Genomic DNA, 71,658 nt, shown 5'->3' on the forward strand with positions numbered 1-71,658 from the left:
ATTATCTTGAAGATAATTTCTTTTTTAAAAAATATTTTATTTATTTATTTGAGAGAGAGCAAGCACAAGTGGAGGGGAGGGGCAGAGGGGGAGGGAGAAGCAGGCTTCCTGCTGAGCAGGGAGCCCAATGTGGGGTTCCATCCCAGGACCCTGAGATCATGACCTGAGCTGAAGGCACATGCTTAATTGACTAAGCCACCCAGGTGCCCCAATCTTGAAGATAATTTCTAATGTCAGTTTGGGATTATGTATTAGATTATGTTTTTTAAAGATTTAGTTTCAGGGGCACCTGGCTGGCTCAGTCAGTTAAGCATGTGACTCTTAATCTTGGAGTTGTGAGTTCAAGCCCCATGTTGGGCATAGAGCTTAATTTAAAAAAGTAAATAAATAAAATAAAATTTAGTTTCAGTTTTTTGTTGTGGTTGTTCAGTCTCCTGGTATACCAGATGTTTTATTATTATTATTATTATTATTATTATTATTATTATTATTATTATTATTTTAATGGCAGATACTGTGTGTGAATACTTGTAGTAGTTCTGGGTGATGTTATCTTCCTCTAGGGAGGATTTAGTTTTATTTTGACAAATAATGACGAGAAAGGTAGTCCTGTACTCCAATTTTGTCTCTTGATCACTGTGATACTACAGAAGTCTCTGTTTAGATGTTTAGCCTTCTAGCAACCTCTTCGTACTGGTATCTTAGCATCTTGCCTTGTGTATATGCAGCTTAGGAATTGTCAGAAGGCTCGAGAGGAAATTGCACATAACCTGTTATATTCACTTCTTTATGTTCCTGGAATTTTGGCCTCTTATATGTTGGTTTCCTTGGTTACAGTGCAGTCCAGTTTTCCTCTCCCCGGTCCAGGGAGATTTCTGCAAGTTCTGGGCTATGCTTTCTGCTCAGCCTTTACGTCCTGTGTTGTAAGGCAGACATTTTCCCAAAGGCAAAAAGCAGCTGTAAATGGATGGCTCTTCACAGTGCATTTTTCTTCTTCATGATTTTGACTCCTCAGATCCTGACTGCTTTGCTTAAGCCTTCAGAGATTTTTTTAAAATTTTAATTTTGAAATAATTTTAGACTCCGAAAAGTTGCAAAACTAGTACAGAGAGCTCACTTCTAACCTTTACTTGTCTTCCCCTGATGTTAACAACTTACAAAGAACCTTAGTTATTTGTATTTATAATTGAGTATTGCCGTATTTTCCAGGCTGATAAAAGCAGAGTACGACTGCTAATTGGCTGAAAATAAAAACAACAACAACAACAACACAGGGAGTCAGTAGAGAGGGTGACATTTTTGGTGCAGGGCTTCTCAAAGTATATTTCTGAGACATCTCCTCTGAGATTTTTTCCTTGTATGAGACATGGAAAAATAAGGGTGGGAAATGCTACATCTTATATGTACCCCCTTGGAAATCCACAATGCCATTTCCATTTTAAAGTCTCTGAAAAAATGTTTTGGTAAAGAAATCTGCCAATTTTGTTAATCCCAGTGTTTGCAGACTTACATGGCCAGGGAGCTGTTCATTTGCCTGGGCAGCCAGCATTTTGTGACACACCTGTTAGAAAATACTGTTCTGGAGCACTTTCTAATTTATCCTGAGGTATAAATTTTGCTTTTTTTACATTTTCTCCTAGGTTCTGGCTCTCATGCTGTTTAATTTCTTGCTTCATTAAAGGGAAGAAGGTGGAGAAGCCAAGGTTTCTTTGAAAACAGATTATTTGCACAAGAAGAAGGCCAAGGCTGTGTTAACATTTACCACTAAAACCCCGACACGTCTAGCTGAAAAGCCAAATGCAAAACCTTTGTTTCCCAAATAAACTTCTTTTACATCAGTGCTCCGTTGTAGTCTTTGAAAATGCTTTTTGTTTTCCTGTTACTGATGAAATTGGAGGATGGCAAATAGGCTTCTGTCTCTGACTATAGGACCAAGGCACCCTGAGAGACGCCTGGTTTACAGCATAATCTTTTTCACCAGGGGGAAGATTACATGAGCCACGCTGATTGGCCACATGTTTGTATTTTAGATTTGCAGCTCCTGTCTGGTGAGCCCAGGTCAGGCACGCTGGTTTGTGATAGGGAAGATGAATAGGTGAGGGCAGCTTGCGTTTGATGTTGAAGAAGGTAGTTAGCAGAGTTTTAGAGTGAAATTTTGATATTCTTCCCCAGTCTACCTCTTCATGTGTGTGTCCCTTATGATACCCTAGTGGGTGCTCTGTGTCCACCCTCGGGTGCCTGTCTGGTGTGTTCTTCTGTGGGCCACTGGGGTGATCTTCCTGGCTGAAAGGCAGATCTGGTCATACCACTCCCCTACTTGAACGTCTCCACTGCTTGCAGGATTAAGTTCAGCCTCAGGCCCTGGCCCCTGCCCATATGCTTGTATACTCATTTTCATTTGGAGTCAGTCTTTCATATCAGTTTCCCTTATTGATCACTGTGCTGTTTCCTAAATGCCCTCATATCTTTTTAAGGTAAGTTATGTCTTAGCTTATGCTGATCTCTCAGCCAGAAATGCCACTTCTCTGGTCTCTTTGGTGCTCTCCACATATCCTTCCAGGCTCTGTTCTGGAGCATTCTTGGCACCTCCTCATCCATATAATTTGCTTCCTTCCATCTGAGTTCTAATAGCAAATTTTGCATCTGTGTTATGGAAGAGTACTTACTGTGTTCTGGCCATCGTCTTCTGCTTCTCAGTGGGCCCGTGAGCTGTGGCATGTGGCGTGATCTCAGTATCTCTAGGATATAGATGTAGTCGGTGGACTTTCAGATACTTGGTGAATTAGATCAAATGACCTTGTGTCATTAATGTTTGAAACATTAAGTTGAAGTGGCTTTTCGTGTTGGTGAATTTAAGGTAATTCATTGATTTCTAAATACCACTTTTGCCGCATCCCACACAGGTTTTCATGGATACTATTTTCATTGTTAAATTAAAAAAATTTGTTATAATTCCTATTAGGGCTTCTTTTTTAATTCATTATTATTTAGGACCAAATTCAAAATTCTTATACTTCATATTTTATTATTGATTTCTAATTTAATGGCATGATGGTAAAATTTAAGAAAATGTTCTATGTGGTATTGATTTTGTGACCATAGTAAGTAGTCAGTTTTTCTAGTGTTCTATTTTCACTTGCAGAGAATATACATTTTTCTATTTATTGGCTGGAGGGATAGGTATATGTATGCATATTTGATCAGGGTTGGTCCTTCAAATCATCTATATTCCTTCCAAGTTTTTTTTTAATTCATATTTGGTCTGTCAGTTTTCTAATAGAGTTGTGTTGAAATCTCCTGCTATGATTGTGGACTTAAATTATTTCTTTCAGTTTTTGTTTTATTATTAGTTTTTTGAAGCTGTGCCGTTAGGTGGATCATTATTGTAAGAGTATTTCGGTGGATTTCTCCTTCTATTATTAGATCGGTTCTCTATCCTTATTAGCGCTTTGTCTTTGTCTTTTTTGTCTGATACTATTGTTACCAACTTTTTTTTTTTATCAGCATTTTCCTAGTAGGTATAACTCTTCTACTTATTTTCAATTATATTTTAGGTATGTCTCTTAGAAGCTGCATATAGCTGGATTTAAAAAATCCACTCTGGGGCACCTGGCTGGTTCAGTCCATAAGCACATGACTCTTGATCTAGGGGTCATGAGTTCAAGCCCCCCACTGGGTGTAGAGATTACTAAAAAAAATAAAAACTTTTAAAAATCCACTTTATTTATCCTTTAACATGTTTGAATTTAATCTTTTACATGGATAATTACTGATGGATTTATTACTGTCTTATGTTGTGGTTTCCATTTGTAATCCCCTTTGTTCTCTGCCCCACCCCCCACTTGCCAATCTTTTATTCTTGTCCTGTTTTGTTTTTTTTTTGGATTGGAAAACAGTGATTTTCCACCAAAGTGCTGGTATGCATATATGTTATAACATGCATAGTACTATATGTATATTATTGTTTTATGCTTTTAGTAGTTACCATTAATTATATAACACAGATTCTTATCTATTGTTTTAACAATGTTTAAAGTGATGTCCATTTCCCACCTCCTCCTGAACATAGAGGAACCTTACAGTGCTCAGAGTATCCACTGAACACCCTCCCCCTCCCATCTTATTATTGCTTAAGGTTATAATGTTGCCTTTTGTGAACTCACATATTTGTTTTTGCTTGTTTGTTTTTAATCAGTAGTTACACTTACCCCTCCTAGTGTATCAATTTCTGTTCTCACTATTGTTTCTTGCAGTTCATACCTTCCATCTTGGATCAATTTTTATTTCCTTGATGAAGTACTTTAACATTCCTCTTATTAGAAACTATGATGGTCTGAATGAATATGTCTTTTATTTTGTTTTCTTCTTAACAGTTCAGGGAGACACAAAATTCTAGATTTTCACATTTCTTACCACTTTCAAACTGATCTTCCATTGCCTCCTGGAATCTGCTGTTGCTGAAGAGAAATCTGCTGTGAATCTAATTGTTGTTTTATTCCCCTGTGGGAGTTTTAGAATTGTTTATTCTTGAAATCTTGACATGTGAATTAATATTTACCTTGCTTAGCATTTGAGTATACTTCTAAACTGTGGACTCATACCCTCTTTCAGTTGTACAAAAAAACAAAACAAAACAAAACAAACAACAAAAAACAACCAAAAGCCAAAAAAACCCACAAAAACAAAAAAACAGCTATTAATTCTTAAAATACTGAGTCTCCTATATTGTGTCCTTTTTTTTCTGGAGTGCCTATCAGATAGATCTTATCCTCCAAACTGATTAACTGGTATTTTGTATATTTTTTTTTAAAAAGTCTTTTTCCTTTAAAATTTTTTGCTCTTTCCATACATTTCCTAGTAATATTTTCTAGTTTACTGGTTCTTTCTCTGATTGTGCCCAGTCTGGAGTTTATCCCATTTATTAAATTTTTTGTTTTCATGACTATGTGTATTTTATTTCCAAGATGTCTAATTTTTAATAGCAATTAAAAAAATTTCCCTTTTGTGTAATTGTTTGCTCTTTATTAGTGGACGTTATTCCTTCATTTATCATGTTGGTAATATCATAACCATACATATAAGGTTTCTGTCATATTGTTTCGTAAAATGATATTCACCAGAAGTGAATTCACGTTGTGATTTATGATTTTGTTGGCTTTCTTACTTGGTGTTAGATTTAGTCTTGTGCCCTAAAATTTAGATTTCTATGCTTAATTTTTATTGGGGGGGGTGTCTTTTTGTTACTCTTACCCCATCTTTGCTCACTTCTCTCTGGTGGTTGTGAATTCTTCCACCTGGCTTCCCAAGGCCCCAGTGCCAAAGGGTGGTTTCTGCTCTCTGGTGGTATTGGTGATATCTTGAACTAGCCAGAGAGCTGGGGGTAACCCGATTGCTTCTCTGCTCTCCAGTCTCCCTGGGCCTGTGGATTGCTGAGGGTGCTAACCTCAGGCAGTGGTTTGCAAATGGATGTTTTTTCCAACTTCCTTTTCCTTCCCATCCCCTGGATTTAAGCAGAGCCTGATTCCAGGCTCTTGTCTCATGGGGAACTTGTAGATACCTTTTTACCCAACAGGAGCCAGACTGTTGGCTGCCAGAGCCTGTGGCTGACAAGACACCAGGACAACCGAGACTTCAACCCTGTCCATCGTGTTGTGTTTCTCTGTTCCTTTTCTGGTCCACAAAAAAAGTGATTCTGTTTTTAAAGCATTGCTTATCTTTATGGTTCCTTTTTTTGGGAGGTTTAATCTATCATTGCTATGCATTCAGAGCAGAGGGGGTGTATCAGAGTTGAATTTATCTAGTTATCTTCACTAGAAGTAGGAGCTTGAGTATTTATATTTAGCTTCCAACACTTACAAGAAATAGAACTGCAGTTTCTGTAACTCTTTAACGAGGTCAAGAGCCCTTAGGGATCATGCTTGTCTTTTTCGTCTTTATGTCCATATACTAATTGTGGTGCTTTGTACATAGTAGATGCTCAACCTTATTCTTTGAGTGATGAAGTGTCAAGTATCATCAGATGGTCTAAGGAGCTGATACCAAATGTATATTTATTACTTTCTCAAAACAACTGAATCTCACTGGGGGAATTCAGAAAAAGCAGAAGAATGATCATGACTCTTACCTGTGATTCTTGTTGAAAACCGTCCTATATTATTGTCTCTTTTCAAACAAGAAAGGAATATTAGTCTATTTTTTGTTCTTAAAAGTGGAAACATTCCTCCTGCTATTAGGCATTCTGCTTTTTGAAAATAGAACAGGTAAAACCTGACCCAGTAAGAATGGATTCTGATTAAGGACGTTTCTGGTCTGCCTGTCAGTGCTAAGGAGCTTTTCAAATGGGTATTTTAAAACAGGGATCTAGGCATGGGCTTCTGCAGAGGGGTTATGGTAACCCTCTGAAATTATAGGCAACTGTATCAATCAGTTTTTTTGCTGTAGAACAAACCACCTCAAAACTTAGTGACTCAAAAGCAAAAACTATTTATTCACAATTTTATGGGTTTGTAATTTGGGCCAGGCTCACTGGGGAGGTCTGTTGGTCTGGCTGATCTCAACGGGGGCTGAGCTTACTCATCTGTCGGATGTCAACTGCCAAGTCAGCTGGAGGTTTGGTGCCCTGAGAGGACTCAACTTGGAAGGCTTATCTCTGCTCTGAGTGGGCTTTCATTCTCCAGCATGCTAGCTCAGGTTTACTCATGTGGAGATGGTTACAGTGGAGCTCAAAGGGGGAGCAGGAATATCTACATGGCCACTTTATCGCTATAACATACCTATAAGGCCTGAACTCAATACTCACGCAGTGTTGCTTACTCTCTATTCTATTGACAAAAGGTAGTCACCAGGGAGAGAAATAGACTGCACTTCTTAGTCGGAGGAGCTACAGGGCATTGTGGCCATTTTTGCAATCTACCATGCAACAAAATGAGTGTTTTTTCCTGGGGTGTGGTTGTGTAACTTTCATTGGAGTCTCAGAGTATTACCTCCAAAGTTAAGAACTAATATTTTAAATGGTTTCACAACTGAACAAAAAGGTGTTTGGGAGGGGACCTAATTGATGGATACTTCCATGTAAACAGTGCTTGGTGAGTGGCCCTGGGATTCTTCATTGTTTCTGTTGGAAGGTTATACCTTGTATCAGGGCATTAGGAGAATCCCCTCTGACATCTATACTGAGCCTGAAAACCAAGAACTATTGTGTAGTGTATCAGCTAGCTTTGGTTGAGTAACAAAGCACTCCAATGTTTCGTGTTAAACACCCACCATCTATTCAACTCCTGTTTCCATGGCTTTCTCCTATGCCTGCAGTCGGCTGCAGGTCAACCAGGGGCTCTGATCCTGGGCATTGCCTGGTTGTCCTGAGGGAGGTGTTTGGGCCACTTGTCTCTCACCACCCAGCAAATTAGCCCAGGCCTGTTCACTTGGTGGCAGCAGGGTTTCAAGAGAATGACTGAAAGCATGCGAGATCTGCTAAGGCCTGTGCTTCTCTGTCTGCAGTTCAAAACAAGTGTAAAGTCCAGCCCGGATTCACTGGCGGGGTCGGCGGGGGTGGGTAGGTAGACTCCAACTCTGGCCAGGAGCTGCAAAGACATAGCCACAGGGGAGATAAAAAATCACGGCCATTGTGTATTCTTCCCCTATCTACTCTGTCCAAGTAATTCCTCTGCACACCTCGAATGTAAGTTACCTATTGTCTACACCTGCATTCCTCCTATTAAAGAGTAATGCTGTATTTGCACTCACAGTGTAAATAGTAGCAGAAAGTCACACTTACATAAAAGAACCTGCAATCCTTTGACCATTAATTGATGGCATACACTTCCCCCACTGTACGACTGATTTTTTTTTTTAAAGATTTTATTTATTTATTTGAGAGAGAGAGAATGAGAGAGAGAGAGCACATGAGAGGGGAGAGGGTCAGAGGGAGAAGCAGGCTCCTTGCTGAGCAGGGAGCCCGATGCGGGACTCGATCCAGGGACTCCAGGATCATGACCTGAGCCGAAGGCAGTCGCTTAACCAACTGAGCCACCCAGGCGCCCCTATACGACTGATTTTTTAAAGTCACATAAATTGTTAAAGGTATAAACAAATTACGTTGATGTGCTTTTCTAAAGAAAGCAATTTAACTTAACTTTCCTTCCTCCTTGTTCTCTAATGCAGCCCACACTGGAGTCAGAGTTGCTTTGCTAAAAGGTTTCTCTGACTACACGGTGTTAGACAAACAATCTAGGGACTTCTCAGTCATACCTTTTTGCTTGGCGTTTGAGAACTTGTGTGATCTGCCCTCTCTAACGTTCAGCATTTATTTTCCTCCATTCTCCCTTGATCACTATTCCTTGTAGTCAAACCAAATTTCCTGCTGTGGCTTGAACACAGATGCCCTTTACCAGTGATTCTTCACCATCCAGAGACGTTTCTGGTTGTACCCGCGTGGGTATGTGCTGGCATTGAGTGGGTAGAGGCAGAGATGATGTTAAGCATCCTACAATGCACAGGACAGCCTCCCACAACAGAGAATTATCTGGTCTAAATACCAGAGTGGCAAGGTGGAAAAACCCCATCCTACACATTGCTGTCTCTGTATTTTTCCACGCTGCCTCATGCTGCGAGGCTCGTTCAGTGCTGCCTGTTGAAATGTCCCTTATCCTTAAATGGGCAGCTCAAATGCCAAGCCTTGTAGGTAACAGGTCCTGATGTCCCCCCCTCCTCTCCTGCACTGTGGGCTCCCAGAATCCTGTGAATCACTGAAATGCCTATTACTTGGTATGTTTACAATAATTTGTACCCAGCACTACTTTGTTTGGATTTTTCCTCCCCTGTATTTCAGTTGAGTGTGCGTGTATTAACTCTTCTGCTGAACTCTAGGTTTCTGGATGATAAGGATCTTATTTATCTGTGTTTCTACTAGAGCACCTACCATGTACTTTCTACAGTAGGTGCATAATTAATATGTTGAGTGAGTGAGAAATATACATATTCCCATGTCCTTTGATTCAGTTACTTGTTCCAACAATTTTCTTTAGAGGACTTAGTAAAAAAAAAAAAAATGCAACAAGCTAAACGTGAGTTTTTGTTTTTGTTTGTAATAATTTGAGTCAGAAACTATGATAACAGATTGTACAATGCAGTTAACCTCTGTTTATTTCTGCAGCTATTCAGTGAAAAAATAAGCGGCGTCGAAGGAACGAAACTAGATGACGAATTTCTTGACATGGAGAGGGTAAGAGCATGTTAATGTCAATTGTTTCACAAATTTGATTTTCGTTGTGATATGAGATGTACTGATAACGTAAAGGATATCAGTGGGAATCTGGGATGTAAAGACCCTCTAACGTGGAGATGGAATATGGCTAGTTGGTTCCCTCTAGTGGACAAAAGTCAGAATGCTCAAAAGATGGTCAATCTTGGCAAACAGTTCTTGCAAGGAAAAGACCAAAGTAATTGTGATGATGTATCTGGAAACTCAAAATGTATTCCTGGGATGAGACCCTTAAAATACATAGAGATTGATTGACTGTGTGGAAGACTCTGTCTCTGATCCCATGTGTTGCAGAAGCTGCGTGACAAATAACGTTTATCTGGGTTCTGTCACTAGAACCAGCACTGTGAACTTGGATAAGCTCTTTCATCTTTTCTGATCGGTGACACGGGTTTGATAATGTGCACCCTGCTTGCCTCACATGGATGCTGGGATAATTTTGCAAAAAAATTAATGTGTCTGAAAGCATTTAGAAAAATAGGATGAGCTTGTTACAGAAATAATTGTAACATGCTCCTAAGGAAGACTGTAGAATCTCTGTCCCTTAACCTGTTTCCTGATCAGCTGTGTGGAATAGTCTAGGCGGAGGTAGAACTGGGATCACAAGTAATTACCAGCTTTCTCAGTTGCCTTCCCCTTGGTCTTGGGCTCTTTAAACATAGCCTTGTTTTAATAACTAGACTCCCCAGATGAGAGAGGGCAGAGAGCAAGCAAAGCATCTATCCTCAGATGTAGCATCAAGGATACAGTATATAGCAGCTTGCAGAGCTATCATCAGATGCGCGGAAGGAAGTCCAATCCCTGGCTATGGCTTGGAGGGTTCCTATCGTCGGGATACCCTGGCCCTGGCCAGACTATCCTCCAGGGAGCTCCCTATTTTCTGGACGAGCACTATTAAGTTTCTAGAAATGTTAATGCTTTGAGAGGAAAAGCTCATTTTGTTTTGCTTTTGAAAAAACTTAATTTCTGAAAATTGAGAAACATGGAAATATTTTTAACATCATTGGCATACCTGAAATTACTTTTAAAAATCCCTTGGTATATAAAGATATCATGTGTAACTTTCTTACTAACAAAATGATTCAGCTTAAATGTTAAATTGAACAACACATTTCAGCAATTTTAGTTTCAGTTGATGGACTGAGATCCCTCTTGTTTACTTCCTTTTCTTCCTAAAACCCCAGTGAATGACAGAAGAAATATAAAAATAAAATCTATTTGTTATCTTACAGCAGTGAAAAGCATGGAAATATCTAATATGTGACCAGAAATTTTAAGGACTTTCTGGAAGAGATTAATTAGATAGTATCAGATCTACCTAAAACGTGACACAGAAATGACAAAGGAATGGAGATATTCCATGACAATTCCTAGCCATATGGAAGTGGAGGACTGGTAGTAATGTCAAAGTAAAATTTGATGGGAAAAAAAAAAAAACCCACACCAAAACCCAGTAAATGGAAAAAGTTATAAAAAGGGGGGCACCTAGGGCGCCTGGGTGGCTCAGTTGGTTAAGCGACTGCCTTCGGCTCAGGTCATGATCCCAGGGTCCTGGGATCGAGCCCCGCATCGGGCTCCCTGCTCGGCGGGGAGCCTGCTTCTCCCTCTCCCACTCCCCCTGCTTGTGTTCCCTCTCTCGCTGTGTCTCTCTCTGTCAAATAAATAAAAAATTTATTTTTTTATAAAAAAATGGGTGGCTCAGTCGGTTAAAGCATCTGACTCTTGATTTTGGCTCAGGTCATGATCTCAGGGTCTTGGGATTGGGCACCTCATCCGGCTCTGCACTTAGTCGGGAGTCTGCTTGAGGATCCTCTCTGTCCTTCTCTCTCTGCCCCCCCCCCGCCCCCACTTGCACTCTCTGTCTAAAATAAATAAATCTTTTAAAAAATTATTTAAAAAGATGCAGTCATACAGTCTATCAGAAAATTGTGATAGTTATGAACCATTATGCACCATATAACATGGCATCTAAATACATAAGGTAAAAGTTGTCAGAAATACATGGAAAATCGACAAAGTCCAGAGTAGAAGATTTCACATACCTCTCATAAAATAACAGATTAAGTTGACAATAATAGATTGGCTCATAGACAATTAGTATAAAATATGATTAATAGCTTTGATTATAAACAGATACAGATATCTGCATTCCTCAAATTGAGAATCTGTATTCTTTTTAAGTCCCTTTAGAACAATTAATAGAATCATATGCTAGGCTCCAGAAAAAACTTAAAAAAAAATTCCCAGTGTAAAATCATAGAATACAAGGATTACAAGGAAGGTATACCTTCCCAATTCTGGATGTTTGGAAATTTTAAAGTGTGTAAAAATTATTCTTAACTTAAGAAATGAAAAGTAAAATAAAAAATCATTTACTCATGAGAGACAGAATTCTATATATCAGAACCTGTGGTATATGGCTACATCTTAAGTATACTTAATAGAAAATAAATGTATGAAGAAAATGAATAAATCATTTAAGCCAAGAAGCTAGGAAAATAACAACAAATTAAATCACTTTGGATGGAAGGAAGGAATCAATACAGATAAATGAGGGATTAATAAAATAGGAAACAATAACAACAAAAAGGTAGAATCAATGAATAAAAACAAGAACTTTTTTTTTCCCCCCAAAAAGCCACCTCTACCAAGTGTGACCAAGAAAGAGAGAAGGGTAAGCACAGATAAATGACATAAGGAGTAAGATGATATAGTGACAGGTATGGATTCTTTTTAAAAATAATAATAAAAAAATAGAATACTATGAACAGCCACCAGAAACCAGGCTGCTAGCAGCTCTCCAGCTCAGGCTGAGGCCTGGAGGAGTCAGTGGCATGTGCTTTGGGGCACCGCAGGGGTAGGGTGCCAACATTTGAAGGAAATTCCAGATTTAATCAATGGACAAAGATGCCTTCATACCAAATAGACTTTACAAAAAATAATTTTTACCTCTGTACTTTCTCCTGTTTGTCCCGATGGTTTGCAGCAGACATTGCATACCATTTTGTAACCCTGCCCACAATATCCCCAGTTTTCTAGAAGGGAGGCTTTGTTTTATATTTTTGTTTTGTTTTTAAACTACATTGGTTATTTTTTCAGCGTTGATCTTGATTGCCCATATCTGACAACATGGTGGGCATCTCCTTCATTTTGTAAAGGGTTGATTGCCAGTTTCAATTGCTGGGGATGTTCTGGAAGCTGCTCTAGTCTGTGCACACTAGGCTGTGAGTTTTGGCCATTTGTCTCTTGGCTTTTCCCCCCAAAAGATAGAGAAGGATCTCAAGTAGAAAGTACCCCTGCCACAGATCTCACTGTCACCCTTCAGAGATGATGCCTAGCTTCCTGGTGGCTTTTCATGTCTAAGGAAGGTTGGATACGTGGAAAGGAACACTCTAAGCTGTGTCTCAATCAATATGAAACTTAGGAAAGTTTAAAATCTAAAACCTAGTTTTTCTTTAGCTTAAACTGAACTGCTGAATCTTATTTATAAATTTAGTAATTTTGGTGTAAAAACGATGATCATTTTCAGTTAATCTTTATTTTAGGTTCCCTTAAGTCATAGGCTGAACAGATCAAATCCTTAAACATTTATCTCCAGTTACATAATTAAGCAGATTCCCTTAGACATTTCAAATGTCTAGAATCACAAATGCGACGTATGGAATTCGCTCCAGCGTCACATCAAATTTAAAGCAGAGTTTTCCTAAGTACTTAAATTTCTTGGAACTCTAGTAAAACATAAACATTTAGGTGATCCTATTCTCTTAAACATTTCAACGATCTTCATAAACAGTCAAACACAATGAAGAGAGTTCAAACCTTACAAAACCTGTTACAAGGCCAGGTGCACTTAGCCACACACGCCTCGCACACAGCTGCACGTGGGCATCAGTAATACGGGTGTGATTCATTGCTTCATCATATACGTACTGTCGTTTAAACCTCCCTGGGGCCCTGAGTTTAGGCATTCAGCTAAGGGGAACACATACAGTTTCAGGCTGGTTGAGCTAGCTTGGTTGAAAGCTTCTGACCCTGACCAGATCGTTGTTTTTTCAATTACGAAAATGAATTTCTTGTATTACAAATCACTCTACGACTTTCTTTCTTTCCCTGACAATGCGCTATGGGCATCTTCCCAGTACATACGGAGCTTCCTTGTATTTTCTCTCTGATGATTTAAGAGTGTTCCTTTATTTGGATGTTTCACGATTTGTCCAGTCAATCTCTTATCGCTTATCATTCACGTTGGTTTCAATTTTTAATACGACATAAAATGGTCTGACATCCTTTTACATCTTTGCACATTGCTGGCGTGTTTCCAGATGATAAATTCCTGGAAGTCTGAGAGTAGCACTAATAGGGCCCATTCGTAGGTCCTTTACCTTGATCTCCAGAAGTTGTATCTGTTTTGCACTGTGTGTGTGAAGGGGCCCGTTCCTCCACATCTGTATAATACCTAATATTGGGTCAAATCAATTAAAAAAAATTGGGGGGTCAATCTGGTGAGCGGAAAGTATCTCCTTTTTAATTTACATTTTTTCTGACTATTTTGTCAAGTGTTTGAACTTGTATTTTTCCCCGTTTGTGGATTGCCAGTTTATGTTCTTGTCCCTCCTAGTCGGGTTGACTTTTTAAAATTTTTTTTGTTTTTTAAATGGGAGTTCTGTGTATTATGGATACTAAGCACGCGTCCCTTGTACAGTTTTCTTTCTCTTTCATTTTGCCACTTTTGTCGAACTTCATGTACCATGTCTTTTCACTGTTCAGTCTTTAATTTTATAGGGTCAGAATTTTGGTCTTTTCACTTATGACATTTGGATTTTGGGTCATGCTTAGAAGAGTCTTCCCATACCCATATTTCAAAATATGCTCCTGAATAATTTAGTACCTTTACAATTTGTTTTTAGGTCTATATTTGTAATCCAGTATGTAGTGTGAGGCATGAACCTAACTTTATTATTTGCCAAGTTGTAACAAAAAAAAATTAAAATTGAGATGAGATTTGAATTAATTTTACATGTTAATTTGGGAGGAGGATTTACATCTTTGTACAATTAAACTTACCCATTTAGGAAATGGTTTTTGAAATAGATATTGTACATTTCTCATTACATTTATTCTTTATTGTGTATTTTTAAATTGCTCTTATGAATGAGATCTCCTTTTCCTTTATATTTTCTTTCAGGTTATTGATGGTATGAAATAAAGCTATTGCAATGTGCATATTTAACTTTATTGTCTACTCTCACATTCGGTATCTGGCTAACCAGCAGCCAGTGTCCAGGAATGGTTTTGTGGAAGGAAAGATTCAGTCTTAACGTGGCAGACAGAATACATGGGTGTTTATGTTAGTGATATGCTAGTGAGAATGATTCATTGTTGATTTACTGTGGTAGTTTCTAATGTGAATCATTATTAGGGCATCCTTATGTGGTATAGACGTCAAGTTGACCCCGCAGATAAGGAAAGTTTGGCTCAGACATGCCTAGTGTTGGCTTGAGAGACCTTCAAGTATATCTAGTAATCTAGAGGAGCGTAACGACTTGCCCAAGTTTTCTAAATATTATATGAATACTCACTTTAATGTTAAAAAGGAAAAGAAATGAATGTTCTCCATCATCATGGGGAGAAAGAGCTGTCCCAAAATCAGAGTGAGAAATTAATTGCTTCTCCCCCAAAATGCTGAAATTCATTTAGGTTAAAATCACCATAATAATGTGTATTAAATTAATGCATGTTACTTTTCTTTTTCTGTGAATTCAGTGTCATTTACCAACATTTTTATGTGTTTTTCTTTTAAAGAAAATAGACATTACCAATAAAGCTGTTGCAGAAATTATTTCGAAAGCCACAGAATATCTTCAGCCAAATCCAGGTAAAGTTAAAAAATGTCTTGAAATAGTCTCTTGTTCTTTCACTGTCACAGATCACTAATCCATGTTTACTTGACACATGGCTCACATAATTTAGAAACAACGTCTTTTGCATCCACATAATAAAATTCAGTTTTTTTAAAGTCAAGACTCCAGGGACCGGAGGTAGTTTCGGTGAATTCTAGTAGACAGTTCTGTGAACTACAGTGATGTCATTTGGATGGAGGCTTGGGCTCAGCCGCAAGGCACTGCTAAGCAGACATTTTTTAGGAGATGCTTCAGAGAGAGCCACTAAGCGTTTTGTATATGTTTTCTTACTGAGGAATCTCCTCTTTTAGAAAAAAAATTCTGTCATCCTGCTCAAAAGGATATATTCACTTGAAATTGCTTCCACAGTAGGATTTTAATTCCGAGGTCGGGAAGCAATACCCCTTGATGACTTTTACCTGGGTTGTAAAGGACAGAAACCGACAAGGGGCAGAGCATCCAAGCCTTGAATTCTGTGCAGCTCCAAAACTGCCTTTCCTTTTTAGGAATTTAGTATTTGCACATAGTGACTGTGATTCCCTTGGCTGTAGAATCAGCACAGACCCAACCATCCAAGAATCTAGGCAGTAAAAATTAAAAAACATAAATTTTATAAAAATTATGTCCAGGGAGGTTGGTGGGTGTAGAAGTCTTTAGAATTGTATAGATGATTAGAATTTTAAGAACTATAATAAATAACATCTCTTCCCTGGCCTCCTTAATGGTTGAGATGAGCCGCGTAAGTTCCTTTTCCTGATAAATCAGTCAGCACATATCAGCAAGAGCTTACTCTTGGCGAGGGCTTTTCCTGGATCCTGGGATGCTGCGAAGTTGGACCAAGATCCCATCCTCAAAGAACTGACATTGGAAGGGGTTAGGAATGGGGTGGGCCAACAATGGAAGTGTCCCCTTGGACGGAGGCCTCTGGTTATTTCCAGTTTAATGGCTGTCAGTCACATGCCTGCTGCCTCCCAGTTTCTACCCTGACAGTGGGAAGGAGGAACCGAGTGTGTGTATGTGTGTGTGTGGGGGGGGGGGGGGCGGTTGTAGGAGGGTGAAGCTTCTGTGCAGGGACCAGGAGGAAAACTGCTTTGAAGCTGAGGTGGGCAAGATTCAGAAAGGCCGGCACAGGGGAATGTCTAAAGCAGGACCAGCATTACCTGAGAGACTGTGGGAAATGCAGAATCTTGGGCTCATCCCAAACTGCCTGAATCAGCCTTTGCATCTTAACAGGATCCTTGGGTGATTTGTATGCACATTACAGTTTGAGAGGCACTGGTCTAGAATACATGAAAACAAACATGGAATTATTAAAGTCAAAGAAAATAAAAGTCTATCCCATTACTTCCTAAAGTTATCTCAAACACCACAAGCTAGTATGTGATTCACTGTCTGGCCTGTAGAATAAAATCCCAAATCCTTAGCTTGGGATTCGGTTCATAGTCACATTTTCCCATAGATATCTCCTGATTTGTCCTGTTTTAATTTCTGTTTAGGTCAAGCCTGCCTGCTCTTTATCTGTTGGTTATAGACCATAAGCATTCCCTCTTCCATACTTTATTGATACGATTTCTGCCTTTTTAGGGGCGTCTTTCCAACCTTATCTAGCAATATCGCTATGGTTTCATTTTTCCGACATCATCCCCAACTTTATCTGCAAAGTACATCTGGTATATTCTGCCTTAGTAGTACCTAGACCCTGAGCTCCGTTAGGGCCGATGCGGCCTGGGTCTCTCTGGAGCCCCAGTACTTGGCATGGGCCGTCCCACAGAGCCGGGATCAGTAAACACTCCTTGCCTGAGTCGGAGAGAAGAGCGTGGCCGCCCATCATTTCCCTAAGGGACCATCCACACACAGACTCATGTTCCCTCGGGGGTGGGGGCGGGGGGATCCGTTTCCTCCCATTGGCTCTGCTTCCTAAGAGGAATGAGCAGCCCTTCATCACGACACTGGATACAATCAGACGGAATACATTCTTGGGGCATGGGGAGGGTGTTCACGGCCGGATGGTGGTTTGAAACATCCACCTCAGCAGTTCTGTTCTTAGTGATCCATTGGACCCCGGGAAGGAGCGCCTGCCCAGGTGTCCGCACCTGACTCGGGGTGTGGGCAACGGCAGGCCTCTCAGTATCTCACCCTGCACGTGGGCTGGGGTAGCCCAGGTCCTGTGTTTGCAGTCCACGGAGCGTGCACCATCTCTGCGTTCCATCCTCGCTGTGCAGAGATGCGCTTAGCAGCCCCCCCCCCCCCTCCCCCAGGTAAAAGAGTCTAGGAAATCCTGTGAGAGATGGGATCGGTCACACCCGGCCCTGTCCCTCGCTCCAGGCCTCCCTCAAGTTGTGTGCCAGGTGGCCTCTCTTTTGCCGTCATTTGTTCAATGCGACGGACCTGTGGCTCTGCCTTGTCATTTTAAGGAATTACAAATGACAATGTTTTTAAGCATACAGAGCTAAGCTAGGAATGCTGAACACTGTGTCGAAGATTCGAGGACAGGTGAAAACCACCGGCTACCCGCAGACGGAAGGCTTGCTGGGCGACTGTATGCTGAAGTTCGGGAAGGAGCTGGGCGAGGGCTCCGCATTCGGTGAGTGTGCGCAGTGCCTGGATTAGCGGTGAGCGCCTCCTGCCCAGCCGAGGTGGTGCACAGTGCTGCCTTTTTTTTTTTTTTTAAACATTTATTTATTTACTTAGTGTGGAATGGGGACGGGGTGCAGAGGGAGAAGGAGAGAGAATCCTCAAGCAGACTCCCTGCTAAAACACTCATTAGTCACAGGGGGTAACAGTATCTTTCAGAGCAATAGAAGGTGAATTTTATTTTATTCCATGGGGGAATGTGGACAAGATGGCCTATTCCTTATCCTGAAGGCGGGCCCGTTGAGGGGACTGGTGAGGGTGCCAGGCAGGCCCTCACAGCCAAGGCCAGTCCTGCAGTGCACCTGCCATGGTGACTGGGCAGGGGCCTGGATGGGCAGACAGTTTGATGGCTTCCCAGGTCCCTAGGTACTAAGGGAACTTGTGTTAAGGAGGAGAGCTAGTGTCAGGGGGCGTCGGGAGTGGATAGGTTGCTTGCTGTTCTGAGGAAAAGACTGTACTGTCGGATGCTTTCCTTTCGGGGCCACATGGTAGAACCTTCTTGAAGTGCAGAAGCCTCAGTGGGTGGAAGCCTCGCCCCACGCCCTTGTGGAATCCGTAGCACCAAGCCTGAGCAAGGGGGAGGAATGTGAGGTCCATGGAGGTGATGGCCAATATTCAGCATTAATTTTTGGAGTCTCCAGGGAAATATTTGGAAATGTGTCTGTCAAAGTCGAATTTGACATTTTGGGGCGTGGGTCCTGGTGGCAGAGGGGTCAGAAACAGTAGCTTCCGTTTCTGATCGGTTGGGCAGGAAAGAGTCCCCAGGCTGGGAAGGGATGTCTCATCTTTATCTTGGAATGATTTAGACTCTTGAGAGTGAGTTAAGGACATTTAGGAGGAATGAAGCTACCAGTGGGTCAAAATGGAGTCCTGGCCAGCCATAGTTTAGAGTAAGAGTTTCCACTTCTATTTTGCAAGGTCCTATACCATGCACTATCTAGTTTATTTTTAAAAAAGTGAGGTGAGTCTTCATTGCTGTCGCCCTTTTGCAGGTGAATAAACTGTGCATGGCTGGACTAGTAGGTGCAGCAACTTGAAGGTCAGAATTTACTAGAAATGCAGATTCTTGGGCTGCCTCTTAAGGTCTTTTTCTAGCCTCAGAGTTGAGAGACGCCATGCTCTGCGTGTTTATGAGGTCAATTTGGAAAACTCCAATACAGGAAACATAGTTTGGTCTGGTGCATCACGTCCCAGAGATTCTTCGAGAGAAACTGCAGCCCTCATTCTGCTCAGCCACCAGGACTCCCGCTTGCAAATTCCTGTGGATTAGCTGGCACTGAGATACCAGGGCTTAATCCAGCAAAAGCTGCCGAGCACTGCCCAAGCCCGAGCGTGGCTGGCCCGCGCCTCATTTCAGGAGCAAACCTTGCCCATCCTGCTGAAAGGCTGTCCCATGTGACCCTGCCAGGCTTTCTTTGACATCAGAAAGGGTCAGGAGCCTTAGAGCCATCTGAAGGAGATGGGGAGTGACCTCAAGATCTAGTAGCTAGAAGCCGACAGGAGGTTTTTTTCATTTATTTCTATTGTAACCTTTCTTGGTTGATACTTAGCCCTGATGAATGAATCCTTTTATAGTTTACAAAGAAGGATTTTGTTCTCGAACTTCTAAGGAACCCTAGGTGCCAGTTCACAAAACTGGAGATTTTCCTGCTCTCCGAAAGTGGAGCATTCCTACGAGGCCTTTTGTAAACCAAAATGGTGTAAAGCAAAGAAGAAATTACTATTAATTTATGTGGAAAAATCGGGGGGTGTTACCAGACCCCCAGAATAACCTCTCCTAGGCTTTTCTCATACCTTAGTCCTGCTTGTGCATGCACAGAATAAATCGAGGCAAAGCACAGATGTTCACAGACACAGCTCAAAGCCGTGGCAGCTGGATGCTGGGGTGCTGTGTGCTGTTCTCACGACTTGGGGTACACATCGCCTCTCTAATAACTTGCTGCAAAACAAAGGCTGAATGTTATTCTCTTCTTGCTTTTTTTTTTTTTTTTTTTTAGTGAAAGCAACAATCCTCTTTGGATTTTTTTCAGTTAGCAAGACCAAGGACTAATGTAGGTCTTTTGTAAAGGTGATTGGGGTTCAGCGTGAACTTTCGAAAAGCAGGGGATACCTGTACTAGTTTTTAAAGAGGAGCTTTATCCCCATCTAGTGGCCAAAGTGGGAAATGCTTCGGTCTCTCTCAGCCTCCAACCTTTATTTTATATAGTGGAGAGAGTACAGAGGGTAGAGGAAAATACGGACCGTAAGGACACTTTCTTTCTCTCTTTCTTCTTCTTTTTTTTTTTCTGAGTCAGGATTCACCAGTCCCAGGGGGAGGACCTTTTTGCACCGTCATCCACAAACTTTTGGGAAGGAAATAAATACCACCATTATCCTCGAGGACTCTGCTAAAGAAACTTTTTTTATTTGCATTTTCTATTCAAGGCAATGCATTGATAGAAGTTGGGGAATCCATGAAGCTAATGGCTGAGGTGAAAGACTCTCTTGATATTAACGTAAAGCAAACTTTTATTGACCCACTTCAGTTACTCCAAGACAAAGATCTAAAAGAGATTGGGGTAAGTCTTCCAGGCTATAAATCTACCCGTTGCTCCTTAAAATGATGTCTATATTTAAAATCATTAGAATGCTTCTGTAAGGATTCAGTGAAAGCATCATCTTATTATGGGTGCTCGAAGAATAATCCATATTTACCTGGCTCACTGGGAAAGAGACCCAGAACCTCTTAGCCCTTTCTTCTGTATCTTATTGAAGCCAGCTAGCTGAAAGCCAAGATGAAAGATGCGTATTTCCACAGCCATTTCTCACCTAACAAAATGACTCCATAACTCCATCGTAGAATTTTTATAATCAAAATCATACCGTAGTAGTCCTATCTCTTGATATTTTGCACCAGACCTGTAGTCATGATTTTTCACTGCTTCTCAAGGAAATCAGTATCTGGGAATTGACATTTTACATTTGGAAAACTGTTAGCAATGGCCTTGGAGAGCACACATGGGAGCTCTCAGGGACCTGTCGGTGATCACATGCCACTTGCTTGATGGTGTTTTTGTATATGTGCAAAAACAGACTTGAGAGTTCTACCCCGCCGGGACTTCTACTCTGGAGGGGCAGCCTGTGCTGACTTCTGATGCTCTTAGGGAGCTGCTCCGAGGACCTGCCTCCAGGCGCCTTCAAGAGTGATCTGAATGCAAGCCCGGGCCAGCTTGGAAGTCATTTGAACCTGGGAGATGTCCCCTTTCCTTTCTTCAGGCCCAAGAGTTCTTGTGGGGGGACCCCTGGACCGGCAGCATCAGCATCACATGTGACAAAGGCAAATGCTTGAGCCGTCGTCCAGATTTCCCGATCAGAAAGTCCTAGATGCCTGTATGGGCATTAGAATCTGCACGGAAACCAGAGGGTGTGGAGGGGACTTCAGGGAAGTTGAATGAAAACCAGAAGCAACCATTCAGGGACTCCCGGAACATTCAGCACCCCTGCCCCCTAGTGTGCCTTTCACCCGACACTCGCCGGGTCCTCTTTCCCGTCCATGTCGGGGAAACCGTGTCCCTCCTGCCCTCTGAAGCCAGGCCTCCACTGGGCTCTGGAGGCCATGGCCATGGCCATTGTCCTCTCTCCTGAATCTCCGTTCTTCCCTTTCTGGCTCTTGGCTTCTTGCATCAACATCTAGACGCTTGAGCACGGCAGCCCTGGACTCGCGGCTTCACGCCTTGCCCCTTCCAGCGCACTCTCCGCACCACGCCCAGTGCAGCCTTAGATGGGGACCCTCCGGAGCTGCCCACTGGTGGCCGCTTACAGATCCACCACCTTAGCCCTGATTCTCTGGCCTCTCCTTCCCTCTGGGGCCTGGCCCATGGCCCCTTCCTAGGCTGCCCAGCCTCCCTGCAATACTTGCAGCCCCCGGGGGGATGTTTTGCTGCGGGCAGTTGCTCTGTTCCTTGTCTTTCTCCCCCTCCCCTCCCCTCCTGGCTTAGTCACTCACCTCTCAGATCTCAGATGCTCTTTGTTTTGGGAAGCCTTGGTTCTCTCCTGGTTTGATCAGGTGCTCCTGCGCTCCCCTGTGCCTTGAGCCTCCCTGCTTCTTCTACTCTGTTGTTGGGCAGTAAGTGCCTTGGGGTGAGGAGTCCTGCTTTGTTCACTTCTGGGACCACGAGGCCCAGGACAGGGTTTGTGCTTGCAAATTATCAAAGAATAGATGACTCTGGGGAAGAAGGGACATTCTGGGGGGCCTGGGGATACCAAAACAGCCTTCCCAAATGCAGAACCTTCAAATCAGAGACCCCCTTGGCTGAAATATATAATATGCCGTTTCTTCTTGTGCTATTGTCCTTGAGGAAAACCCAGAGTCCTCTGGGCAGCGTAGCTCTTCCACCGGAACGGCTTGAGAGCTGGCTGTGGACCAAGTGTGGACCAGACAAACGTGCAGAACACACTGTACTTCAGTGTCGGCCTTCCCTGTGCAACAAAATAACATCCTACGGGGCATCTCGTTCCTCAGCTGCTGTTTGATACAGAAACACTGTAAACCTACACTTCAGTCTCCACGTCAGTCATGCGATGATCAAGAGTTCAGAGTCTGTTCAGAAGCCGTTCACAGTCTCCACTGTGTTTCTGTGTTTCAGACGCCGGGAGTGGAGAACCTGCTCATTTAAGACCAGCTGACTTATACCTGTAAAGGGTTAATGGATTCCAAACATTTCTCGGCCCATAAGCAGCCAGGCTGGCCCTCTCCATTCCCGTTTTATAACCACACACGGAGGCCCAGAGGGAATGCCAGATTTGCCCAGAGTCACAGAACATACAGGAAAGATGCTTCTGGCTTTTTATCCCGTATGCTGTTTTTGCCAGTTCATAATGGAAGTAGAACCAGGGCTGTTCACTAAAATGCATAGTAACGTTACCTGCATACTTCAGTGGGATGGTCTGGTTTTGTGGATACATTCGACAGCAAATACCTGTTTTCCAAGGATTGCGGGTGTAAACTCTTTCAGGCTTCTCCCTTGCCCCATACAGCTGAGCTGTCTCTAGCATTTCTGACATGGGATCCCTCTGCTCGAACACAGACTGTGATGGGGAGTTTACTACCACACAAGGCAGCCCATTCCATGAATGGACAGATCGAATATTTACAATTGTTACATTTTGTTAAAGAGATCCTATTTCTTTTTTAAAGAAATCTCACCTTTCAGAGGTTGTAAATGTTTGTCCTCTGTGTATACATATTCATCGATGGCATTTATTGAACGTGTTCTATAATTGGGAACTTTATGGGATATGCATAAGTATTCTAGGGGCTACTAGAAATTTCTGCTTTTATAATCTAGCCCTTAGGACTTGACAGTAGTGCCAAAGGAAATGTGCTTATTTTTGGTGTAGTTAATTTAGTTGGAAATTATCTGGACATTAATAGAGCTTAAGTGAGGGGTCCTATAAAGAACTTTGGGAAATGGCATCTGAGTGCTGATCTGTGTCCTCATGTTCCATGTAGACACTCATTCACTCTGCCATACATCTGCCCACACATCTACCAATCCAATCAACCATCCATCTACCCACCCATCCACCCATCTTCCATCCGCCCAGCTGCCCACACACCCACCCACCCACCCAACGACCCAGCCACCCATCCATCAGCCCGCCCAACCATCCATCCATCCATCTGCCTACCCACCCACCTGCCCATCCGCCCAGCCATCTGCCCACCCAGCCACGCGTCCATCCATCCACCCAAAAATATTCCTTGAGGGTCTGCAGTAAAGGTGGCCTCAAGTGGATGCTGAGGACACACAGACATGTAAGATGTGTCCTTGCCCCTAGAATGTAGACGGACAAAAAGCAATGGCTATTTTCATGGAAACAACAAAGGTTTCTTTGCCCCGTGTTTTGAGTGTGCAGTTCTCTGAAGGACTCCTTTGTCTTGTTTAGCACCACCTGAAAAAGCTGGAAGGCCGCCGCCTGGATTATGATTATAAAAAGAAGCGAGTAGGTAAGATACCAGATGAAGAAGTCAGACAAGCGGTAGAAAAATTTGAAGAGTCAAAGGAGTTGGCTGAAAGAAGCATGTTTAATTTTTTAGAAAATGATGTAAGTATTTAAACCAAACAGGAGACTTTAATGTGATTAAAAACATTGAATATATGATTAGGACCAACATGAGGAGAAGCTCCGGAGCCTTAGTTTACAAAAGCTTCCAGAATTTTCTGTAGCCATTATCTATCTCCTGCCTCAGAAATAGCTTCGGACATTTTGGCAAGCCCCAACTCAAACCTCAGATCTTGAGAAGTCCTTTTCATCCCAGGATTGCTCCCGAGGTGTGCTCCAGGTGGCCCCGGGGAGGGGGGTCATTTGGGGAGTTAGATAGCGGAACGGCCTTCGTATTTGAGGCCGTCGCGTGGTGGTTCTGCGGGAGAATGGAAATCCCATATCGTGTGGTCATTGCAGTTTTGCTAAGACTGAGAGAAGCACCGTGTGAGGCAGATGCTTGAGGAGGAGCAGCTCTCTGATGCCTTTCTTGTCATCGTGAACGTTCAGGATATCAGAGCATGATCTACACTGTTCAGCTGTACCTGAGTGGTGGTGCTTGTGAGCTCGGGGATCGTGAAGGTCTCGACACAGATCCCTCAGAAATGCAAAATATTCTGTCATACTCTGATTCCTGCCAGCTTATGTTTGATTTGTCCAAGGGAAGCTAGATTCAGCATACTGAGGAGGTATGGTCACCCCGTCCTGCGCATCCTGAAGGCTGAAGGCTTCCCTCCTTTGCCTCGGTGATGAGGCCTTTCGTGTTTGTTGCTGCCCGATTGGAAGAGCCTTCTGCCACCTGCTTGTCTCCGGCGTCCCTGTCCTAAACTTGGCCTTGGCAGTGTCCTGTGCCGTTTTGGTCCAGCCTTAGCTTTGGACCCTCTTTGTTGAACTTTCAAACCTGTGGAGACAAGTTGGAGGATTTATTTATCTGCAAAACCATGTTCTACTTCCAATAGTTCATTAAAAGGTGTATCAAGGTCTCGCATTTTCGAGTTAAGTCAAACAAAACGTACTGAGCAGCCTTTCTTTGCCGTGGTGACGTGTTGGGGAATTATGTTCAGTGTTGACAAGACATTGATCCTGGAGAAAACAATTTGAAAATCCCCCCGTCCACGAAACCTGAGTGCTGAGAAGTACACTCTATTATGCTTCTCCTTTTAATAGTTTATCAGGTTTTTTACATCTTACGGGAAATGGGAAGAGGTGTAACCATTGGCTCTGTTTTTCTTGTTTGTTTATTTTCCCTTAAAAATATCAATTTTCTCTTGAAATTGTCCCGAAGCCATCAGCAATTTTGGTTTTGTTTCGTCTCCGATTGCCGTATTTGATCTTTTGAAGTATTCAGCACGTGGTTTTGGAGTGTGACATATTGGATGCGTCTGATCCTTACCAGGCCGTGGCAGACGTCGTCCTTCCGGTCCCGTGCCTGGTAGTGGTGGATTTAAACTCTGAGGTTGAATCTCGTGTGTCTCACGGCCCGCCTGCCCCGTGTGCTTTTTCATTCACGAAGCACGATGATGATGGGCTTTTTGCAAAGCCCTCCATTAGGGGTCTCCTTCGGTTTCTCTGTCTCTGCCAGTTCCCCCAGTTGACCTGTTTTCCCTTCAAGGTCAAGCAGAAGTCAGGAATGATCCCTTCCGTATGGAAACTCGGTCACTGGTCCCTTGGCTGACAGTGACCGTATTCGCAAATGAGTGGACGGCCTCCCACCCCGCCCCGGCACGAGTCAGAGCTAGGTCTTAACTCCAGCCCTGCAGGGGAACTGCAGTGCGTCCCCTGAGGTGTCCTGGGGTGGAGGGTACCCCCGTTCACCTCTGGGGAGCCTGAGCTGCTCCCTCAGGTCCGACAGGCGGTGCTGGCTCGTTTCAGGGATGGCCTGTTGCTTCTGCCCTCTGACAAAAGCCCCTGGAAACCAGCCACGCAGGTGGGAGGAGACCGAGATCAGAAGACAGCTAAGGACTTTGGAGCCGCCTTGGAACGGGGCTGCTTCCCTTTCTCTGGTCTCGTCTCCTTGTGCCGTCTTTAACCGCGGGGCTCGCCCGGGTACTCTGCCTGCTGAGTCCTGCGGGCATGGCCATAGCGGTGCCGAAGCGGTTGGTGGTGATGACAAGGATGATGGTGACAGTGACAAGGGGCCGTGTGCTGAGTGACTCGTGCTGGAGCCTGAGGGGTGCAGGGGTGGCCCCTCAAGCATGGCATGCCTGCTTTCACTGTTTCCCCTTCCTGGGCTTATAGTCGAGGACGCTCACAAGTTGCCGTGTAGGCTCCAGAAGGCTGCCTTCCTTCTGTTCTTGGGGCAGCAGCAATCAGACCCAGAAGGGCACTGTCTTGACCTTTTCCATGTCGGTGTGTCCGGGCCAGGCCCGGGTGGTCTGGCAGTCCTGTGGATGAGGCACGGTCTAGAAAATCTTCTCCACTTCAGCCCTCGGACCTGACAGGCGGATGCGGAGGTGGTTGGTGTTTGGGGATCAGCGGCAGGTGGAAGACAAAGAAGCGGTGCGTGGGGGAGGACACATTCACGGAGCTCTCAGCCCTGCCCTTGCCCTTCTCTACACCCAGGCCAGCCCCAGGGCCCTGCAGCCCACAGAACCCTGACTTCCTGCTCTCTGTGGGTCACCAGCTCCTGTCCAACCTTTGCCGCTCGGCCCCTTCTATCTGTGGCTGCTGTCTTTCTCGGTGAGGAGGCTCAGGAGGAAGAGCGATGCTTCAGGACGGCTGGGGTTTCTTCCAGGAACCGATCCTGCCACTAAAGATGGCTGGGGTCTTAATTCCCAGGTAAACACGGTGGGTCTGCAGGCCCCGCCTTTGTCCAGGGGCTTGGACGGCGCTTGCACCCGACGTGGCACTTGCCACCGCCCAGGTGCGTGCCTGTTCCCCGGGGACGTGGTGGCAGACGGCCAAGGGCCTGGCGCTTCCTCCAGACACAGGTGGGAGATGTTGGTACCATCGTGAGCTAGAGGTTTGGGGCCGTCAGTCAGAGCTGGCCACCCCTTTGCGTTCTAGGTGAGTAACGGACACAGACGCCAGATTGGAACCAAGGGGCCGCCCTTTTCACTGATGAGAACACCCAGTAATTATACCCTATGGGCCTCCTGGGCACTGGTGCTGGAGGGGATGACATGGACCTACGCATGTCCAGCTAGGACTTCTGTCCTTCTGTCCTCAGCTGACGAAAGCCACCCTGCTGGGCTATCCAGACACACTCTGAGACATGGGGCCTCTGGTCATGCAGAGCTGGCTTTGGGGGCAGAATAAGCCATCCTGCTAATTAGGGAACATTCCCTGATCTCCTCCCCAGCAGGAGAGAAGAGGGGCTGGAGGAGGTAGATAAGCAGAGTGGCGTGAATGAAGGGGGGGGTGGCGTGTCCGGGGCCTGGTACCACCCGCCCATCTCTGCCTGGCACTGACGGTTCGAACCCCAGAGTCTCACTCTCCAGGGAACAGGGGGGTGGGTGTCTTGTCCAGCCCTCACATCTTGTAGCCGCGGCTAAGACACAAGGAAAGCTTCGCCAGATAACGCCAGAGATCTGCCTGGTTTGAGGAGAGCCCTGACTGGGACGCACAGAGTTGGTTTTTCTGGAATCTCCAAATGCAGATTATGTAACCCTTGCCTAGGATTTTCTGGCCAATGGGCCATTTGTGGGGCTTTCCAGGGGGTGGTTGCTCATCTGTCCTCACATCTGAATTCTCCCAACTGAGAAACAAACAGGGACAGCGGAACAAGGGTCACATACCGGCCCCTTGCCCAGAGGATGGGACTTTCTGGAAATCCGTGTGGGCAGCTTGGGCCTGGGCCCACAATGGGACTCTAGCTACCTACCCCGGGACTGAAGTCTAGACCTTGGGACCCATAGGGGGAGTGAGGCGGGCAGAGCAGAAAGGCAGATCTTGGCGAGCCCACATTCTTAAAGAATCCAGACCTCAGAGTCAGACTCCACTTACTGCCTATTCAGTGCTGGGTGCAGACACCCTGGTTGTCGGGGGCCCCCTGACTTCCTCGGTCAGACAGAGCACCCCTGCACCTGTGATGTGGAAAGAAGGAAGGGGTGGTGTGAGGGACCCAAATCGGTCACTCCGACATTCCCAAGGAAACTGGCGTTTATTTTCCTGTCTGAGTTTGGCAGAGTTGTGAATGGGAGAACTAAAGAGAAGTCTCCTTTGGCCCCACGCTGGAATCCTCGGTTGTCTTGTCAGTCGGGGCTGGATTGGAGACTTGGGCATCTCTTCACCTGTTGCTCATTATTCCGTGCACAGATGCAAGCCCGGAGGTGTTTTGGTCCACCAGCTTTCCCGGGAGCCCCGAGGGTTAGGCCTGGCGGGGCTCCCGCTAGGAGAGGGGCCCCTGTGCCCATCACAATTTCTCTGAGGTAGGGGTGTGGGAAATTGAGCAGGTTGGTTGCCCGCCTTCACCATTTCTTGGGAATGGCCTGCTAACACTCTTCTTCTGTCTTTGCAGAGAAGTCTATTCCTCACCCCGTGACATCATGGAATGTAGGTCTTTGACTTTGCAGGAGCCAGAGAGAGCACCTAGAATATCCCCATTCCAGGCCCATGAGGCCAGACACCTGCACTTGTCTCTAGCTCTCTTGGTCCACGTCTCCTGCCTGGGGATCCTCCGGAGGGAGGATCAAGTAACCCCATAACAAGTGGGGTTACCGGATTGCAGATTCCTGGGTTCTTTCCGGGGTGGCATTTTCCTAAATTCGTTCCACGGGCTGTAGTAGGTTGCACTAATAATGTTTCTACGCTCAGATGAGTTTGGCAAACCCTCACGTGGACAAAACTAGGCAGGTTTTCTTGATCCCAAGACTTTTCAGAGTCTTTATATGACAATGTGAAAAATTGGTCTCGGAGAGATTCCTAAGGCAGGGCACACCGGGGAGTTTCTCAAACCTGTTTGACCTTCCGCATCATCGTCATTATTGCTGTCATTTCAAGGGACTGGTGACACGTGGCACAAGATACATTAGGAAAAACCGGGCTCGTGGAAGGAAGGCGCACCCAACAAGGAGCGAACCACCTGAAATCTGATTCTGGTTTCACTTCTGCTCAGCTCTTTGCCCCTGGAAAGTCACCTTGACCTACACATGTCAGGAAACCCTTTGGGAATGTGGAGTGGAGAATGGAAGCATAAGGGGCTGTTATCTAGGCTACTGAGTTCATTGCCTTGCTCAGACTTTCTCAGAAACTCTGAGTAAAGCTCTCGCCCCGTTAGCAAAGGCGTCTGTTTAAGATCAGACTCCTCTAGCTTCTGCGGGGAGTCCAGAAGGAGTGGACGTCTTTGATATGACGGAGCAAGAGATCACTTGGATAACCACAAGTCAGATCGAAGATGCTCTCTCCGTTGGAAATATGCCATTTTCAGCTGTGAAAGGTGATGGCTTGTCGCATTCCAGAAGAGGTGCATTTCCTCGTTCTTGCATGCCAGGTTCGCTGCAGATTCCAGGCATCTGGGTGCAGGGCGTTAGTACCTACTGACATCCCTCTCATCCCTCCTCGTGCCGTGGTCTTCAGGGTGTGCCTCTCCGCCCACTTACCTGGCCGCCAACCGGTCCTGTGGTAACTAGTCGCTGAAGGGTCTGAGGAGGAGAGTTCACAGCCCTGCTCCTACTTGGCCACTGTTTCTATAACCTTCTGCAGAGGGCTGATCTTACTACAGGATGCAGTCCTTGGAGCCGTCCTTCCTTTGGGTTCAGCCCAGATCCTTTGCACTTGGTCTGCAGGTCACCCCAGTGGCTCAGGTCCAATTCAAGTGTCCCTGGGGCCACAGCCCGGGGACTTCTTGTATTCGTAGTCCACAGTAGTATGGGGACGTAGGTGCTCTGCCTCCATCCCCAGGGCTCAGTACCCCCAACGGCCTCATGTGCTTATAATCAGCCATTGGTTTGCAGCGAATGAGAGGGTTTTGAAGGAGAGTGTGCCCACGGGCGACACCCCGGAGACACACTGAGTCTTGCCCCAGGGGAGGGAGCGAGGACTCGCGGAGTGGGGTGGCGTCGGCCGTGAAGCCCGCATGAGGCATCTTCATCCCTCTTACTCTGCCCCCCCCCGATGTACTTCCTTCTTTGACTCTGGCCCTCCTGCCTCCCTCTTCTAGGACCCTTTGATGACACTGGGCCACCCAGATAACCCAGGTCATCCTCTAGTTCAAGACCCTTAACTCAGTCACACCCACAGAGTCTCTTTTGCCCGGGAAGGTGACATAGTCACAGATTTGGGGAGATGGGCTTGGGCATCTTTGGGGGCCATTTTCCTCTCCACCACAAGCTCTTTCTGGTTCCTTTGCCCCGGGTAGCTTCCTAGTCCTCGCCCCACCATCTGCCAGCACCGTGGCCCGTACCTGGACCCTCCCTCCTTCTCCTCTAGCTTACTGGGAAGTCTGAGTTTCTTGCTTCAGGCACCTGGCCAGGAGTGACCCACCGTGACGGCGAGTGCACTTTACTCTGAGCCGGGAGCTCTGTGTATGTGATGCGTGGTCACACTTCACTCCCAAGGTGGCACCAGAGAGGGGCAGTGTTGTTCTCAGCCCTAAGTAGAGTTACACCTGTCTTCTCATCCCAGGTGACCTTCCCCGAGTCAACAGGTGGATTTGCCAGATTGAGTGGTGTGGCCGGTGGAAGAAACGCTTTACCTTCCGGACAGGTACTTGCAAGGCCTGGCTTTATCGCTGCCTTGGTTCTGCCTGTCCAGGTGTTGAATCCTACCTGGGGTTTGGGAAGCAGAGACCACCCGCACGCACCTTGCTGCTTATGGCCCGGGGACAAGCGGAAGCCTCCGTTTTCTGGCACGGGGAGGCACATAAGCCCCTTGTGGCACCACGTGGCTTCCCGGCCAGCAGGAACTTTGCAGCACCGTCTCTCCAGTGGTTGCATTGAGCACCGAGCAGCACCGCTGTTCTCTCCCAAGGGGCCTTGGGACTCATTTCCTTCCCAAAGTCAGCCGTCGAACGAATAGTGACAGATGCATCTCTAGATTACATAACTTGTCTGAGCCAACCAGACAGGAGCTCTGGTGATCTTTCCCTCTCTCCCTCCCTCCCCGCCCCCCGTATGTTTCCAGGAATACTCATTTTTTCACTGCTCCTTTGAAAAGAGAAATGTCAAACATATCTCAAAGTGGGGATTAAAATGGAAGTTAACTTTACTGAAGGCAGTGAGGTGTGGCTCAGATCGGACCCGACCCGCCGCTCCCGCCAGCTGGGGAGCACAGTTCCTGCTTCAGCAGATTCTGCTGTGGTCGAGCTGGGCCGTTAAACTGGACTTGTTTAAACGTGAAAGCCAGAGAGGTGAAATTTAAGAAATCCTTAGAATTTCCGTGGGGCCAGGCTGTCTTTGTTTTGTTTATTGGGTTTTGGGAAATTTAAGGCTAGGCTTGGTGCTCTTCCAGCCCCAAGCGCGGCAAAGTGACTGTAACACAACGGGATTTCCTTGTTCGGATGCGGAGCATAGCGGGGCACCAGTGGGATGCTGTGGGTTTCTCAGGTGTGTACTGAGCCCATGTTGATATGTGTGCAAGGAAAGCGGGTGCAGGGCAGCCAAAGCAGGGTCTGTAGCAACAGATGGAAGCAGCTTGGTCTTTGAAGGTGGACCAGTCCGTGGTTGGTTTTACGGGGTGAATAAGCAGGGCAGACTCTGCCCTCAAGCTGCTTAGCACATGGGAATGATGCATAGGCTTTGGGGAAGCTTTGGAAGAGGGGGGGTTGATTTTGGTTTGTGACCTTCTCCGGATCTGGAGGTCACGGGGCTCTTGCTGGGGGTCCTTATCACCTCAACCCAGAGGTCCTGCGTCCGAGGCTTGCCAACATCAGCGTCATGAATCCCGCTGTTCTGGAGCAGCTGTTCAGACGCATGGGGGAAGCGGGGAAGCTCCCACAGGGGACGCCTCTTCCTCCATCCATGCATCCCCTGGTCTTCCAGCCTTTCTTATGTGATAGAGCTTTTCTACTTTAGTTTTTCCATCGATTCGAGGGACCGAGAGATACAAGAGGCTGTAGAGTTCATTCCTTTCGGCTGTCATGTTTCATGGCCACGATTTTGTGCGGACAGCAACGAGACACAGGGAGCTGGCAAGTGTTTGCCCTGGTGCCCACCCTCCCCTGGTTTCCTTTCTTATGTGAGAACAGCTTAATTTACTTGGCTTCCTGATTTGACTTAGCTAGAAGATGCCCGAAGAGACATTTCACTAAGGAAGAGGTTCATTTACTCAGTGTTGGCTTCCCATGTCATTGGAAAGCTTTATCTCTCTGTGTTCAGATCCGTGAGCTTTAGAGCACAAAAATCTCCTGAGGGTGTCATCTAATTGGGATAACCAGCTTCCATTGAGCTAAACCAAATTTTAATCACAAATAAATTTGAACATGGTTTTCCAGAATATACAGCTTTCTACCACCACCCGCGTGATGATGACGCAGCCTAAGGAAAAGAAATGGACCAGAGCCGAGGATGACGCGGGGCTTCCCTGCGAAGCTGGGTCTTTGTTGCTGGTCCCGCCTCTCTCTCTCTCTGAATATTACATAGGCCTTGGCATAATTTTCCACTTTTGCTGCAGGTAGAACAAGTCAGCCAGTTGGCCGTGTTTATAGAGGCAGCTTTAGACTATCACAAACAGTCCACGGAGATCCTGCAGGAGTTACAGAGCAATCTGCAGATGCGGTAAGATACGTGCCCTGCCAACCCGGGGCTGCCGAGTAAACTCCATCTGAATCAGTCCCTCCGTCTGCCCCTTCCCGCTGCCCCATTCTGTTTTGAATTTTCTTAGCTGGCTTTCATGGTTGGGTGTGGGATAGCACTGAAGTAATAAGTACGTGGCTCTGGCCAAAGGGACAGAGCTGGGAAAAGCAATCTGGCGGCTTTTTTCCTTTTGTGTTTCACGAAAGCCCTTTTCCGTGACCTGTGTTCAGGGCAACCTGACGGAGCTGCTCACCCGACAGAGCTGTCCCGGCTTCCTTGCTGATTTGAGAGCTTAAGCCAGGGCGGCGATGGCATGTACCTCCTTGCCAACGTGTAGGGATGTGGAGAAGTGTGAGATGATACTCAGAAAGTATGTAAATATCTGGAAAGTATGTAAATATCCAGTGCAGATGGCAGCCCACGTTCCGTTCGTAATACTGACTCAGAGAGGTACCGAAAGAGTCAAAAATACCTTCTGAATGGTCAAAGGAAGATGGCCGTTCCCCTTAGGTTTTAACGATGATGTATTTTATATTTCTCTGAAAATTAGTAATATCACACGTAGTAGGCCCAGTAACCCTATTAATTAATAGAGTGGGTTAAAAAAACCTACCCCATTCTTGACCAGGTTTGGTAACCGAATATTGTTTTACATGGGATGATGATAGTGAATACGTTTGGAGGAATGTTTGCTTAAATCAATGGCAGATTTCTCAGGTGTGGCCGGTCTCTGAGGCATCCACTTCTTTGCGGGGGGGCATGCATGCAGTGCTCACACGATCATGTTTGTGTATTTCTGTCTCTGCATAAGCAGAAGGGGAGAAAAGGCAGCTAACGTTGCTGGGTGCCCAGTATAACCTGGCACCTGACAGGGGCCTCAGAGACTCTGTGAGAGACCCATACTTTCAAATATATAGCGAAAAACTACGCCGGGGATATCACCCCCATCACTTTGGGCTACTCACGAACCAATGCGTAAAAATTACCCCCTTCACAACCACCACCTCTCCCCCAAGTTCGTAGGCTCCCCAAGCAGTGCAAATGTACATTTGGAAGCATGGCTTTCTTCATCTGACGTCTGACTGATCTTAAAATGTGTTTTTCAGAATATCAGCTGCATCCAGTGTCCCCAGACGAGAGTATAAGCCACGGCCCATCAAAAGGAGTCCTAGTGAGCTCAATGGGGTGTCCACCACCTCGTCAGGAAAGACAACAGGTAAGATGACCGTTCTGTGTGGCTAAGTGTGCTCTGGAGGGAGGCCTTTGCTTACTGCTGCATTCGGTGTGAGACCCTGAATTTTTTTCTTTAGTTGTTTGGTGAATCCCACCCCCCTTTCCTCTCAGGAATGCTCCTTTTCCTGCTTCCTGGTTTTGGATACTTATGGCAAGTTTCAAAAGTCAAGTTTCAAAAACCGGCACTAGGAAGAATTCCACCACTTACTGCCTTCTGATATGTTAAAACCCTGGCCAGGGCACCAGAGAGCTTCGTGGTCCTCTGTATTTACGTTTTGAACTCTTTCAAGATATTTCACTAGTTTTTTTTAAAAAAAAGTTTGAACGAGCATTTGTTGAGCACCTGCTGGATGCTAGGCACCGTCTTAAATGCTGCATCATTATTTTCTCGTTAGATGCGTGACACAGATATGTTCTCGGATAAAATGATCCGACGGAGAAAAACAACATTCAATCGGTATAAGTCATGCTGTAGTTTCTCGTGGTCACCTGCTCCATCCCTGTCCCTTCCCTGGATGTAGCCACGGTTAACAATTTAACCGTGTCTACACTATATACACATGGTTTTAGATTATTTTCTGTTTTTCAAATACAAGATCATACCAGGTGTATTGTTCTGCAGCTTGCTTTCTCTTGGAGTTATTCCCATGTCATGCATATAGATCAATCTCTATCCCCCTATTTTTTAATGGTTTCATAGCTTTCCATTATTTATACCATTTCCCTATTAATGGACGCTAAGGTTGTTTCCAGTTGTTTGCTAAAAGCAATACACTGTATCTGCTTCTATGTGCTGATGGGCAAGTCTTCCTTGGAAGTGAAATTGCTAAGTTAGAGTGAATGCAAATGTTAAATGATAGTAGCTACTGCCAAATGACCTTCCCAAACGGGCACACTACTCTTGATGTAGTAATGCCTGTTTCCCCATACCCGGGTCTTTTGACTTCCATTTTTGCCAAGCATTCATGGGTAAAAAAGAGTATTCAATCTTAATTTGCCTTTCTGTGATAACTAGTGAAGCTGAACTTGTCCCCCACCCTGTAGTTTAGTTTGCCATTTGTATTTTCTTAGGTCTGAACTGTGTGTTCGTGTTAATTTATTCTTTTTCCTTTAGGTTGTTTACTTTGCCTTATTGACTCATACACATTCTTTACATATGGGGATGTTAATAAGTTTTTTCCCCAGTTTATTGTTGCGTTGTGTGTGTGTTTTTTTTTTTTTTAAGAATTTATTTATTTATTTGACAGAGAGAGACACAGCCTGAGAGGGAACACAAGCAGGGGGAGTGGGAGAGGGAGAAGCAGGCTTCCCGCGGAGCAAGGAGCCCGATGTGGGACTCGATCCCAGGACCCTGGGATCATGACCTGAGCCGAAGGCAGACGCTTAACGACTGAGCCACCCAGGCGCCCGTGTGTGTTTTTTTTTTTAAGTTTTATTTATTTAAATGATCTCTGCACCCAACGTGGGGCTTAAACTCATGACCCCGAGATCAAGAGTTGGATGCTCTTCTAACTGAGCCAGCCAGGGGCCCCTATTGTTGCGATTTTAGAGTTCTTTATATATTCTGAATATAAGTTCTTTGACGAATATGTGGTTTGTAAATATTTTCTTTCACTCTGTAGCTTCTTTTTATTCTTCTAACAGGGTTTTTGGCAGATCAAAAGTTTTTAAAAGAAATTCTCATTTCTTCCTTTTAAGATCGTGCTTTTGGCGTAAAGTCTGAGCTTTCTCTGACTGAACAAGTTCTCCTGTGCTTTTTCCCCAGATTTGTACACGTTTACATTTCAGTCCATGATCCACTCTGAGTTAATTTTTGTACGAGACTGAAGTCGAAGTTCACTTATTTGCCCATGGATTTCAAACCACCTCTTCATAACACACCGGTCCATGGGATTTTCTTCCAACACTGTTGCTATCCTTTAAGATTTCTTTTTCAATTAAAAAATAAAAATGATGGGACTAATATGTGTATATAGTTCTAAAAAGAAAGTGGTGCTACCAGGCCTTTAATGAAAAGCAGCTGTCTCCCTTTCTACCCTCTCCTCATCTTCATTTCCTGCTCTCAGAAGAACCCACTTTCAGCTCTTTGTTTGGTATTTAGCTCCGTTGTTCTAAATGATATGCTTCTATTGCTAGTTCTTGATTTTTTGGTTTGGGATAAGATCTGTGGTTTCCTGATATGGCAGATGAAGACTGCACTCCCTGTCCTTAGCCTCCCACGAACTTCTCTCCTCACCTCCTCTTTCCTCCTTCCAAGTTACTCATAATCACTGTTTTCATCATGTCACCATCACTTTGACCATGCACAACTCCCCAACCCACGCTGTTATGTTAAATGTCATTGCCTCTACTTCTTGGTGAAGACATGGGCAGCCCCGTGACTTATCTGGCTCTTCTTGGGTAACGTAAGTCCTCCTCTCGCTTGAGTGTATGGATGCAGGATCTTGATTTGAAGTTGGGCTCCCCCTCCTCAAGCTCTGGCCTATTGTAGGGCAAAGATGGGTGTCAGCAAAGGGATTGTAATTGGCTTCTCCTCTCTTTTTCCATCTACCACTTCTGTTCTTAAAACTCCAGGGAACATATTTCAAGCTCTCTTATGGGTCTTTTTATTTTTATTATTTTTTTTTAGTGTTTTTTTTTTTTTTAATTCATTTGAGACAGAGAGATACAGAGGGAGAGAGAGAAAGCATGAGCAGGGAGAGAGGGAGAGGGAGAAACAGGCTCCTCGCTGAGCCAGGAGCCTGATGCGGGGCTCGATCCCAGGACCCTGGGATCATGACCTGAGCTGAAGGCAGACGCTTAACCATCTGAGCCACCCAGGTGCCCCATTTTTATTATTTTTTTAAGATTCTATTTATTTATTTGACAGAGAAAGACACAGAGAGAGAGGGAACACAAGCAGGGAGAGTGGGAGAGGGAGAAGCAGGCTTCCTGCGGAGCTGAGAGCCCGATGCAGGACTCGATCCCAGGACCCTGGGATCATGACCTGAGCCGAAGGCAGACACTTAATGTCTGAGCCACCCAGGTGCACCTCTTACGGGTCTTTTTAAATGTCTCCCTTGACTTGATGTGAAATAGGAAGAACGTAAACACACCCCCCTCTTTCAGGCTCTCCAGAAATTTCTCTAAAATCCCTTTCTGATCTCCATCTCCTGACCCATCTATAGCATAGATAAGGTTGGGATGAGGAGTTGTGAAAACTAGTTTCCTGTCTCTTCTAATTTGGTCTTTGTGTTTGTAATTTCTACATGGCAGTCTCCTGTACGTCCATTTTTGTTTTTTAACAGTTCTGAAGCCTCAGCGGTAACTTCCATTTTTATATCCTGTATCAATATTTACAATGTTATGAGCATTAAAATAATATTCACAGCTGTATCACACAGTGTACTATCATTACATTTCCATTGTCATTCAGCTTTTTATTGTTGGTTACTCTAGCTTCATCATAAGTCTTGAAGTTGGGTGGTGTTAGTCCTCTAACGTTGGTCTTTTTCAAAGCTCTTTGTTTGGGCTGTTCTAGTAGCTTTTCTATGTGAATTTTAGGATTAGCTTTTCAATTTCTATAAAAGAAATCACGCTCAGATTTTGATTTGGTTGAGGTTGAATCTATAAATCAATTCAGTGGGGATTTACAGCTTAACAATATGGAGTTTTCCAATCTTGAACATAGTCTATTTTCCACTTCAGTTTTCTTAATTTCTCTCTGCCATGTTTTGCTGTTTTCAGCAGATAAGTCTTACACATTTTTAAGTCAGTCTCTCAATACTTCATATTTTTCATGACTTTAAACATTATTTTTATAACATTTCAATGACCAGTTTTTTATTGCTATGTATAGACATACAGTTGATTTTTATATATTCATCTTGTGTCCTGCCATGTTGCTAAATTCACTTATTAGTTTCAGCAGCTTTTTTGTAGATCCTGTAGTTTTTCCATAGAGATGATCATGTCATCTACAAATAAAGATTTACTGGATGTTAAGATGCCTTTTATTTGTTTTTCTTGCCTTTTTGTACCTGCTAGAACCTCCAGTATAATGTTGAATAGAATAGTTGGTGCGGACCTGCTTGCCTTGTTCTTGATGTGAGAAGGGTAGCGTTCAGTATCTCATAATTAAGTATGATGTTAGCTGTAGGTTTTTCATAGATGCCTTCTATCAGATTGAATTCCCTTCCAGTCATAGTTTGCTGAGAGTTTTTATCAGGAATGAATTTTTTTGGCATCTATGGAATTGATAATATGTTTTTTCTTTTAGTTGGTTAACATGGTGAGTTATGTTAAATTAATTAAAGCAATCTTATATTCATGGGATAAACCCTTCGTGAGAAAGTTTTTTTTTTAAAGACAATTTTAGAATAGTTTTAGATTTATAGAAAATTTGCAGAGATAGTACACACCATTCCTATGTATGCAAAACTGTTCCCTTATTATTTTTTTCCCTTATTATTAACATCTTATGAGTTTGGTACATCTAGTGAACCTGTATTGCTACATTATTATTAACTAAAGTCTGTACTTTATTCAGATTTCCTTAATTTTTACCTAATGTCCCTTTTCTGTTCCAACATCCCATCCAAGACCAGTGCATTACATTTAGTCATGATATCTGCTTAGACTCCTCTTGGCTGTGATGGTTTCTAAGACTTTATTTGTTTTTAAGAGCTTGGCAGCTTTGGGGAGTAGTGTTCAGGTATTTTGTAGAATGTCCCTCAGTTGAGATTTGTCTGATATTTTTTTTCATGATGAGACTGGTGATATGGAATTGGGATATGAAATTGGAAGACCACAGAGGCCAAGTGCCATTCTCAGGGTATCAACATGAAATATTACTATTCATGTTAATTGTAATCGATGCTTTTGCTGACCACCTGGCTGAGGCTGTATTTGTCAGTTTTCTCTGTAAAGTTACTCTTTAAAATATTTCCCTGTGCAAAGGTTTTTAACTACAAATTAAATTTCCTTATAGATATGAAGCTATTGAGGTTATCTGTTTCTTTTTGAATGAGCTTTGGTAGTTTGTGCCTTTCATGGCATTTGTCCATTTCATCTAAGTTGCCAGATTTATTGGGATAAAGTTGTTAATATATTCCCTTATTTTCCTTGTAAGATTATATATAGATTTTGTAGTGATGTCACTGCTCTCTTTTCTGATAGGAAATTTGTGTCTTCTCTCTGTGTATAGATGTATCAATCTCAAAGAACCAGTTTTCTGTTGCATTGATTCTCTATTGTTTACTGTTTTCTAGTTCATTGAGTTGCACTTTGCTCTTTATTTTCCGTTTCTTCTTTGAATTTCATTTGCTCTTCATCTAATTTCTTAAGGTTGAGGCTGAGGTCACTGAGTCCTTTCTTCCATCCTAATCTGTGTGTTTAGTGCTGGTTTTTCCCTAAAAGTACTGCTTTAGCAGTGCCCCATAGATCTTGGTATGTTGCCTTCATTTTCATCCTCTTAAAAATAGTTTCTAGTTTCATGTTTGATATCCTCTTTAACCCATGGTTTATTTTGAGGTATGTTATTTAGTTTCCATATATTTGGGGGATTTTCCCTATCTTTCTGTTTTAGATTTCCAATCAATTCCATTTTTCTTAGATAACATACTCCAAATGACTTGTACCCTTTAAAATTTTTTGAAACTTCCTTTTTATGACCCAGGATACGATCCATCTTAGTAAATGTTCTTTGCTTGAAATGCACGTGTATTCTGTTCTTGTTGGGTGAAGGGTTCTACAAGTGCCAATTTGGTCAAATTGTTTGATAACATAGTTCAAGTCACCAGTACCTTGTGGATATTTTGTCTAGTCTTTTCTATTAATTTTCAGGCAAAGGGCATTGAGATCTCTGACTGTAATTATGAAGTTGTCTCTTCCTGTTCTATCAGAATTCTATCAGAATTATGGCAGTTCTATCAGAATTATGGGAAGACTGGTTATATTCCCCTCCCCTCCCTTTGTTCTCATTGACCTTTATTTAAATTTGATAACTCATCCTGTTTTTAATGATGGGAAATTTTTTTTAATGCTTTAAATATCCTGATCTATTCTCTCTCATTTTTTTCTTTTTAAAATCCTATTAGATGTTGAAACTTTTGTCTCTTTCTCTTTGGCTCATTTTTTCCTTCTTGCTTTCTAGATTTCTGTTCTTTTTACTTTGTTCTCTGAGAAAATTTCACCTTGTGTATTTTTTTCCTTGTACCTATTCATTTATTTAGCCCATCTATTGAATTTCTTTTTCCAATTGAATAAACTTAAAATAACACAAATTTATTGTCTGTCTTAAGGTTCTGGAGGTTAGAAGTCCTAACATCAAGGTGTTGGTGTTTTTTCAAGAGGCTCTGGGGAAGAATCTGTTACCTTGTCTCATCTACCTTCTAGAGGCTGCCTGCATTCTTTGGCTTGTGGCCCCTCATTCCATGTTCAAAGCCAGCAGTGGACCATCTTCCAAGCTGTCTGACTTCTGCTTGCATTGTCCTACCTCCTTCTCTGACTCTCACTCTCTTGCCTTCCTCTTCTAAGGTCCCTTGTGATTACATGGTGATAAAATTGGGCCTACCCACATCATTCAGAGTTATCATTCTGTCTTGAGATCTATAATTTAATCACATCTGCAGATCCCCTTCTGCCATGTAAGGAAGGAATCCACAGGTTCTGGGATGTGGACATCTGGGGTGGGGAGTGGGGAGATGGTTATTACTCTGCTTATCACACCAGTAGTCAGATTTTTAAATTTTAACATGCAATTTGAGAAGTCATTAGATTCTTCATGTCCCTCTAAGAATATTAATCATACTTTCTATGTGTGTGTCTTATTACCACTGCCCACCTCCCCTGGTTGTGAGGGAATAAGGGATGCTCTGCTGAGGGAGGTGCATTGGTTTCTGGTTTTCTGGGTGTTTGCATCCTCACTCCCCTGACTTTGTAGTTCAGGTCCCTGTCCTCATGTCTCCTTCCTGGAGGCAGATGCCTGGGCTCCCCGGTGCTTGGTGGAGACCCGGGATGGGAGGACTCACCTGGTCGTTCTTTTCCCAGAATGCCAGCCAGTCATCCGGCTTCCAGTCCACACCGACTCTAGGCTTTGGGCATCCTCAGGGCCCGCTTCTGGAGCATCTTTGAGAAACATTCTGGGCTTCATTTCTTCCATCTGCCATATCCACTTTCCAGCTATTTCTCACATTCTTCACGATTTCTGGTCTGCCAGCAGTGTTCATTCTTGTTTCCCAACGTCACTTGGGAAATTTTAAAAATACCTATTTTACGATTGGTGATGATTCGAGATTGAAAGGAAGGCTGCAGTCTTGTACTCAGTCTGTGGTGTCAGCAGCAACCCCCCTCGGGTCCTTCAGCGCGTGTGTCCCCCTGGACGCGTCTCTCTGCTGTTTGTCGCCCGAGGTGGCTTTGGATGCCGAGTGACTATAGACATCAAGAACCTTGAATCATATTATAGGACGATTATTCTGTTCTCAATTCTTTTTTCATCGTTCTGATTTCAAGGAGGTAAAGCCACAGTTTTGGACTTGAATATTTTTAATGTCAGGTTTTAGCAGAGAAGTTAGGCCTTGGCCTGAAAGCCTTTTTGCAGGCAAGAGTACCCAGCTTGAATTTAATAAAATTGTCTATTTTGGGGGTGCCTGGGTGGCTCAGTCAGCTAAGCGTCTGACTCCTGATTTCGGCTCAGGTGGTGATCTCAGGGTCGAGGGATTGAGTCCTGCATCTGGCTCCGCAGTGGATGTGGAGTCTGCTCGAGGAGTCTCCCTCTCCCTCTGCCCCTCCCCCAGTCAGGGAGCACCACCCATCGTGGACTACTGCATGAGTGAGAGAATCCTATTTTGTTGAGCACTGGTTACACTTTGGGGTCTTTAAAAAAAAAAAAGACAGAAACTGGTATTATTCTAATAGGATACAAAAGAACTCTCCGGGGTACTATGCCTGGGTGTGCTCTTGACAATATTTTAATGAAGTTAGTTTTATTCAAATAACTTCAAAGATTTTTCTTTTGAGAGAGAAAAAGAGAGAGCAAATAACTTTAAATGAAATGCTACGTCAAAGATGTAAATTGAAAACTAGTGCCACATGCCATAGAGACTGTAACCAGGAGACTAATTATGGAAAATACACAATTTTTTTTAGAGAGAGAGAGAGCGCGCGCGCACGACTGGGCAGAACGTGCCCTCCTCAATACCCATCGCTAGGCTAACCCCTCCTCCCACCCTGAAGGCCACCTTCTTTCTTCCTCTTCTTGTCTAGCCTTCCTTACCTTATGGAGGCTACCTTGAGGCCGTCTCAATCAGTAGGTGAGTGGGAGTGGGGAGGCAATGCCTTTTGTTTCATCTTTGCTGCAGAACTGGGTCTTTCATTTGGCTTAGAGAGTCTCAGAATGATTTGGAATAACAGCCTGCTTGTCTTCTGTTCTTTGGGACAGAGAAGCCGTTAGGTTTTCTCACTGCGCTGGGACCCCACCTCTGATCTTTCTCTCTTCCCTTGTATCTTTGCTTTCAAACCAGGCAGTTCTTGTCTTTCTTACAATAATTTGCTGGGTGCACCAAGAAGGGCTCACGTACACTAACGTTTTATTTTATCCAGCTTTTTTCTTCAGAGCTACTGGTACGCAATATGCTTTCAAAGGTATCATAGGCGACAGTTTTACTGAATGTTTTGCCATGACCTGACGAGGGTCAGCGGCTTCCACGCCTCTTACACCTGCTTCCTCCTCATCACTGGCTGCTCACTGCGTCAGCATCCCAAACCTGATGGTGAGAACACCCCATTGCTGGTACTAGGTTGTATTAGGTAAGAGTAGTTAACGCCCCACAGAGACTCCAAAAACCAGTGGTTCAAAAGGTAGAGATTGACAGTGGGCTGGAGATTCCTCTGTAGGAAATGAGCCCTGGACGGCTCACATCACTCCCACTCCCAGCCTGGCAAGAGCAGAGTCTGATGGCCGTACCTGGCTGCAAAGGCTGGGGAGGGAGAGGGAAGCTGGAGAGCCACATCCTACCTGTGTCCATATTCCTGGGGAAGAAAGCAAGCGTGGGTTTTGGTGGTTAGCTTGTGGTTTCTACCGCGGACATCTACTACACGCTTGTTGAGGAAGAAAACATCTGTTCTGTCTCCCGCTGACCCCTCTGTAGGGTCCCACGTAATTCGTTTCCGTTAGAGGGTGGCCCACGCCCATGCCCACACTGCTAGTGGGAATGCATGTTAAGGTAACTTAGGAGTTGGCAGATGTCTTCTGTCGGGGGTCAAGTGGTAAATCCTTTAGGCTTCGTGGGCTCGGCCTCCATTGTAGCCATGTGACTCTGTTAGAAGCGGCCAGAGACGATCTGAAAATGAATGAGCAAGGCTGTGTTCCATTAAAACATTATTTGGCCTGCAGGCCATACATAGTTTGCCGAGCCCGGGGGTGACTCACTGGGAAATCAATTTAGCAGTATCTGTCGAAATTAATAAAAATGTTTATGCATTCTCAGCGGCTTCATTCCCAGAAATGTATCCTAAGGAAGTAATTTAAGTGATAGCCGATTCGTCCATCTGTTGCAGCACTGTCTAGAGACATGAAAAGTCAGAAGTGAAAATAACCTAATGACCGGTGTTTGTTTATAGATATTTGTCAATAGTAGGATACTGGTTAAGTAGATAATGGTACATCAAATGGGGTATTATGTAGCTATTCAAATGCATTCACGTGGAAATTATGTAGAAACAAAAATGTTCATGGTATGATGGTTGAGTGGAAAAGAAAGACACCGAGTTGTAAGTATAGTGTGATGACAGTTTGATGAGTTTTGCAAGTCGACATCTGTGTGTAGCCCGGGTTAAAGGGTAGTAGGGTTATGGGCGATATTTTCCTGTTTTCAAGATTTTCTTTAATATTTGAATAAAAGATGTATTTAATAATGGGAAAATTGATGGCCCTCAAGAAAAGGTATACTTCCTTCTTTAAAGAAATTGCGCGCCACATTTTTTTTTAAAGATTTTATTTATTTATTTGACAGAGAGAGACACAATGAGAGAGGGAACACAAGCAGGGGGAGTGGGAGAGGGAGAAGCAGGCTCCCCGCTGAGCAGGGAGCCCGATGCGGGGCTCGATCCCAGGACCCCGGGATCATGACCTGAGCCGAAGGCAGACACTTAACAACAGAGCCGCCCAGGTGCCCCAGGGCACCAGTTAAATTTTATTTTTTATTTTAATTTTTTTAATTTTTTTAAGATTTTATTTATTTGACAGAGAGAGAGAGACAGCGAGAGAGGGAACACCAGCAGGGGGAGTGGGAGAGGGAGAAGCAGGCTTCCCACGGAGCAGGGAGCCCGATGTGGGGCTCGATCCCAGGACTGAGCCACCCAGGCGCCCCTGTGCACCACATTTTGTTCCCTGTTTTCCCTGGCCCCCGGGAAGCTCAGTGCCAGATGCGAAGGACCAGCACAGGGACCGTTGACGTGCATGCAGCCGCCTCACGCTCCCCTCCTCCCCTTACGTCAGGGCCACCATGTATCCTCGTTCGCTTGGCAAAGGCGCAAGCGAACTGCCCCAAGACAGTCCCGTGTCTGTCGCTTTAGTTTAGTTTTTAATAATGCCCTCCTTTTACTCTTGAAAGTTCTCTTGTTTGGATGAAAATCTATTGTTTCCCTAGTGTTTGTGGCTTTGCTTTTCGACTTCTGGTCCAGAAACACTGTATTCTGAATATGTGTGTTACTGTAAGCCACTTCTAAATTTCTGTTTGGAAAGAAGCTGGGTAGAAAAACAAACTAAGTGGGCGCCTGGGTGGCTCAGTTGGTTAAGCGACTGCCTTCAGCTCAGGTCATGATCTTGGAGTCCTGGGATCGAGTCCCACATCGGGCTCCCTGCTCGGCGAGGAGCCTGCTTCTCCCTCTAACCCTCGCCCCTCTCATGTACTCTCTCTCTCTCTCTCTCTCTCTCATTCTCGCTCTCTCAAATAAATAAATAAATCTTTAAAAAAAAAAAAAGAAAAACTAAGTAAAAACTTTGAAAATGCATCCAACCCCAGGCTGCCCATTGCCCGCCCTCCCCGCACTCTGTTGTATCTGCGTGGAGCACAGCTAGCAGACCCCAGAACCGAGGGTCCAGCTCCCAGGCTGCCATGCTCTCATCGAGGGAGAACTCAGCTCTTCTTTGACAAAGGGTGTCCTCATCTACCTGTAGCGGTACTAACTCTGACCTCTCAGACTGGCAGTGTGGAAAGTGTGGTCCTCTATAATAGTGAAGAAGTATTTTAACCAAAGTATCACTTAAGGGCATAAGGACATAGCATTTGAGTGCCAAAAATATGCCAGGTATATATTATCTGATGATGAGATATATATATCTCATTTCATGGCCATAACAATATTGCAAGGAAGTGGTAACAGTAGAAAATAAAATAGTAACAATAATAATGTAACAATATAGCAGTTGCACTTACCGAGTACTTACTATGGGTCAGCTAATGTACTAAAGACTTCCTACACATTTCTCATGCGGTTATTATGCCCCTTTTACAGATGAGTAAGTGGAGGCTCGTAGAGGTTAAGTGAGATTTTCTCAAGGCCACAGAGGCCGTAAGTAGCAGAGCTGGACACTTTACCTTCTAGATTTTCACTTTATATCCTTAAGGAGGCATACTGGGGAACATTTAAAATGTACAAGAGCATTGGGAATGATTTATTTCCAAGATTCTTGATTGCGGGGAATCCGTAGCCAGCAAGTGGTTGCAAAGGGAGTCTGCATCTCACTTGGAAGAAGAAAATGCTGATAGGGCAGTGAGTTCTTTGGCTTTCTCATCCAGACTGTGCATGTCATTGCTTTTGTCCCCTCCTTCTTGGCCAGTAGCTAGGTCCCTGGGCAGATTAAGTTGTTAGAAGAGCGATGGTCAGCCAGAGATCACAGATGTGCAAAAGACGGCTCTTCCGAAGGCTTTGTGTCCAATGGCTGGACTCTCCACCGCAGCCCTTCCCAGGCGGCCTCTCTGAAATTGCCCTTTGGCAGTAGCTTTAGCCCCCGACTCCAGCACTGGGCTGCGGTGATTTGTGGGTGGAATTTGCGAGCGTAAAGGGGTCCTGTACTGTTTGTTTCTGGGGCATAGTTTCAAAAGAAAATGGCATTTTATAGCCTGTATTAATGGGAAATTACTTTCCATTAGGATTCTGACTGATTTGCACATAATGTTTATAAAGTAAAGGAAAAATGTCAAGCATTTCACTAACAATTTAAAGCAAAGCTCACGGGACTGTGCCAGGAACGCATTCCAAGAACATTTTCTTCATCATTTCTTTCTAAAGAAACAGAAAAGAGGGAGATGAAAGGATGCAGGTCAATTAAACAGAATCCATCGTGGGACTGAGATGGAATCTTTGATAATACACTTCTCGCTGCCTAAGAGAAAGAATAAAGTGAGCCAGGAGCAGGGAAGGGGGTGGGGGCGGTGGAAGTCACATCTTGAGATGATGGATTGCAGGCAGAACCAAGTTCAGCCCTGGCTTGGAGGACACACAGCCCGTCCAAGCTCAGGCACGTGGGGTCACCACGCTTCATCAGCATGTGCTGCTCCCGTGTCCCCAAAGAGATGACAGGGCCAAGAAAAGTCCCCCGGACTGAAACGTGTGCCTGCATTGTTCCCGGAAAACCCTCGGTTTTGAAGAAAATAGTGGAGGAGTTTGCAGCCTAGGCTCACACGTCTTCCCCGCCCCAGCTCATGGGTATCTGGCCCCTCGTTGTCACTTACGGAATTAGAAAAAGTATACTTTGCATTTTTTATCAACTCATTTATTTATGAGTTTTTTCCCCCCCCCATTTAAGTTCTTAAAGAGGGTGTCACTTTATATAATTACAACTTAGGGTTAATATGTTCCAGCTTGAGGTCGACTTTGAAAATATGGAAGGCTGAGGGTAGTGAACACATGTGGGTTCCAAGTGTGCGCTACGGGCATTTCAGAGCGAGGCAAAATAAATCTCTCAAATGGCTTCTATGAAGACATTCTCACGCCCTCCAGGTATAAAAGAGACTTTTATAAAGTTCTTGACACTGCTAAGGGGCTCGGAAATAATGTCTAGAGTCTGAGTCGTTCCCCTCATCAGAGCAAAAATCTCTGGGATTACATTAGAAAATAAACATTTATTCAAAAGTCAAGTGTGAAGTTCGAAACTTGAAGAAGACGAGCACTTTGCAAATAGAAATATATGCATTTTTTTTTTTACCTAAATTTCCAAAGAGGAAATTAAAATTGTCACTCAGCAGGGACAGCAATAATTGCTCAGTGGCCAGGTTGTTTCTTGCTTTTTCTTCTTTCCTTCCCATAGCTTTCTGGTTTGTTTTGCTCTCACCAGCCCTCCCCCCATATGCATTTCTGTACATTATCAGCCGTGGGCCGGTCAGCACTATTGACAAGAGAGAAACAAGGAAACAGGAGTCCTGCAGTATAGCTCAGAATCTGGCACTCATTAGCTGTGTGACTTTGGGTGAGTTTCTTAACTTCTCTGGGCGGATTTGAACTTGTCCCTAAATGAAGTGATTGGACTGAACACATTGCAAGTTTCTTCCCCTCTCAATGCTATGGCTGCTGCAGTTCTATTTTATGAGTATTTAGCATTCTTAAAAACTTGAGAAGTGCACAGATGGAACATTTTATATGTTCTCTGTTTAAAAAAATATTTCTTTCAAACGATGAAATGTGAGCTATGATTCTTATTGTTGCTCAGTAGCCACTGATTCAGGAAAGGGGAAGAGTCCTTCTCTTATTTTTCATCCCCAAGGAAGCTTTAGAGGGAAAGGCTTTCTCACTGCAGGGAATGGCTTTCTGTAATTCTTTTAAACAGTCTGTAAAAAGAATTTTCGGAAAGCCGTAAGGTGTAACTTCTAATTTAGCAGTGGGAACTTGAATACCACATGGCTGAAATGATGGCATGATTTTATTATCTCAAATGCCGCCTATTTAAAAATATCGATATTCTGCAATGATGATGCATTTGGTCTTTAGGTTAAAATTTGAAATGCCATCATCTCATCATCTAAATATTAATATAGGTACTTATGTTTTTAAAAAATAGTGTAGAAGTCGATGTTTCCAGGGATAACACATAGGGCAGCTAGAGGGCACAGTCCCAGAGGACTTTATGTTTGAGTCCACGAGAATGACCCCCCGGAGTTGTCCCGTGGGTGTGGCCCCAGCTGTAAACCCCAATGCCAGATTAGGGGATGAGAAACACTGGGGAAGCGTAAGAAAGCAGTGCCAGGTCAGACCTGGCACCAGGCGGCTGTCACCGGACCTCCACGACAGGTGCACAAAAGGGAAGAGGTGAGTCTGTAGCCAAGTGCCAAATACTTGCCCTGTCCAAAGGGGCGCTGGCTGTCAGGAGCAGCTGTTTGTTGCCCAGGAATATGGGCCCAGAAGAGCCGGCCTTTCTGATTTTTCAAGGGAAGCCAGAAATCATGTATTTGTTTACATGCAAGCTCCTGATTTTTAGATATTGGTAACTAAGCCACACTGTATGGAGCAAGGAGCAAGCCAAACAAAACCCATCTGTGAGCTTGAACTCCATGCCATTGGCCAGGAAGCCACCTCTGATTAAGGCCACAGTGTGTCTTCGGCTCTCCCTTCACTCGGAGCGCCAAAGACAGCCCACAAACACGGGACCTGGTGGTCCCAGGAAGCTTTTGAGATAACGTCTCAGGACAAGCAAGGCTGTGCAAGGGTGGGGGCGCACAAAGCTTACTGCTCACACCCATCTCCTGCAGCCCGTGTAAGTTGTGGAGGATTGGAATTCAGGTTAAAACAAATCACACATGCTTATTTTTATAGATTACAGTATAATGATGAAGTTTGAGTTTCCCTGACAAGGGATTTCAATAAAACACATCTCCTGTGGACACATACAGTGTTCCTGTTTCTAGAAAGACAGTTCGTAGGCTTTCACTAGACTTTTCATGGTAATTTAGTACTTTACTTGTCGTAGTTAGCTTGGGCGGCTATAACAGAATACCACAGACCAGGGGGCTCGAACAACAAACGCTTATTTCTCCCAGTGCTGAGGCTGGGCGATCCGAGATCAAAGTGCCACCAGATGCTGCGTCTGGTGAGGGTCCGCTTCCTGGTTCACGGAGGGCCGTCTTCTTGTCCTGATAGGGCAGCCTTGTCCCATTCAGGAGGGTCACTCTCATGAACCTAATCACCTTCCCGAAGCCCCACATGTCACTGCCCTGGGGATTAGGGCTTCGACATACGAATTCGGAGGGGATGCAGACATTCAATCCATAGCATTAACCACAGATTAAGGCATAAAATTTGCAGGTAAGAAAATCAGGGCCCAGGGGTGACCTAATCCAGAGCTAGAAACCGGGGATCTGAAGTTCCCATGTAGTTTATTACCAGCGGACAAAAATAGCACATTAGCGGTGGTGAACAAAATGGTTTTCGTGGTATTTATTACAATTCCGCACCAGCGCTGTGTCTGGGTCAGCTGAAGGGACGGTGTTTAGCTTCCAAAGAATTTTTCTGCGAGTGCTTGAGATTTTAGATCGGGAAAAGAGAAATGACAATTTGAACCAAAAATGTTCATTCTAATTCAAAAGAGATGGTATCCCATAGGTTGAGCGGGGTGCCTGGCCGGGAGGGAGTACGCACTCATTGAGTGTCTGAGAGGAGTCTGAACCGGAAATAAATTGGAAAGTGTGAATCCGTTCTGTGCCCCGGTGTGTTAAGAGGTGAACTACCCCGTGATCCTACGTTGCAGGCACGGCCAGGTCTCCCTCCAGAGCGAGGCTGGGGTCCCATTCTCGGTGGGGGTAACTCCACCCGTTAACAGGAAACTTCCTCTCTGCTCCTCAGCAGCCCCACGGGTGCGTGACCTTCCAGACTTCAGACCGGGAAGTGGGCAGAATGTGAGCCTACCCGGCCCAGATGGGTGTCACCTGCCGGCCTCACCATTAGGTTGGGCTGTGGGGTCACAGGGAGGCCCAGGTCCTGGCTCTCACTCCCTCCTTCTGGGTCTCAGTTTCCCCTTCGAGAGAACAGGAATTATCACCCTGACCACCTGGGGTTATTCTAAGATCACCTCGATCAGAGGTGCTGGGCACACCCGGTGCTGGCCGCCGAGCAAGAGCCCACCCCCTGATGGCTGTTCGTGTTACCTAACTGGTTATCTGATTTCTTAGCCTACAGCAGACTGGAAGCAGCAGATTAGGAAGGCCGAGGGACTGCTTCGGGAAGGCCCACTGACGGCAGAAAAGTGACAGGTCGCAGCCCAGCGACAAGGGAGGCAAGAGAAAGACTAAAAAAAAAAAAAAAAGCAGGAACAAAAAGTCAAAAGGCACAGCAGTCTGGGGCATTTACTAAAAGACAAAGAGCCTCCTCAGGTCAGTAGCTTCTGCAGACGCCATACCTCGTTCCCTGATAGGCACGCACGTCGACAGCAGTTTATGAATCACTTCTCTCTCTGTCCCCTTTCCCTTCCAAAAAATAGGAGTGGGGGAGTGGGGGGCATCATAGCTTGCCTTTCAGTGGGGATGCTCTGTCCCGGGTCCCTCCAGGGAATGAAATCCCCAGAGTCAGGGCAGGCAGAGAAGAGTGAGCAGGGGGCTCCTTTGAGGGTCCGAAAGGGACCCAAGTTTAAGTCCAGCAAAAGAGTGGCGATGTTTTCGTGCTACCGAGAGAAGGATGCCCCCTGTCGCGCGCCGACCACTCCCTGCCTCTCCCCATCCATGGCAGTCAGCACCAGGAGGAGAAATCCAGCCCTGGAGAACCGGCCCCCAGATCCTGGCATGTGGCAAAGGAAGCGGGGAGAGAGCACAGGAGTAGACCGGGCTGCAGAAACGCCAGGCTCATCGGATGCCACGTCCACTCTGGTGGCTAATCCACCACCCGGAGTCTACTCCTGTATTTGCTTTGTTTTTTTTGTTTTTTAACTGAAGCCTGAGCTGCTCCTTTGAAGCAGGGGCTCAGGCAGAAGAAAACAGGACAGAGAATAAGTACCCAAAGGACATCCCTGGTGTATGTGGGACCTGGGTAGACCTTTGAGGACCAGGGAGGGATTTAGGGGAGAATGCTCCCAAAGAGCATTGCAGGGCCTGGGAGCTCCCCAGAGCATGCCAAGCTGAGGACGCACAGGCTCACCAAGCCCAACTGATAGACCCCGCTCCCTACCCTCACCCCCACCCTCGGCTTGGGGTTGGCTCAGGAACTGAGTGGGGATGAACTCATAGGCTAATGATTTTCAGATCAAGAGCAGACTGTGGGCCCAGATGGAGGTCAAGTCTCAGCCTCATTGCTGAACTGCTTTGAACCTGTGTATGCCTTAATTTCTCCATCCATCAAACGGGGGGGAGCAAAGTACCAAAGTAAATCCACTGATGTCAGTGAGGCACTTAGAATTTTGTCCTGGCACTGAGGGTTATGATGTCATCCCCGTTGCTGACGGGGGCTGAGGACCATGGGACCACCACCGGGATGAGATGTGCGAGGCATCTCTGTATGAGTGCGTAGCCCTCTGCATCAGGGACTTGGGGAAACAGAAGGTGGGGTGGGGAAGGGCACTCCCCAGAATTTCAGTGTTGTGAAAATAGTAAGAGGGGACCCAATATTCTTAGGAGCTGGGCCACATTATTGCCGAGAGGGAAAGGAAACGTATTTTAGGGAGAACATGATTTCCCTACCCATTGTGCATTCCTGTTGCAGTACGTACTCAACCAGCCCCCTTGAAACTCTTGTGTTCTGGTGTCCTTTGTTTCTTTTTTTCTCCTAATGGTGTGGATCAGAACTTGAATAATAAATATTCAACAGAGACACTCCCTTTTCTCTGTTAAAATAATCTTTGTTTCGGTGCTTTAACAAGGAAGTCTGTGTTTTTCCCACCTCTACTCTCATGTTACGTTAAGCCAGGTCTCGGGAGTAAGAGAAAATAAACACGACCGCTCGGCCAGGGCGGGCGGGCGGAGGCAGCGTCCTTGCTGGGCAGCCCAGGCTGGGGCTGGGGGCGTCAGACCGGACAGCACGCACCTCCTCATCAGCCGCCAGGTGCACGGGCGGTCAAGGGGCAGCAGCCGCAAGACCCCAGGGGACAAAAGGAACGAGTTGTCCCCAGAGCTGGGACACTGGGGAGGACCCATCTTTCCTTACGGGAAGGTTTCAGCAGAAGTGCTGGCTTCCGGTCGTGGGAAACCGGGCCCCCGGGCACCGTGCAGGTGTTTGTGTCTGGTCTCTGAGGAGAGGCAGCCTGTTCTGCCTGGCCCTGTGGGCTCCGTCCATGCTGCCTCTGACTTCTTCTCTCTTGTGGAGAGGGAAGCTTCCTCTGTGATCACTTCGGGGGGCAGAAACTTTACTTCTCTTCAAGTGAACTGAACTTGCTTATGAGTCTCCATTTAGACCGGTGGCGGAAACAAGTTAATCTTTTTTCCATTTCTACTGTTGGCCAAAAAAAAAGAAAAAGAAAAAAAAATTAATCTTTTTTCCATCTCTTCTAATGGTGGAAAAAAAACATAATCTTGCCATTTCAAGGTAACTCGGTCTCTTTCAAGAGAAAGTAGACTATACATTTATTACTTGGTCAATTTAGGACTTAAACCCAGTCAGTTCCGTTGAGACTCCCCGTCAGGGCTGTTGGTCTTTCTCACAGACCCTCTTCTCCCACGCCTCTCGCCCAAGACGGTGCCCGGATATCAGGGGACGTTGCCCAGATGTCATGGTGGCAGGTGAGGAGGCTGGTCTGGGTCTGAACTGCTCACACAGCTGAGGTAACTTGTCACTCCAGGCCCGGCTCCGTGGTCCAAGCCTCTGGCTCTGGCTTGTGGGGTCTCTGCATCCTGTGTGCCTGCCCCCAGGCCATCTCTGGTCCAGCTGCCCCCCCAGCACCTCCTCACTTCCTGGCCCCCCAGGAAGTGTTAAGATTTGTTCACAGTTCATGGGGAGACAGGGGTGGCTCCCTCCTTCCTGCATAATTACACCACCCCACCATGTTGGTTCAGAGCACTTGGGGGACCTGCCTTCTCCCAGAGTTCCAGTGGGAAGTGGGGCCTAAGACCCCCCCCCCCCCGCCGCCCCGGGGTGGAATCAGGGGAGCATTTCAACCTTCTTGCCCACCCTCTTCTCTCTCCAGCCCCTTCCCGCCTCTAGAAAGAGCTTCTATGTCTTCTCAGGTGGCGGGAGACAGCCCTTCCCTCTCCACGGCTTGAAATAAAATTTCCATGCTCCGCGTTCTTCAGATCCTGGTTCCTTGGACTCCAGAAGTCAGCCTATCTGTCTGTCTCTCTCTCTGCCTCTTAAATCTCATAAAAGCCTACCTGGCTCTGGCATGGGCCTGAAAGCCTGTAAACCTTGGCTTTGACACCAGTTCACAGCTGAAATGGCGTGACTTTGGAACCTAGAAGTTGTAACATTGACTCCGTTGTTCATGTGCAGGGTCTCCTCTCTCCCTAAAGTAAGGGAGGCCACAGCTCCTCGGGCTGAAGGCCCCCGACAGCAGAAGTGACCCAGCTTGACAAACGCACTGGATGATATTCCGGGATATGGTCCTGCTTGCATAGTTTAGGACAGCCAGCCCGAGCTCTGGTCGGCGTGGGTTTCCCTGGTGCTGTTAGAACTGCGTGTGGTGCTGGCCGGAGAGCCAGGTGCTCACGTCTTACCTGAGTCAGGGGACTTTGGACTGCATCATTACGCCACCCCACCGCCTCTCAGGAGAGACGCCATGTTTTGGGTTCACTTGCTGATGGAGTATGATATGAGTGCTGGTCGCTTTCCAGCTCTGAGAAAATCAAAGTGGGCAGTGTGGCAATGGTCCCTCGCCTAGAATAAATGAAGTGCGAAGTGAGTAATGTGTCTTTTCCCTGATTTGTTCAGTGTGTGTGCCGGGAGTGCACATTTATGTGCATGCAGCTGGTGGGTAGGGTGAGTGCGTGCCTGCCATTCAGCATTGATTTTAGTCACTGCAGGTAGGTAGCTTGCAGAGTCAATGGGAGGAAAAAATAGATGCAGTTAGACCCGTAGTCAGTGTGATAGCCCGTAAAATGTCTTGGCAACCCTCAGCGGCGTCACAGATCATGTAGGAGGTGACATCAGCAGGATGGATCCCAGGCTGGGAGCCCTGGTGTCTGGTTCTGGCTTTGCCATTAGTCCTGGGGCTGTTAATGACCTCTTGGAGGTATCACTGCCTCTTCTTCAAAAAGAGAGCGGTCCATGGAAGACCACCAAATACCCTCATAGCACTAACATTTCATGTTCATGGAAATGCTTTCCAAGACGACCGTGTGGTTTGGCACCTGACTCCATCTCCCTCTTCAATGCGCCAGGAGTGCAAGACTTGCTAAAAGGATAGTAATCACTTTTTTTTTTTAAGATTTTATTTATTTATTTGAGAGAGAGAATGAGAGAGAGCATGAGAGGGAAGAGGGTCAGAGGGAGAAGCAGACTCCCCACTGAGCAGGGAGCCCGATGCGGGACTCGATCCCGGGACTCCAGGATCATGACCTGAGCCGAAGGCAGTCGCTTAACCGACTGAGCCACCCAGGCGCCCAGTAATCACTTTTATAGACCACATTAAAACAGGTATTTGTTCATAAAGTTGACTTTGACTCAACAGCCCGGGTTGGTATGGATTTTAGTACCCCAACTCGCCCATCTAGGCATTGCATTTCCAAAGGAAACTGAAAAGTTCTGCATGCTAAACACTCCATTTCCCAATGCTCTGAAGCAACTGAATGTCGCTCTGTTCAAATTCAAGATAATGAACTGGACCTCCGTGTTGAAGTCCTTCCACGGCCATCATTAGGACAAAAGGAATATACAAAGTTGGGGTGGGATGGAGGTATGTCATGGAAGGAGCCATCCAAATGCTAGAAACATCACATACGTTCTAGAGACGATAGTGCATGTGGATTTAGGTTCTAAAAGGCTCATCTACCTGTAAGTTACCACATGGGAAGGAGCTTCTTCTCCAGAGAGGGAGAAGTGGATCTCCTCCCTTTCCCTACCAGCTGAAACTCCTCGACACTCCCAAGCTCTGGTTGAAGAAAGCAGAGGGAAGGAAAGGCCGTTCAGCGGGTGATTTACAACCTCCCTTGGACATTGGAGACACCTGAAAATTTTTAAAACTCCTCTGAGGCCCAGGTCCCACCACCAGAGCTTCTGATTTAATTGGCCCGAGGCTAATTAAAGCTCACTCAAAGCAGTGAGCTTTTTAGTCTGCTGCCATGTTGAGAGCCACGATGACAGGAAGACAGCGGGGCCATCTCAGCCCCACTGGGGAACTTCACTGATAAACAGCCCGCAAGTGAAGGAGTGCCTGGCTTCCACTCCCACCCGGGTGTGGACAGAGTGCTGGCAAGGTCAGGAGCAGGGCTGGCACTGAAGGAGGGCCTCCCCGTCCGTCAGAGAGACAAACGGGTCCCACGCAGGGATTTGCTGCCCAGGAGGGGCTTCTTCTTTGACCAACCAGAGAAATACCCAAATTTATATTCTCTTTACGGGGACATGAAAGATTTGGTGAGGAAGGAACATAATCTTTAGCAGAACTTGTTTCGACTCTCAAAAGTAGAGAGAGACAAAGAAAGAAGGATGTTTCATAACCACAGAAAAAGGCAGTAAGAACAGAAAGCGTAAAATAGGATGGCAGAGGTGAGATGACATACACGGATATTTCAGTCCTGTGTGGGGATTCGGCTCGTCTTAAAGGACGTGGACTGTGCACCTGGCATGGTCTTGCCCTGGGACACTGCCTCGCATCTTTGCAGACCTCGCTCTGCTGGCGTGACGAGAGAAACTGGGCCGTGACGAGTTGGCTGTGGGTAGTGTGGGGGCCTCCCCGGTCTCCTTCTGGATGGCCTGTTCTGCCTTCTGGCGGTCGCCTCTGCCCGTGGGGTGGTTGCCGGGTAGACAGGGTGTGTGGTCTTCGTGGGGTGGGGCTTGGCTTCCTTCCAGCTCCATCTTCCCTGGGACAGTCATGTCTGCTCTGAACTCACCAGTGGTCCATGCCCTTGACCTCTCTGGGTCGGGCATCACCTCCCCTGGCCGGGGTAGCCTCTCTGCTCCTCATCCTCCTGCCTCGGCTCGGAATCATGAGAACCACTGAGGCCACACGTCCCTTTGAGAGGCTGTGGTGACCTGGACGGGAATGACCCCCTCTCCTTCCCAGGCACTCTTAGGTCACTATCATAAACTGTCGGAGAAAGCATTCTACATGCAGAAATCCATAAGCCAAGATAATTGGGGGCAAGTTTTTTCAAATCTTCAAGCTCGAAGATTTTAGAAAATAGAAAAAAAGGTCTATTTTATAAAAGCTGACATGCTCTGATATCAAAGCCTGACCAGAATATAAAATGGGAGTAATTTCACTTTTAAATACAGATGCAAAATTCTTAAACAGTAACAAACCCAGTCTAGCTCTAGGATAAAAGTATCACCCACGAGTAAGTGGTTCCTCTAGGGCCTGCGGTGGTCATCACTCATTAAAAATATTTTAGGGCTGGGCACCTGGGTGGCTCAGTTGGTTAAGCGACTGCCTTCGGCTCAGGTCATGATCCTGGAGTCCCGGGATCGAGTCCCGCATCAGGCTCCCTGCTCGGCAGGGAGTCTGCTTCTCCCTCTCCCACTCCCCGTTTGTGTTCCCTCTCTCGCTGTGTCTTTCTCTGTCAAATAAATAAATAAAATCTTTAAAAAAAAAAAAAATTCTAGGGCTGCCTGGGTGGCTCAGGCAGTTAAGCAGCTGACTCTGGATTTCGGCTCAGGTGCTGATCTCAGCGTCCTGGGATCAAGCCCCATGTCAGCTCCATGCTAGGGAGGGAGTCTGCTTGAGGACACTCTCTCTCTTTCTGCCTCTCCCCCTGCCTATGCAAATAAATAATCTATGGAAAGAATATTCTAAAACTAATCTTAATATTAAAAAAATATGATCCAGTTAACATCAAAATGAGATTTTTTTTTTTTTAAGTAATCTCTGTGCCCAATGTGGGGCTTAAACTCACCGCCTGAAATCAAGAGTTATATGTTGTACCAATTGAGCTAGCCAGGTGCCCCCAAAATGAGATTTTTATGGGGGGAAACTCAGTACAATGATACTGAAGTTTATGGAGTGGAGTGATTTCATGAGAACAGGAAATGAAGGACTTACCTTATTAATTATTTTTTTTTAAAGATTTTATTTATTTGAGAGAGAGAATGAGAGACAGAGAGCACGAGAGGGAAGAGGGTCAGAGGGAGAAGCAGACCCCCTGCTGAGCAGGGAGCCCGATGCGGGACTCGATCCCGGGACTCCAGGGTGATGACCTGAGCTGAAGGCAGTCGCTTAACCAACTGAGCCACCCAGGCGCCCACCTTATTAATTATTAACACTTACTTTAAAGCTACAATATTTAAAATGATACATCGTTACAATTACCTAAATGCGTCAGTGGAAAAAATAGAAAATCCTGAAATACACCCAAGTGCACATCATCATTAAATATATGATGAAGATAAAAGTAGTATTTGAAGTCAGTGGAGGAAGAATGGGTCCTTTGATAAGTTGTCTTGAGAGAACTGCTTCAGCATCGTCAAAATCAATAATGCCTCTGTTTGCCAAAACTCAATGGAATTAAGAGTAAAAATTTTCACATGAAAAAATTAAATCATTCCCGGGATGCATTCAACTGAATGCATATAAATACATACATGCATATAAATACACATATATACATATAAATACATATATATATGTATGTATGTATGTATGTGGAGGAGAAAATAGGGATGAAAAGGTGGATGAGTTTAACTGTGCTGATTAAGATTTCTGTATGTGTTCTCTATGTGCACCAGAAACCCCCTTCCCTGCCCTATCCCCAGGACATGCTCCAAAAACAAATGGAAGAAAACATGATAAATATAAAAAATATTTTTGACATTTTCTAAGGGGCTCCTAAAACTTTTAAGACAAAAAACAATAGACAAATAAATTGAGAGTAAAAGTTGAAAGTCTTGGAAAAATTTATGTCCTATGAATAGTAAATCCCCTTCTGAGGTTTACCTTCAGGTATTGATTGTGCATGTTTGTAAATAAACATGCATTGGGATGTTTTTCAAAGAGTTCTCTAGGAAAGCCTAAAGAGAACAAAAGAAAAAGAAGAAAAGAGTGAGAGGGAGAGAGAGAGAAGGGAAGGAAGGACCTTATCTATCCAGCGATATAGGAAGTGGGTTAAAGAAATTATGTCATACTGAGAGAGTTGACGGCTGGTCAGCAATTAAAAGTATTCTGGAAAGAGATTCACAATTATATGTATAGGAATGTTCTTTGATGAAAAGAATGTATTTATGTAAATACATACACAGATGTGTTCATCAAGATATCTGGAAGCTTGTCCACCAAAATGTTAGTTTAACATTGGTTGTCTCTGGGTTAGTGGGTTACAGCTGACTTTTCTCAGTTTTGCATACTTTTCTCCTCCCTTCCCTCCCTCCCTCCTTCCCCCTCTCCTTCCTTCCTTCCTTCCTTCCTTCCCTCCTCCATCCCTTTCTTACTATTGCCAGGTTTTAGTTTTGAAATTAAAAAATAACTATTTGAAAAATGTTATTCTGAGAACGCCTGGCTTCATACAGTAAGCCCAGCATGTCAGGCTGGGCCGTGAATAGTTGGCCCATCCTCTCCCATGTCACACCTGCCTCATTCCAGCTCCTGGTCACCAGCTCCGGGAGGATGTCCCGACCACCCAGGCCATTCCTGCTTCTTCCTGCTCTGAGCTTCTGAGCTTTAAGTGATTCTCCACCTCATCTGTGCCCTTTAAATGTCGCACACGCATTGTCCGGTGTCCACAAAGAAACCATCAGCTCCCTGAGGGCAGGGGTTGGGCCTTGGAATTCTGTGTCCCCCTCGGGCTCTGGGCTTTCAGGGAGGTGGGCTGGGCCTGACTCCTCTGGAAGGACGGGAGTACCAAAGGGAAAAACCAAAAGCCGTGGGCCCGGGAGGTCAGCGAGGGCATCCTCTGGCTGGGGGCAGCTGGGACAGACACGGCAAGCCCAGCCCCTGGGAGCGGGGCCGAGCCCGCCTTGTGGGGAGGAAGGCGGGGGCCTGCTGTTCATGACCTCTCCGCTCCCTGCTCCTCCAAGGATAATGTGTCATGTTAACCCGTACTTTTTGTCTCCATATGATGTGGACAGGTTCTAACGTTCCCATGGACCAGCCCTGCTGTCGTGGTCTCTATGATTTTGAGCCAGAAAACCAAGGAGAACTAGGATTTAAAGAAGGGGACATCATTACATTAACCAATCAAATAGATGAAAACTGGTATGAAGGGTTGCTACACGGGGAATCTGGATTCTTCCCCATTAATTATGTTGAAGTGATCGTGCCTTTACCTCAGTAAATGTGTAACTCACACTTTGGACATACTTTCATAACTGAAATGAATTCACACCAGTGTTCTCTCAGCGTGTCTGTGACATCCTTGTTCTTGGACCAACTTAATGACTTTTGTTTGTGCGTTCTCTTTATAATGTATTTTGTACCCGTTTCATTTGTATAAATGATTTTCCCGTCTTAGCTACATGAAACTATAGTTTTCTTTTTTTTTGCTTATTGTCCTAAAAGTCATCGGTCAAATAAATGAATGTGCTTCTTGTTGCTAAAAATAAATTGCAGTTATGTCCATGAATTGCCCGTTTATATCCCTCAGCTGCAACGGAATGCAAAATCTGAAACTTAAGAAATGCTAAATATTTTGTTTCCTGACATTACTGATGTCATCTGGTCTTTCCTTATGTTTTAGCTGACTGTGAATCGCCCAATAAATATGCCACACCGTACCATGTTGGCGAAAAGCCTTGGTTATTCTTAATGTTGAGCGGGCTTCTAAGCGCCAGTGTGGATGCGTGGATGCTTCTTCCTGAGTCAGCAGGTCTGAGAGTGGGCCTTCACTGTCCCCCGATGCGAACACAGCACACCCTCCTTCCAAGTCAGGGATAGAAGACTCTTCCATGCCCTGCCAGGTTTATTTAAAGAGAGCTTAACACAGCCTTCTGCTGCTGCCCAATATCGGGTAGGTATTTCACGCAGGTCCTGTTGGCGTGCTCAGGAGGGAGCAGGATCAGGAGTCAGGTTGAGTGCACGGTAACGAGACCGCTTGGGTCGGGAGAGCCAGCCCCTGGCCTCGCTCAGAGTATGCACTCATTGTGTACTTTGATCCAGGGGGCCACAGCACTCACGGGGGCGGGTATCTTCACTGGACGGCTTGCCCAGGATCCAAGAGCCAGTGGTGTGAGAGGCAGAGTTTGAACCGCACCCCCCTGCCCACTGAGGTGCCCACTGAGGTCACCCGGCTGGACCGTGCTTTGCACTGACATTAGTAACAAATGCCCAGCGGCCAGGTTGGTTTAAGGTGACCAAAACCAGACTTCTCAGTCTTCTGGGTCCTTGGTACATCAGTAAAATCACAACAACATCCTGGACATTTTTCCTCCTTTCTTTTCCCACCAGCTCCCTTCCCCGACGTCTTCTCTAAAGCAGTTGTATGCATAGCGTCCATAATAAAATAATAATAATGACGGACATTTATTGAGTGCTTACTGTGTGCCAGGTACTACTGTAAGCATTTACATGAATAAACTCAATCCTCATAACAACCCATTTTGCAGATAAGAGAACTGAGATGCAGCAAGGCTGAGTAATCTGTCCACAGCCACACGGTCACGAAATGCCAGAGCTGGGCTCCTGACCTAGGTAGTCTCCCTCCCATGTCTGTGTTCACCTCTCTCCCACGCTACCTCTCATCCTGTGTGTTTGCCCCCACATACTCACAAAGTAGCTTTTTATACCCCATCAGCTTTCCGTCTCCAGCTGCCATATTTGAAATTTATCGAAGAGAAGTCCAGAGCCATTCTTAATGCCTGTAATATGCTTCCATATCTTGTTTGGGAAATAAACTAATTGCAGTTAACTGAGTTAATAAACAGTAATTGCAGTAACTGCAGCTAACTGTAACTGCAGTTATAGACGGGGGGGGCGGTCTTGTGAGGTTTCAGTAAATGGCTCCCCTCTTTCCCTTGTGAGTTCGAAATAAACTGACATTAGTCAAGGGTTAAAACAGGTAAGAGCCAGTATGTAACCTGCATCATAAAAGGCTGTATCAGAATATGTAGCTTAGGATGAGAGCAGAAGCATCTGCTAACAGAGCCCCAAAGGGATCAGACATACTCACCTAGTCCAGTCTGGGAGGGGTGGACTGTCATCACCCGCTCTTAGAGGGACAGAGCCTTTAACCATGGCTGCCAACGGTCAAGAATGCACATTCCCTGCATGCAGGCCAGCTTCCAAGGAGGGGCTTTGGTACTTGGGCCTGGTTCCTAACCCAGACTCACAAGCACGGTAACTCAACTAGCTAGGATTATTTGGAGAAAATCGCTCCTCATAGAAACTGGGAGAATGGGGAAAAGGTATTTCTATCTGGGGAATGAAGATGAGCATAGTTCAAAGAAGACTCACGTTATCAGAAGGCCAGTCAGACCTATATAAAAGGGAAAATGGAGTATTTATAAGAAATACCCTTTATAACGGTTTTTAAAATGAGTTTATAACCATACAATGAGGCAAGGAAAAAAAATGGCCTAAAGATTGAAAAGCAAGAAATAAAACTGTCTTTTTCTGCAGAAAACAAGATTGAATATGTAAAAAATTCTTAATCTACAAAAAAATGTAGAACTAATACATATATATTTATATATTAGCATATATAGTAGTATATATAATAATATGTATACTGCAAATTTATCAAGATCATGAGATAGCATACAAAAATCAATATGTTTCTGTATACTGGAAGCAATTATTAAATGTTAGATTTAATAATAAAAAAATGTCATTTATAAGAGCAGCAGAAAGTACAAAATACTTAGAAAGTATTTGAACAAAAGATATGCAAAACCTTGACACAGAACTACACAACTTTGCATATAAAAATCGAAGAGCTAATAAGTGGACAGAGATAGTAATATTGTTAAAATGTCTGTTCTCAGGGAACCTGGGTGGCTCAGTCGGTTAAGCATCTGACTCTGGGTTTCAGCTCAGGTCATGATCTCAGGGTCATGGGATTGAGCCCCGCATCAGGTTCTGTGCTGGGCATGGAGTCTGGGATTCTCTCTCTCCCTCTCTCTCTGCCCCTCCCGCTGCTCACGCTCTCTCTCTCTCAAATAAATAAATCTTAAAAAAAAAGAAGAAGAAGAAGACATAGGAAAATGTCTTCATAACCTGAAAGTGGGCATAAATTCTTAGGACAGAAAAAAGCACTAACCCCCACAAACAAAACTGATAAATTAGACTTCGTTAAAATAAAAAATTTCTGGGGTGCCTGGGTGGCTCAATCAGTTAAATGTCTGACTCTTGATCTTGGCTCTGGTCTTAATCTCATGGTCATGAGTTCAAGCCCTGCATTGGGCTCCACACCGGGCATGGAGCCTACTTAAAAAAAAAATTAAAAAATTTCTGCTCATCTAAGAACGCCATTTAAAAAAGTAATAAAAAGACAAACCACAGATGAAAGTATTCACAATACATCTCTGGAAGAAAATAGTCAAAATACATATTATCTCTGACTATAGACTTATATTCAGACTATGTAAAGAATTCTCACAAGTCAATAATAAGCAGTTAAAAATGGCCCAAAGAGGGGCGCCTGGGTGGCTCAGTCGTTGAGCATCTGCCTTCGGCTCAGGTCATGGTCCCAGGGTCCTGGGATCGAGCCCCGCATCGGGTTCCCTGCTCCACGGAAAGCCTGCTTCTCCCTCTCCCGCTCCCCCTGCTTGTGTTCCTGCTCTCACTGTGTCTCCCTCTGTCAAATAAATAAATAAAATCTTTAAAAAAAAAAAATGGCCCAAAGATTTGAAGAGACACTTCACAAAAGAGGGCATATAAATACCCAATAAGCACATGAAAAGGTACTCAACATCATTAGTCATTATCAGGGACTGGCCCTTGGCTGGTACCAAAGAGACTTAGAATTATAGCGTACTGAATAAGGTATATTCTCAGAGACATTAGCAAATGTGGGGTCTAGGGCTAAGACATTTACAACCTAATTTGTAGCAAATAGGTTCCAGTGATCATTACTGAAAAAGAAACAGTAGTTTAGAGCTGCATACCTACAGGAAAATAGGCAATGGGCGTGGACGGTTGTGTCCCGAGGCTTCTAAATATCTGCCCAAGGTTACAGCATCCATAGACATAAGAACGAAGCCATCAAAGATACGCTGAGTGATAGAGTAGTCCAGGATATTGAAATCCACATCATTGGAGCAAGATCAGAAATTGATTAGACATATATTTAGGATGTTAAGAAAGGTGGGGTCGAAGGGAAATGGGGGGAAAAGGCACAACTGGATTAGTTGACAGTGTCCTACATGGAAGTTCACTTCTGCTCGAGAAGGAGGATGGTAGGTCAGGATGGGTCCAAGGTAAGTGGATTAGGGCTCCAGGGATGTCTTGTGAATTTGCGAGCGCCAGCTTGGCCTCAGTCCCATGTGTTCATGAAAACACTGGGTCTGAGCTGAGGGACACCAGTTGCCGTGGGCGTCATTGCACATGCCAATGGCCGGACGCCAGCTTTGACCTCACCTCATGTTGGATATACCTTTGATCTCTCAAAAAACCCTGTAATACACCGTTGGCCTAACCAAAACGTCCTGGAGAGAGCAAATGCCTGGGTATTTGCCTCTTGTCATTCCTTGGTCTATAGGAAAAGTCCGTTCTGCTATAGAAGGGTAGGCACTTAGAAATCAGTACTTGATTTAAGGAGCTAATTATTGGTGTCTGGCCCTGCCACGTATCCCCCCAGCTGCCTCCAGGGGGCAGTCTTACGGGGGCAGGTCAGTGGCAACCACTTCGTCTGATGAATTCTTTTCCTGAGATCCTCCATAGATTTCTTTGAAACAACCGCAGAATCCTATAAGCCAGACAGTATTAAGGTTACATCACGTTAAGTGTCCGTGTTGCAGGCAAACAACAGTTCGTAGCTCACCTGGTTAGCAGGGCAACTCAGCTCGACTGGAAGGGATGTAGAACGTGATATACTGAGTGAAATTCAAAATTTGATGGGAATGTTGGGTTTTTAGGAAATGTGGCAGGTAAAACATAGAAGGACAAGGTCAGGAGTAGATGCTGATCTCAGACCCTGGAAATCAGCCCAGGAGGCAGACCTGGCTCCCTGTGCATCTGCATTTCTCGAGGGAGACGAGGAACTGGCCGTGATTGCCGTCATAGACGCTGACTATGTATTCAGGGAACAGCCCAGGTTTTGTGAGGGGAACTTGATAACACTTTCAGAACCACCGAGGGGCCCGGGGTGAGTCACCAGCAGCTCTTGTGCTTAGCATCAGGACCGGAGCACAATATAGTCATTTCCTCCTGGGAATTTGGTAATGGAAGAAATTTTACATCCAGATTTGGGGCATATTTATGTTAGCATATTATTGTTAGAGTATCTTAATGTCTTTGGTCTCAGTTGTACAATCTCTGATCAGCTATGTCAGACAACACAGTAAGACATAATTTCAGGTGGGATAGAGAATACAGGATATAGAGTTTAGGTCTTGGTGGTGATAGTGGGTAGAAAAATGGTCACCAGAAAATATGTCCTAGTCTTAACCCCAGAACCTGAGAATGTGACCTCACTTGGAAATAGGGTCTTTATAGATGCAATTGAGTTAAGGATCTTAAGATCCTGGATTGGGGAGGGGGGCCCTAAATCTAGTGATTGGTTCCTTACAGGAAAAAGGAGAGGGACACTTGTCACAAGACAGACACATCGGGGTAGGTCATGCGAAGATCACGTGGAGGCAAAGGCCGAGATGGGAGGGATGCAGCCCGCAGTCGAGGAAGGCCCGTAGCCACCAGAAGGGGGGAGGAGGCGAGGAAGGATTCTCCCCCAGGGCCATCGGCCGGAGCGCAGACTTGGCAACACCTTGATTTCTGACTTCTGCCCCGAAGACCAGTGAGAGAATACGTTTGTGTAGTTTTAAGCCACCCACTTGTGGTAATTTGTTACAGCAGCCCCGGGAAAGCTAATGGAGTGGCCTTGGAGTTAATTCAATTCTTGCACTGTTTTAACTCACGTCAGAGTCTTCTGGGGGAAAATCTACCCTGTCCATGGGGATATTACAGTAATGGCCTCATGAAGACGGGCAGTGGTGTTCTGAGACGGACTGAGCCCAAGAGGCTAACAGAAGAACCCCCCCCCCGGAATGCCGGGGTTGGGGCTGGTGGCCGATGCTTCTTCTCTGCTTTGGTATTTCCTCCACAGAGAAGCAGCTCTGTTAGTGTGACTTTCCTACCCTCTCTACGTCCTCTAGTTCCTGAGCCCTGGGTCCAGAGGGAAGCAGAATCCGAGGGCGAGTTTTTTGGGAAAAGGGGCAGGGCAGACATCAGCTACGCCCCTCCCTTCCCCTTCTTGGGAGCAGCTCACCTGCAGAGAGCGCACAGATGTTCAGCGGCCGCCGGATGGGCTCTGTCCATGCGTTCCCCTTCTGTCTTGTTGCTCAAGGTTTGGGCAGAGAAACAGGTGCTGTTCATAGGCTCCCTTGCACACTCACACTTACCGTATTATTTCTAGTTTTAAGCTAGCTGATGGTTATTCTCCTACCATTCTGTCCTACTATTTCAGTCTACATACTTATCCAGTCGATATGGATGCGTTTATCATTGTGGCACGAAGCCATAGGAACGGTGAGAGATGAGGACACGAGGCTGCCTCCCTCTTGGATCTCCCGGTGCACCTGCAACTCGGGAAATGACCCTTCTCCTGGGCCCTGTGACTCCTGAGATTTCAAAGATGGAGGGGTTAGTGCTCCCTCAGAACCTTGGCTGGGAAGATGACCCCTCTTGTTTACCTTAAACTGAATACTTTTTAAAACCATGGCCTCTGGTTTACCTAGCCAAGAGGAAGCTAAAGGAGGAGGCTGGTAAGAGGCAGCCAGGAGGCTACTACAGAGGGGAGAACCCTCCCCCACCCACATGCAAAAGGCCGGCAGATAGCATCCCTAACCTGGCTCCTGGCACTGGGTTGACCACAATCCGCTTCTAATCAACTATTGGAAAGAAAACTGGATCGTGTGCTTGTGCCTTGAGGCTCCCCGTCAGCACGGTTTCACATCCAGAAGTGTGTTGGACAACGTGCATCCAGCCTTCTTCAAGCTGTTCTCTCTCTCTCCCAAAGCCCCGGTCACCCCAGCAACCTCTCCCCTCATCTTCTCATCTCTCAAACTCTGCACACTGCTCTCCTTTGCCCTCCCCTGGATCCTTTCTTCTCTGGGTCACTGCATATAATTTATTAGTAGAAATTCTTCTGATTCTTTCCAAGCCCAGGAGAAGTCTCCCAGCTGATTGAGCAGAAAAAGAATCAGTCCATCTTTTTTTTAAAGATTTTATTTATTTATTTATTTATTTATTTGAGAGAGAGAGTGAGCATGTGACACAGAGAGAGAGCGCGCGCGCGCGCGCGCGAGAGAGCGTGCATGAGCAGGGGGGAGGGGCAAAAGGGGAAGCAGATTCCCTGCTGAGCAGGGAGCCGGACTCGATCCCAGGACCCCGGGATCATGACCTGAGCCAAAGGCAGATACTTAACCCACTGAGCCACCCAGGCGCCCCAGAATCAGTCTGTCTTTAAAGGCAGAGGGGTAAAACAATATTGCCAACCTGCATCATTACTTTTTCTTTTGTGCTTGTCACCCCATTTACTTTCAGAGCAGTCTTCCTGCCTGCCCAGCAGAGCTGAAGGAGGACATTGAAGGTGGGCAGCTCTCTTCCCTCGTCATGAGGGCCCTTGTTGGCGGAGCAATGCCTACTGCTGTAGCTCATCGACCCTCTGTGTCTCAGCTGTGGGGATGATTTTCTTCCCCAGTTTCCAGCACTAATGTAGACTTTTATATCATATCCATTTAGTGGTTATGGTTAGGTGGTTTGAGTAAAAAAATTGAGCTCAAACCATCTTCTTGGATCAGAAGTCTCTACCTGACCTGAAATTTCATGTCAATACCAGGGTTTTTGTTTTGTTTTGTTTTGTTTTAGTTTTCTTTTCCAATTTCTTTATTTATGCTTTGCAGAACATAGGACATTGTGTTCTCAGTTTTCCTGACTACATACATGAACTGAGGAACATTTATTTCATGCAGTCTTTTGGTTTCTTTCTTGGTTTTCAAAAACAACAATAAAAATACACTGCTCTGGCACATATTTAATGAAATAGCATTTAGCAATTTCATGGGGAATGCCAAGTAAGTCCCACTCTTGCTTTGATGGTAAACCAGGGATCCAGGCTAGGATTGAATGTCATACTTGCCTTGGAGGACTCGGGGGCTTCTGGGTATGCCTTTCAGGCTGACGCTCACAACGGAAGAGCAAAAGAACAGAGTTGAGAAAACATGCTTCAAGCCTGAGCCTCTGAGCCATATGAGCAAACGATGAAGACAAAGGCAGAAATCAAAATCAGAAACCAGCATGTTCCTCTTCCTCTTATGTTCTCTGTGTTAGTGAATGACACAGGGTCCATGTCAAAAATCAGGGAGCTAGCCTTGACTCATCTCTCCCTGGTGCCCTACGTTTTAAGTCATTCACCAAGTCGTATCAATCCTCTCTCTCGGACAACTCTCAAATCCATCGATTTCCTCCTATGCCCCTGACGGCTTGTGCCAGGGTATGCTAATAGGACTCTCGCTTGGGTTATTAAACATACAGCAGAGTAATCATTCCAATCTTATCATGTCGTGGCTCTGCCGGATATTATTCTAAGCAAGCCCTTGAGCTTAAAGTCCAAAACCCCACAGCATGGCAGCATGTGTGCCCTTCACAAACTTGACCCCTGCCCACTTTCTGTCCATTGAACTTGAGCAAATGCCATTTTCACTTTGTGCCCCGAATGTATTCGTCTGCATAGACTGGTTTATGCTACAGTAACAAATAACTGAAAAACATCAGAGGTTCAACAGATAAAAGGTAATTGCTTGTTCATATAAATCCCAGCGTAGGTTGGATGACTCTCCAAGCCATCTGTCCATGAATTCATGGGTCAGCAATCCAGGATCCTTTGACTTGTGGCTCGCCATGCCAACGCACAGCATCTGTGTTAACTGCCCAAGGGGAAGGAAGGGACTGGAGAAGCCACGGGAGCTTTCCATTGCCTTGACTCGGAGGAGATACACAGCAATTCCACTCTTATTTCATTGGCCAGAATAAGTCACATGGCTCTGCCAGAAAGCTGGGAATTGTAACCTCCAAGGAGGAGGCATATAAGAAGGGATTTGGCGAATGTGCCACATTTTCTCTGCCACACCAAACATTTGAAAAGCATGTGGTTGTTAAACTGGAACTTTCATCCTTGGGCCTTTGCACGTTTTCCTTTTTGTCTGGAATTCTTACTGCACACCCAAACCTTCTTCATGAATAATTCCTGCCCAGACCTATTTTTGTGGAGGAATGCATGGAAATGCTAGGCTAGAACCTCTTTCTCAGGATTCTGAAAGCTGGAACAGTATTCTAGAAGCTAGCTTTTAACTGGCATACTTAAAATGAGAGATAAGTTACATCCCTTTAAGTTTGATTTTCAAATCAAATCAAAATGTTTATTTATGTAGATTTTCATATCTCCCTGTGTGATAAAAAGAAGTTATGTTTAGATGGTTGGTTCTAAGTCAATGAGCATCCATATCTCTAGTTCTGGACCTGATGTGATATCCAGCCCATTTCACAGCTGATATGGAAAAGAGAAATGAGATGAACAAATAACAGATGAACTATTTCTTAATTCTCTCTCTCTCTCTTTTTTTTTTTAAGAGAGGGAGAGAGAGCATGAGTGGTGGAGGGGGAGCAGAGGGAGAGGGACAGAGAGAATCTTAAACAGGCTCAACACCCAGCCCAACGTGGGACTTGATCTCACAACCCTGAGATCATGACCTGAGCTGAAATCAAGAGTCAGACGCTTAACCCACTAAGCCACCCAGGCACCCCCTTAATTCTTTATTATTATTATTATTTTTTACTGTAATAAAGTTGTCAACACTGTATTATCTATTATTATGTAACGAAGTATCACAAAGCTGGTGGCTAAAACAATACACGTATCTTGCAGCTTCTGTATTTCAGAAATCTAGGCAGGGCTTACCTGGATCCCCTGTTTCAGGGTCTTCCACGAGACTGCAGTTAAAGTGTCGGCCAGGGCTGAGGTCTCATCTGAGGCTTGACTGAGGAAGGATGCACTGCCAAGTTCATGTGGTTGATGGCAGAATTCAGTTTTTTTGATGGTTTTCTGCTGGAGGTCCTTAGCGCCTTGCCACATGGGTCTCTCTATTATTGGCTCCCTTGATCATATCAAACAAGGGAGTCTCCTGGCAGGAGGGAAGTTACAATGTTATATAACATAATAAAAAAAGTGCTGTCCCATTGCCTTTGTCGAGTTCTTTGTGTGTGTGTGTAGTTTTATGGTTTTATCAACACAAATATGATGGGCACACAAGTTGTCTATTCATTTTCTTCACTGCACAGCCTGGTATTGGGATTGGTGACTCCGATGGCCAGCTGGGCTGCTCTTTCCACAGTGGTTCTGTGGTTCTTGGGGGAGACACTGTGAGCAAACTCTGCATGGTAAGATTTGTTGCACACCAGCAGCACTTCAAGCTCCTTGATGCTGTGGATTAGGAACTTCTGAAAGCCACTGGGAGGCATGTGCTCTGTTTCCTTGTTGCTCCTGTAACCAGTGTTGGGCATCAAGATCTGGCCCTTGAATCTTCTATGTACCCTATTGTCAATGCCTTTGGGTTTCTGCCAGTTGTGCTTAATTTTGACATATGGATCTGACTGGTGCTGGATGAACTTCTTGGTCCTCTTTTTAATGATCTTGGGCTTCGTCAGAGGTCTGAGGTGGCCATGATGCCCAGCAGGAGATGGCTGCCACCTCTGTATGGAGCACCGAGGAAGAGAGACCTTGTCATATTTTATTGCTAGAAGTAAGTCACAGGTCCTGTCCACACTCAAGGGGAGGGGATTACACAGTGCTGTGAATACCAGGAGACAGGATCATTGGGGGGGCCCGTTAGGATATGTCTACTGCAGATACTCTACAATGTTCCCTCAATTCCTTATTAGTCTTAAGATGCACACATAACTCACATGTGTGTTATATGGTCAGATAGGATTTGTTCTAGAGCAAAAAAAAAAAGTGATGAATTTACTTATTCTTTCCTAGATCTGACCCCCACCCCAGGCATTTTTATTATTCTAAAATGCCTATTTGGGATAGTAGATTGGTTTTCATTGGAGAAAAGTAGAGAAAGAGAGTAGATTTCCGATTTTATTTTAAACAAGAAGATCCTGTGCCTGTATGTAAATGTTAGCTATCAACTGAAACATCACTTCTCCTAAGAATCTCTAACACCCCCATGACTGAATTAATTGCCATCCTACCCAGTTCTTTTATAGCTCCCTGTTCTGACACCTCTGGGAACATTTCTCATACCCTATCTCATTTGCTCCTTCAGGGATGGAGTAATATCTTATCATGCCATTGGGTTCCCAGGACCTAGCCCATGCTTGGCACAAAGCAGACTGGCAGTTAATATATATGGCATTTCACTGCATTGAAATGAAGTTTTCTTTGGATCTGAAGCTGACCAGTTGTGGATGGTGGGATCTGAAGGAAATTGGTTCTTCACACTCATTCTAGAACATTTTTGCCTGCGTCTTGGTAAAGAAGGAATAAAAATGCCTAATGAGGGGCACCTGGGTGGCTCAGTTGGCTAAGCGTCTGCCTTTGGCTCAGGTCATGATCTCAGGGTCCTGGGATCGAGGCTCGAGTAGAGCTCTCTGCTCAGCAGGGAGTTTGCTTCTCCCTCTCCCTCTGCCCCTGCTTATGTTCCCTCTCTCACTGTCTCTCTCTCTGTCAAATAAATAAATAAAACCTTTAAAAAAATGCCTAATGGGCTATCAAAACCATCCCAAAGTAAGTGTGTTTTGCAAACCTAATACGTAGAAATGTTTTTTGTTGAACTTAACATATAAAAAAAGACTTTTCAAGTATTCCTTAGAGGTGTTTCCAACCCAAATATTGCCAAGCTGGCAGAGTAAGGAACATGTGGGGAAGCTGACTGAACAGGCGGGTCTCATTTTGTGGGGAAGGTAAGTGACATGCAATATGACATAAGGAATAAGCTCTTCTTGACAACTTGGAAGAAAACTGTTATCACAATTTGAAACAATAGTGAGTACAGAAAAAAATATAGTGTGTACAGAGTACTTTGCACTCTGTTCTTTTTTGTGCAAATTGATCAATCCCAGAATAAAATCTTGGTCTCCTAGAGTTGTCAGAGGTGATGGTCTAGATGCGATTTTTTTTTCAGAAAGCTAAGAGTGAAGAGGTAAAGGAACATATCGTGCTTGGTTTTGTTTTCTTTTTCTTAAATTTAACCCTTTTGTGAGTGAATGTTTTTCTAAAATGTAGCATGTACTTCGATACATCCATAAGCAGAGTCTGATTAACAAATGCATTCATAAATCATCTGGATTCGTGAACATGAACGTGAACACGAACATAGTACTGTGGCATCACATAGTGATTTTCTCAGGCCTTCTGAGGGGAATAAAACTGTCCCAGACTATGGTGGGTTTTTTTTTTCCCACTTCTCTTGTGCCTTTTATTGTTCTTCTATAGTGACTTTATGTTGTTAGTATCCCTTTTCTTAGCAGGCTTTCTTTTCCTTTCAAATTTAGAGCCTCTAATTTACTCTTGAAAGCCAGATGAACAAACACGTTGGAACTATGTGCAAACAAAGAATCAAAAGTTTGAGTGGGACCCAAGTGTTTGCTGAGACGGAATATGCTTAAATCTGATGTCAGGTGAATGCTCAGAGGCCTTTTCTGTTCAGGTTGGGGTTAGAGCCACAGGGATTGCTGTGGTTGAGTCGTAGATTAGGAAGCTGCTGCTATATTATATGAGCAGAGTATAAAAACAATTTTGGACATTAC

At 45.0% G+C, this 71,658-nt stretch overlaps 1 protein-coding gene across 1 annotated transcript; it reads left to right on the plus strand.

Annotated features, from left to right (window-relative positions):
- The first annotated feature begins 17,604 nt into the window (after positions 1 to 17,604).
- On the plus strand, positions 17,605 to 59,029 carry SH3GL3 (SH3 domain containing GRB2 like 3, endophilin A3). The gene is made up of 6 exons (XM_021680592.1): positions 17,605 to 17,743; positions 20,218 to 20,351; positions 23,722 to 23,880; positions 32,368 to 32,471; positions 33,596 to 33,705; positions 58,824 to 59,029. Exons 1-6 carry the CDS (start codon positions 17,620 to 17,622, stop codon positions 59,027 to 59,029), a joined length of 837 nt encoding a protein of 278 aa, XP_021536267.1. The 5' UTR covers positions 17,605 to 17,619.
- The last annotated feature ends 12,629 nt before the right edge of the window (positions 59,030 to 71,658 follow it).

The sequence above is a fragment of the Neomonachus schauinslandi genome, chromosome 9 (genome assembly GCF_002201575.2).
Source record: "Neomonachus schauinslandi chromosome 9, ASM220157v2, whole genome shotgun sequence".
Lineage (NCBI taxonomy): Eukaryota > Metazoa > Chordata > Mammalia > Carnivora > Phocidae > Neomonachus > Neomonachus schauinslandi.

Excerpts from the sequence above, each read along its gene's own strand:
- SH3GL3 (XM_021680592.1), top strand. The coding sequence starts at position 17,620 with ATGCTGAACACTGTGTCGAAGATTCGAGGACAGGTGAAAACCACCGGC. Across the intron at positions 23,881-32,367 it reads TTAATTTTTTAGAAAATGAT|GTAGAACAAGTCAGCCAGTT; the intron begins GTAAGTATTTAA and ends CTTTTGCTGCAG. Across the intron at positions 32,472-33,595 it reads CAGAGCAATCTGCAGATGCG|AATATCAGCTGCATCCAGTG; the intron begins GTAAGATACGTG and ends TGTGTTTTTCAG.